The 72,089-nt window shown below is 35.9% G+C and overlaps 1 protein-coding gene across 2 annotated transcripts; it reads right to left on the bottom strand.

Annotated features, from left to right (window-relative positions):
- Window positions 1-25,122: 25,122 nt before the first annotated feature.
- On the bottom strand, window positions 25,123-49,955 carry LOC149773011 (uncharacterized). Of its 2 annotated transcripts, XM_089946877.1 has the most exons (7): window positions 49,729-49,955; window positions 33,913-34,182; window positions 32,777-33,124; window positions 31,068-31,130; window positions 29,151-29,213; window positions 28,017-28,107; window positions 25,123-27,405 (listed from the first exon to the last, which is right to left on the bottom strand). In XM_089946877.1, the coding sequence occupies exons 1-7, from the start codon at window positions 49,751-49,753 to the stop codon at window positions 26,418-26,420; spliced, it is 1,848 nt and encodes a 615-aa protein (XP_089803003.1). In that variant the 5' UTR covers window positions 49,754-49,955; the 3' UTR covers window positions 25,123-26,417. The 2 variants fall into 2 exon arrangements, with proteins under 2 accessions (XP_089803003.1, XP_089803004.1); XM_089946878.1 differs by lacking the exon at window positions 32,777-33,124.
- Window positions 49,956-72,089: the final 22,134 nt, after the last annotated feature.

The raw sequence follows: 72,089 nt of genomic DNA, 5'->3' as shown, positions 1-72,089 counted from the left end.
CTATCAGCACATGATTTCTTTATCTTGGTTAGAAAGTGTGACTCTAAGTTGTTCGTTTCCGTCGCTTATCAAAATTTTAAAAATAGTAATGTTGTGTAAAAAGTGAATGAGTGTTTCTTTTAGGTCTGTGCGTTTTGTTTTCTTTTGTTGGTGATAATATGGATAATGTAAGTTCGGGTACAACGAAATTTAAAGAATTAGGTCCAGAACTCGGTGTGGAGGGAAGAAATATACGCAACAGCAGCGGGAGCAAGAAATGCAGACCTAGCCAGTTAGCACTCCACCCACCTCGAGAACACAAATAACAGCTAGTCAACAGCCGACTATACCTAACAAACAACCCGTCCCGGAAAGAGTGGTGGCAAAACAAAGGTCCAATTATGTTACACAAACGGTATGGCAAACTCAGATGTAATTATCGGAGGCACTACGTTCTTTTCTCACTCCGATACTACAGGCAATCTCAGCTGAAAGAACAACCACAACAACAATAACAGCGACAGACACCATAGCAGCGGATTTGAAACTATCTACCTCAACTGAAGAATTAGTATCAGAACCAGAAGAGGGAATTGAGGCGGTTGAGGAGGAGGGGGACGCTGACCCTCGTTGAGAAGTACACCGAAATGGGGCTAGATCAAGCATTGTATGACGTCAACATAGCAGGGCAGTTTATTACAGCCATACAATACGTTGCCTACAAATCTCTAGACACCTTTAAACCAAGACCTTCTCAATGGGGATTAGGGGTCAGAGTTCTTCCCCAATTCTACAGACAAGCCTACACTGGATACCCCCTCAGTCAACTGGTAGAAACCGCTGCTTACATTACCGCCCATCATGGCTACGCATTTCCTGATATCAAGAATCATGAGACTAGGAGTGCGGGAAAGAACGTGAAAGCAAAAGAGAGACGTGTTACCTTCTAACAGAAAAAGCAGACTTTTTTAGGGCTCCAAAAGATTGCTTTTTATTAAATAGGGAACCATATTTGGCTTGGTATCCCTCCTTGACTAAACTATTCTCGAAACAAACTTGACCCATTGGAACACCACAACAAACTTAACTTTTTAAACCTAACAGTGACCAAACTGGTATATGTCGCTTAGACATAATAATTTAAAATAAGATCAGTATGGCTATTTTTATGTACACTAAGTACTAATATTAGACAGATATGTTAGGAAGTAGGAAATTTAACAGACTCGTTAGATTTGAACTAATTGCACAGGTGGTTAACACATTATTGGTACCTTTTATTGTCCATTAGCAAAAACGGGACTTGATTTGAAATAAGTACGGGCTAGCGTTTTGGTGAGTACTTAACATCCATGGCTGTCTTGCTGAGCACCTTTTTCCTCCTTTACCACGCTCGGACAGAAAAAATGAGTGTGTGGTGAGACAATTCCCACTCATGTTTAAAGTCTTTCAGTCAGGTTGTTAAGGACTAGTTAGTCCTACACCTGAGTGGCTAAATTTAAAAATAGTCTGTGAGTACATAAAAGCCTGGGGGATGAGGCTCTCTTTCCTTCCCCAGGAGTAATTAAAAATCACGCGGTGCGTTATTAAACCAGTGATACATGCTCCATTAGAGCGAAAATCACTTTAATTCAAGTAAGCAGGCAAGCAAGTTCGGGTACCGTCTCTAGCACTCTTGATGACACCAACTGTCTGGGTTATTTTCTTTCTTGCAAACCCCTATGTTCCACTTCTGTTTGTGATAATAACTTGTGATACTTCACATTTTCTAAAGTATAAATCTTTACAAGCCGTACAAAATACAAAACTTATATGACTTTGGCTTTTGACACTTGCACAGACTCTTCACTTTATAAGTGTCACGAGAAAATTGTATATCCAATTTTTACCATTTTCAAAAACACGCACACACTTGCAGCTTGACCAGAAATATGTATATCTTGTTTTGTGGATAAGTCACAGACAAGTCCAAGCATATATAGGTGGTTATGAACGTTAGGAATATCCCCTCCTTTTTTCAGAAATATCAAAGCTTGTATGTGCATTTTCCCTTTCCACTCTATATTAGTGCTTAGATTTGTTCAAAAAAAAAACAAAGAAAAAAGAAACGAAATAATTTTGAAGAAAAAGAAACAACTGAATTTTGAATTCAGGTTTCTCTCTGTTTATAATTTTTTTCAAGTTGACGGTGCATGACAGAGTACATTCGCCTACCTTTCCAAAGTGAGAGGCATTTCTTCACATGTCATTGCCTTTGTTAAATTCGGTTTCATTGGTTAGTTATCGTTAATCTTTAATTTTTTTCATGCATTTCTTTTTGATAGAAGATTTAAGGCTTTCTATTGTTGTAACGGTATTTATGTTGTTTGGTCTGTTGATGAAATTATCTATAGCAAAGTGCTTAAGATTTTTCAGTTTTTTTATTATTTCAAGCCCTACAAAAGGAGACCAAGTTTGTCTTCAAAGACGATTGAAACTCTAAATTACACGGGCGTGAAGGAAAACATCGTTGTGTTTAATCTAATCATGCTTGCCGTATCTCTTTGTGTTTTAGAGGTCATATTTCTTCTTAAGTAAATACACGCATCAATAGACAGACAGATTGGGTCATCATCCTTGAGTTTCACTGTACTTTCGGTTCTTTACTTCATACAAACCCCAAATTTATTAGTTTGAAAAAGAAAAGATAACATGCCCCTCAATACTGTAACACGTCTGTTCTGACTCTACCGATGTGAGTGTTTATGTCGAAATGTTTAAGTGAGATATAAAAAAATGGTCAGCTTGAAAACGTGAACCAATACTGTGACGCTCAGTATTTTGATGTGGTAAGAGGAAATGGTACAACACACACAAAGAGGGCTTGTAAGTTCACATTTCAGTCTGTCTGCACTGTAATGGTAACAACGCAGGAACATAGGGATTATTATGCCACACGGCCCTAGAACAAAACAATGCATCACCCGTTGTAAGCCATTTCATTGGCTATACTTATTTTATTACCGCGTTCGCTTCGAATTGACTTGAGTAGCTATTCAGACAGTGACGAGAATGGCCATGCTTTACTGGGTCTATCCTATAGGCCATTTATATAAAAAAATATTTTTAAAAATTAAACTAATGCACGAACAATCGTACCATGGGCGATCCCATGGAAATTGTGTCCGTCTTATTGCAAAATACATCAACATTTAATTTAACCGTGCAGATCGCTAGAACAAACCTCTGATAATATACATTTTGAAAAGTGTTGTGTGACACGGATCGCCATTGTCGCTTGGTGTCTGCTTTCTTGTTCGAAAAGAGATCGTTTCGTCTTGACTATAAAAATGTAATTTGACTAAGTTTTACGCACTACTTGAACTCACACATTTACGTTGTAGGTGTAAGCCGTCGTTCTCAGTTTTCTGGAAGTTCGTTTTTGCGTTTCTCAGATGTGATACTATTTTTTATGGACCGAAAGAAATTTCTTTTGGCGTGAATCAGGACTCGTGGTTTTGTGGCATAATTGGAGAGCATTGATTAAAGCTCAGTTATGTCGTCTTCGAAATCGCTGACACGGATTTGAACTAAAACTTCAGGTTTTGTGTGAGGCGATACGGTACATCATTGCTTTTTACTTCCTCAATGAAATCGTTTCATCTTATTGCAAAATTACATTTGACTAGGTTTCATACGCAGCAGGTCCATGTATATAAGGAGAGTGTCTTAGCGTCAGAGTATTCATCCCACTCTCAAACGATCAAGAAGATGGAAGAGTCAGCACAGATCGACCTGCTGGTCAAATATTTGCTAAAAGTCATACGAAAGCATAATTCACAGGCGAAAGTGGCAACAAAACTTACTCTTTTGGTCATTGATTTGATGAGAGTCATACGAAAGTGTGTAAGTGCTAATGAAGTTTGCTATATCTGCAAAGGTAAATGGGTATTTGTCTCCAGAATACCTGCTTCGTCTAAGAAAGAGAGACAAAAGTCAAGATACCTAATATCGTTGTCAGGAGAAAGGACACTGAAATTCAGAGTGCCCTACGAGAAAAGAGAAGAAACAAAAACAAGACGAAACAGAGAAGAGGGATTCAGAAGAAGAAATTGAAGATGATGAAGAACTTGTGCCAGTAAAAACATGGAAATGGAAAAATTGACAATGTGAGCCGATGCGTTGGCCCTGATGTGAAATTTCATACTACATTCTAAAAGAGAATAGACCAGAAAGAAAACGTAAGTGTCTCTTGGTCTTGACATTGTATAATAAGGATGGCGTGTTTTGTTTTTACTCACACTTTATGAAATTGTGCTCTTTCACCTCTCTCTATCCCTCTGGATCATGTTTTAGTTAGAATTGAAATGGAAGGATGTTTTCCTTCACGCACGCTCTTTAGGCATGCAAGTCCGTAAACAATAGTCAGTCTATTCGTCCATCATTTTGTGTCTTGATGTTTCCTAAATCACACACTGATGCCATAAAATAACGGGTTAAATGGGTTTTGTAGTGTTGGGAGTGGGGGTGGGTGGGGTGTAGGTGTTTGGCAGAGTTGGTCATTGCAGGTGAGGGCTTAGGTGCTTTCAAAAAACTTTTTCTTCTTCACTCTGTGTTGATGGAATATAATGGGTTATTTTCTTCACTCTCTGTTGATAGTATATATATAAAGGGTTATTTCTTCACTGCGTGTGAATAGTGTATAATGGTTTTCTTCTTCTTCCCTCTGTGGTGTGTGTGTGTGTGTGTGTGTGTGTTCGCGTACGTTGTGTAGATCGCATATTTGGTTGTTTTTCTTCTTCTTCCTCCCGAGTGTGGATAGTATATTTGCGGTTTGTATGCGTTAGCGACGTTGTGTGGATAGTATATTTGGGATTTGTATGCGCTCGCGTACGCTTGTGTGGATAGTTTATTTGGGGTTTGTATTATCTCCTTCTGTGTTGATAGTGTATTTGGGGTTTGTATGCGTTCGCGTACGTTTGTGTGGATAGTTTATTTGGGGTTTGTATTATCTCCCTTCTGTGTTGATAGTATATTTGGGGTTTGTTTTTTCCTCTTCCCTCTGTGTGTGTGTGTGTGTGTGTGTGTGTGTGTGTGTGTGTGTGTGTGTTCGCGTACGTTGTGTAGATCGTATATTTGGTTGTTTTTTCTTCTTCCTCCCGAGTGTGGATAGCATATTTGGAGTTTGTATGCGTTAGCGACGTTGTGTGGATAGTATATTTTGGGTTTGTATGCGTTCGCGTACGTTTGTGTGGATAGTTTATTTGGGGTTTGTATTATCTCCCTTCTGTGTTGATAGTATATTTGGGGTTTGTATGCGGTCGCGTACGTTTGTGTGGATAGTTTATTTGGGGTTTGTATTATCTCCCTTCTGTGTTGATAGTATATTTGGGGTTTGTATGCGTTCGCGTACGTTTGTGTGGATAGTTTATTTGGGGTTTGTATTATCTCCCTTCTGTGTTGATAGTATATTTGGGTTTTGTTTTTTCCTCTTCCCTCTGTGTGTGTGTGTGTGTGTGTGTGTGTGTGTGTGTGCGTGTGTTCGCGTACGTTGTGTAGATCGTATATTTGGTTGTTTTTTTTTTCTTCCTCCAGAGTGTGGATAGTATATTTGGGGTTTGTTTTTTCCTCTTCCCTCTGTGTGTGTGTGTGTGTGTGTGTGTGTGTGTGTGTGAGTCTGCGCGCGTATGTTGTGTGTGTGTGTGTGTGTGTGTGTTCGCGTACGTTGTGTAGATCGTATATTTGGTTGTTTTTTTTTTTCTTCCTCCCGAGTGTGGATAGTATATTTTGGGGTTTGTTTTTTCCTCTTCCCTGTGTGTGTGTGTGTGTATGTCTGCGCGCGTATGTTGTGTGTGTGTGTGTGTGTGTGTGTTGGTCTCTGTTTGTCCCTATAAAACTCACTTTATCCCTATCAGATACACTCTACCTACCTACCTACAGTAGCGCGTATTCAGGTCAGCCACTTGCAACACTGTTGCCATTTATCCCCTAGTGTTCAGTACAGTGACGTCACTGACGCTGGAAATTTTGAGACTATAAATATCGACTTGGGGATTTCCACATTTTGTAGCTATACATATATACTAGAATTCATAAACAGGAACGTCACTCAAGCTGAGGCTATAAAAAGATAGTGGGATTTTCCAAAGGAAAAACCCACAAGTTGGAGCTATAAATAGATAGTGGGATTTCATAGGAATTTCAGCTGATTATAGATACATAGGTATTTATCCACGATCGTCACAGAAGTTGATATTGTAAGTAGTTACTAATTTTATCCATTTTAGTCTAAACCATTGTAACTTAATTTTCGGGGATATGTTTATTTTCCTTTAAATTCTGGGACAATTTCGTCATTTTAACGTTACTTTTAGTCACATCCATTTTTGTCGTTGAGCATTTCCTTGATTATAGCTATTTATAGCATCATTACAATTATGCAAATTTTTGAACACCCCAGCAAGATTTCAGGTCTTGGTAATGCTTTATATATAAATCCCACGCTTGTACTAGTGTATGTATGTTTCTGTCTCTGTTGTGTTTGACCCTCGACCATCATTGTCCCTAGATAGTCCCACCATGTTCAATTCCCCTTGACGCTATACAGATCCACCATGTTCAATTTAAATATGTTAAATTCCCTTGAGGCTATATCCCCCAGGGGTTTCCGTAATGTTAAATTTCCCATTGTCCCTAGACAGTCCCACGATCTATTCCCCATGTTAAATTTCCCATTGTCCCTAGACAGTCCCACGATCTATTCCCCATGTTAAATTCCCCTTGTACGTATATTGACCCACGATTTATTCCCATGTTAATTTCCCTTGTCGCAAGACAGACCCACGATTTATTCCCATGTTAATTTCCCTTGTCGCTAGAGTGACCCACGATTTTTCTCCATGTTAAATTTCCATTGTCCCTAATCTGACCCAGGGGTCTTTTTAATGCTAAGTCCCATTGTCCCTAATGTGCCCCACTTTACTACTAAGGTGCGTCATCTGAGTCAGAAAGAATGAGCTTTTCTATTCTTCTTTCACTCCTCTTTTCATTAAAATGAAAACTATGTGATAAACAGAATCTCAGACGGTAATGATCTAATATTAAATATCTGAAATTCGTTGAATAAAGAACAGCTTTTGCGAGACTCGGCTCGCAAACGCTGGACATTATTAAGCTCCTCCATAACTTCAATAATCATAATTACATCATGGTGTCACGGAATGTTACTGCAAGTGATACATGTTGATGTTATACATGCACCTAAAAGAAACAGTGGTCATATTCGCTGTCACTCGTATTTAACACTTGCCCGACATTCCAGGAGCAGAGGCTCTTTGTTGTTGTTGTTGTTGTAGGGTTTAACTCCATTTTTCAGCACACGATAGGCTATACATGGCGGCCAGTATTAATGGTGGAGGAAGAACACGGGAAAACCCCGGAAAGAACCACCGACACACGAGAAGCTACTGGCAAGCTTTCTCACATACCCACATTGGCCGAATCCGAGACTCGAACCCACGCAGACAGAGGTGAGATGGCAGTGATCCTTGACGGAGAGCGCTTTAGACCACTCGGCCACTCGGGGCCCCAGGAGCGGAGACTCATATCTTCCATCCGGTGATTCGTTACGCCAGTAGATCAGGGTCGGCGATGTTTTTAATAACGTTTGATTTCGTGCAAACAGCGCAGAGACTATCTATCGGGGCATGAATGAAAGCCTGATATTGAACTGTGCCCATAGTATTTGCTTGCGTGCTATACAGTGTGTATTTTACACGTTAAGACCGAGCAACATATACACAACTAGATCAGTGGTGTAGCTAGAATACTTGTGCTCCTATGCGGACGCTTATGCACAGGTTACCGATGGGTCCGTGCTAATCTATTGTGTAAAATAATTCGTGGGTCCATATGTTTTACATAATCATTCCATATGGTATCAACGACCCTGAATTAGAGAGAAATATATAGACTTACAATATGATCAACCAGTTCATAGTTCTTACGAACAGGAAAGAAGCTCACATTAAGGATGAAGGATAAAACAATCGTAATTCAAGCGAAATAACTCCTGCTGGGTTATTTGCTATCATAAACCATTTTGTTTCGGCGCCTTTGCTCTTTTTTTCCCGGCACAAACACAGTGCACTTGTTGCCGAAGAAAAACGAAATAAAGTTACTTGCCCAAAGACACACCACGGTAGCCAACCCAGACTGATCTGAAGGTAGTCTTCGAACCCAGACCCTGTCGGTTGCGTATCCAGCATGCTAGCCACCGCGCTTCCCTTGCCTCCGATAATTGCCACGTTCGACATGCGGTAGTGCGTATCACACTATTCCTGTTAAACTTTCATACACGCACACGTATTCAAGAAAGGTCTTGTTTTGAAGATGAGATGGATATCTTAAGAGAGGTCTTAATGACACTCACTGTACTTCTTGTACATATATTTACATGTTTGGTGTGTTGTGTATTCATTAATGTCACTTAATGTTCCTATTACTACTATGTAATGGTGCCCCGAGTGGGGGCCGAGTGGTCTAAAGCGCTCACCGTTACGGATCACTGCCATCCCACCTCTGTCTGCGTGAGTTCGATGTCTCAGACTCGGCTAAGGTTGGTACGTGAGAAAGCCTGCCAGTAGCTTTTAGTGGGTCGGTGGTTCTTCCCGGGGTTTTCCAGGGTTCTTCCTCCACCAATTATACTGGCCGCCATGTATAGCCTATCTTGTGCTGAAAAATAACGTTAAACCCTACAACAACAACATCAACAACAACAACTATTATGTAATAATAAGAATAACTGAATGTTATCTCTTTTGAAGAGGAAATAAAGTCATACATACATATATACATACATACATACGGGCGTGCTTGCGCGCGTGCGCGCGCGAGTGCGTACAACCATACATACGTTGTATAGCGCAGGTAAATTCTATGAGCACAGTTCTGTATCAGCCGTTCCTTCATTCCCCGATAGATAGATAGTAACTGGAATTACGTCACAATTAATACTTCCAGTTCAGTACCCACGAATGTAGTTCTAGTCTATTTTTAGAACATTTCTTCCTCTCTCATTTTGGTGGAGATAGAAGAGCTTTATTTATGCATTTTTGGTAGCGATTTAAAGATAACTGTTTATTCTTGATAATATGAGCTCAGGGTGTTGTTGTCTGTCTGTATTTTGGCGACAGTGCACAGTGAGTAATAAGGCCTTGGTGATGATCCGGAAGTGAAATCTGTGTTCTGTTTACATGCTGCTCTGTTGACAGTCCAGCATCTCAAAAAAGAGCAGGTCAACCTATGACAAGAACTTCACCGTGAAGTCATCTTTGCAGGTATTTTAGATTAATATATTATTTGCATTGATTGTCATACAGTGGAAAGGTCAGTCCTGAAAAACAAATGTAGAGAACATCTAGTAAAATTAATTGTGTTCTATGTCCTGTCAGGGCAGTATTGGAGTAAAGTTTAAATTGGTATCAAATCTTTACTATTGAAGATAGACACATGAAATTTTAATATGTTTTGTATATTGTCTTAGAAAAAATGAGAATGAAATTAAAAGCAAAAAATTAATTTTTATTTTTAAAATTTTAATAAAATTTTAAAAAATATAAAAAATATAAAAAAATTCCCCTAAAATGCACATATATAATATTTTTGGGAATCATATTAAATGTGATCAGCATGTATATATTCCTACACCATATACAAACTCCAGTCTTGGATTTTTGTCACATTTTGTCAGAGAAAATATCTTTGTAAGTCAAAATGAGACCTTCATTTAAAATACACGAAGACATGATTATAATTTGTATTGGCCATTCAGACTATTTATTAGAGGTCCAAGCAGTTAATTTATGTGTTTATAATGGGGTCACTTCCTGGGTAACACATATCTGCTTGTATAGCCTTCAGTAATTGTTGATAAACATAGTTATAAGGTATTTAATGAGAGGACAGCGATGAAAACTTTATACTAGAACCTACTCAAGTTCTGTACTAAATCATTTTAAACTGTCTGAGAATGAAATACAGATCAAAGGGATAAAATATGCTTTCCCCAGGTATATTTACCCTTGAATGTAAGAAAACAGCAAAACGATGTAAGTTGAACACAAAATGCATTCCATTTTATTGTTCAGTTTGGTTAAGATATTGATTGGTGTACTGCGGCATTGTGGCCTATATGATGTTATGGGAATTATAATGATCCATCTTTGCTTTATGCATTATTAATTACTAATAATATTTGTTAACTGGCACTCTAAAGATTACATAAGAAATATTCAAACAGATTATTTGAACTGAGCTTTGTACAACTGATCTTAACATGGTTACATATCCCACATGAACAAATATCCATCCATTTTAAAATGTTTGGGATCAAAATTTCACATTCAGTACATTATATAGGCTGACATTGTACCTATAGTGAATCTGTAAGGCACATTTATGGCTATGTGCACTGAAAATATCCCAAAATGTTATTTTCATCATGAATATGCCTATGTATGGCAACATATTTCAATTTAGTACTTTGACAGAGTGCGGTGTTGAAGCATCAGCTGATATCTGATTCCATTCAATCAATGATCTTAAAAAATGGTAACCAACATTATTAAAAATACACTATAAATGTTCAAATAGATAATTTGAATTATGTTTGCACATTTGATCTTAACAAGTACATTGTTTATGTCCCACATATGCAAATTTCCATCCTTGTTTACAAGTTTTGGGGATCAGAATTTCACATTTAGCTGATGATATAGGATTTAGTGGTACCTATAGTTGATTTGTGTGACCACATTTGGCTGTATTCACTTGCAATATCCAAAATTGTTATTTCCATCATGAATAAGATTGCTTATAGTAACATATTCTAATTTAGTACATTGTCACTTGACTTTCCTGTATACTGGTATGTACTAATGTTTGCACCAATGATCAAACCTCACCGCCCCAACATTGCCTTAAACTTTATGATACATAGTCTACCTGATTAGTTATTTAACTTGCAAATGGCTAAATATGCTTCTAGAAACCTCATATATTTTTAGGATGAATTTATCACTTTAATACATGGCCATTGCTTCACATTTCTGAGTGTCACTCTGTCAAGTTTAATATTTCCCCCCATGCTTGCAACCTTAATGTTATTTTGAAATCACCATATCTAACACATTTTAACTTCATTTACATAGATCTTAATGTTTTCTAGAATTAAGTGAAACATATTGTATCTTTTCAGGTCTAGCCTGGTATCTGGAACAAAGTGTTAGAGTTGGATCAGCTTGGAAGCTCTCCAGTAGTCTGGTGGTGATAGCAAGGTTTCATAAGGGCGTGTGCAGTGTATTGCCATAAGTGACCATAATTAGTTCATATCACCACACTGTTATATAGCATTTCAAAGACATGGCTTAGGTTTTCGCGAGAGAGAGAGAGAGAGAGATCAGCACTATTATTCAGTAAGGTAGAGCCTCCCTAAAAACTATTTTCCTATCCCATTGCCACCTTTTGTAGTTATCGACATTGAAATGGAATGCATTTTTGCTATAAAACATGGTAGTGGTCCCATCATAACTTTAAATCGGAATGTGCTATTAGTTATGGAAACAACTGCTTAGGTACCTGACACAATAATTGTCGAACATAGCACCTGTCATTGTTTCTTTAGTGTGTACACATATATGCATCTGGACAGGCATATTGCGGTTTGCTGCCAAAATCACTATGAGCTATGATGATTGACTACTCCTGGGAAACATGTTATCAGTTGTACGGACCAAAACTACCATTTATTTTTAAATACCATTCATTAGTCAACTTTTCTGTCTCAAATTTGTCAAACTGTGTTTTAAAACTTGTATGAAAATTTAAGTTTTCAACAAAATTTAGTTTTTAAAAAATAAATGTTTATTTAATTTGCCATTAAAATTTAATTGATCAATATTTGTAACTTTCAAACATACTCTCAGACAGGGCACATGGAGCACTTGGACCAGAACTTGCACCCTGTGGAACACCAGCACTACATACTTTCTGACAGGTGTCACATGTTTTGTTTGCAAGGAAATTCAAAAAGACTTCATGTATAAAGTTGAAATAGGTATAGCATGCAAATATAATAGTTTGACTAAAATTGGCGTAAAACATGGAGCCCGTCAGGAATCACGTCACAATTAATACTTCCTGTTCAGTACCAACGAATGTACTTCTAGTCTATTTTTAGAACATTTTTTTTCCTCCTTCATTTGGTGGTGATGGAAGAGTTTTATTTATGCATTTTTGGTAGGGATTTAAAGATAACTGTTTATTCTTGATAATATGAGCTCAGGGTATTGTTGTCTGTGTGTATTTTGGCGACAGTGCACAGTGAGTAATAAGGCCTTGGTGATGATCCGGAAGTGAAATCTGTGTTCTGTTTACATGCTACTATGTTGACAGTCCAGCATCTCAAAAAAGAGCGGGTCAGCCATTGACAAGAACTTCACCGTGAAGTCATCTTTGAAGGCATTTTAGATTAACGTATGATTTGCACAGTGGAAAGGTCAGTACTGAGAAATAAATGTAGAGAATATATAGCAAAATTAATTGTGTTCTGTGTCCAACTGCAATGTTGGCACGTAATCAGTCTCTGGCATTACACATAAGAATTTCAATAAAACACCAAATTATTTTACATGATGTGTGTTTATTTAAGATGAAATGAATAATATAATCTTGAAATCTAAAAACATCTATTTTTCAATTTATTTTAAAAGCTTACATAGAAAAAGCAAAATGATGAGGAAGCAATAAAACTTAAATTTATTTGACAAAAATCGGGAATGTTTGTCACATGGTGGTGGTGGTGGTGGTAGAGGACTATGGCACTACACATCTTAACTGGATCAATATGATAGCATTGACAATTTACATCTCTGTACAATTTACATCTCTATCGATTTCCACAAGGATGAACACCACCTACACACAGCATTTGTAATAACAGAATGCTGGAATGACATGGAAGCTTGATCTTTATCTAGAGCATATAAGTATCCAAAAGGAAAGTTAATCGCTGGGTCCTTTCCTGGAGCGTGACTGTAGCTAGGTCCATTTCTAAAGCACTTGAATATTTAAATATACCTATATACCCTATGATATTAGTAGATTGGCCCTTTCATAGAAGGACTCTATCTATCTCTATCTATCTATGTATGTATGTATGTATGTGTATATGTATATATATATATATATATATATATATATATATATATATATATATATATATATATATATATATATATATATATAGTATTCAAGATATTTCACACTCGTCTTGAAGCTTTAGATATGAATTTTAAGCAGGAATCGCATAGATTTGAAAATTAATTGCAGACATACATATTCATTAATCTGACCCAAATGTTGATCAAAAAGCATTACAGAGCATGTTTAATTGGCTTTACGTTGCTCTTTGACCAGAGAGAAAAAGACATGAGTTAATATTCTGCTCAGAAACTAGGTAAAAAGTGAGTAAAAATCGTTTATTTTTCTTTGATTTTATGTGTAATCATAGGCGCTCGGACGCCTATCTTGCCAGGAATTAAGCATTCGTGTGAACCCTACACCAAATATCTTCATGAAACGTGGTACAATTAACTAATATGACCAGAAATTTGTCCCGAAAAACATGAAGTCTTGAAGAGTTATCCCTATTTTATTACAAATTGGGTTCATCCGGCCCGCTCTTTCTCGATTACTTATTCCTGGGCCATTTGGAATAACTTCATGAAACTTGGCATGTTTTGTGGGATCATCATACAGCGCGTCCTGTAAAAGAACATGGGCTCTGTCTGATCAGTATTGTAAGAGTTATTCACATTTTGTCAAACAAAAATATTATGTCTGTCACTGTTACGCCTTTGACAGCAAATATCTTTTGATCATATGAGATATTTTCAAGGAACTTGATTTGCTTTTTATACCTAGAGTAAGTGTCTCAAATAAAAATCGGCTTTGTCACATTTGCACTTTTAGAGCCGGGGATGCTTGTGTGAGTGGTGGTTGACACTCCGTGAGTCATTGCTTACGGACGGATCTTGTTTCGCTAAGAGTCTTTTCAAAAGTGGGAAAGAGAGGAATATGTCACCCGGATGAGTTTTGCTCCTTATAAACATTGGTCTTGCTCAATGAACGTTTACTTGTCCAACAACTATTTATTTTTATTTTTCGGGCTTGTTGGGCATAGGAACTGTCATGCCACCTCTAAACACATGTATTGTCTGCTGAAGGTTGTGGAAACGTAGCGATCAAGTACAGTAATATAATTTTTGGGCTTCCATTGAAAAGGCCCTACATTTGCTAAAACGACAAAGCTCGTTAAAAATTGATCTTCATTTACAGGACCTAGGGAGGATCTGTAGACTTTGGAAGAAGTTCCTTGAAAGTCCTAAAGATGCAATTTCTGATATATTCCAAATTAAATGCAAAGTGAAGTTAAACATGTACAGAGTAACAGTATTCATGCGCACATAGCACCGCCCAGCGACCTTTTAACTTGGTAGTGTATTGTGAATGACGGCGCTTTGAAACAACTTTTCCTGTTGGTCTGGAATGTAAGAATTTTTTTCTCGGTCGATCCAACCAAATTCTGCATTTATAGTTGTGACGGACTGGAGAGATGTACCGTCTCAATACCATATGATGTACATTGTTTATGTGGCGTCGATAATTTGGTATCATAAGGTGGAAACATATGAAACTCTTTTAATTGAAACATTCAAGAAAACACAGGATTAAATATTGTTTGTCGGGGAATATCAAATGCATGTCATTTATAGTGCAGTAAATTCTCCTTTGGAATATGATTTGTGCTGGAAATGTAGTCGAAACTTACCATTTCGCGCTGTGGATGAATTTTTGGAACTGATTGCATAAATAACAAAGAACGTATATTCTGAGAAAATCAAGCTGCAAAAAGGTAAGTATATTTATTACTATTGTTATTATCAGCTATAGATTATATATTTCTTATGCCCTGTCACTTGCATGCATGTTTTTGGAGGTACCACAGCTACATGACCTGTAATGACTTGTACTATAAATCCAAACACAATTCCAAAAAAGTAAAGTGTGGAAAATTGCAAAGCAGCTGGGGTGTGAACAGCCATTTCGCCAGCGGAAATAAGACCTGTTAGTCGTTTTGGATTATTAGCACTGAGACTATTACATTTCTGCCTTTTTCAGTTGCAGATTTTTTATTATTGTCGAATTTAGTGACTGGACTAACTTGTAAATGCAACCTCTGTAACAAAGACGGGATAAACGTTGACCTTATTATGCCTTTCTATGCTATTTTTGTAGACCAGGGAAAGCACGGCATATGGTCTGAACCATCTGAGTTGCGAATAGTTATAAACATTTCTCCCAAATAAGTGTTAAAATAGTCAGAATGGTATTTTCAATACTGCATGTCTCACGCTTGTTGCGAACAATACAGATATCACGTTCAATCGTTTGCTTGGTTGAAAGTTTCTTTTATAATTCATTGAACTCATCCACATCGTCAACTTTATCATCCCTACTTTCAAATGGACAAAACAGCTTATCTAATTCATCCACAGACAAATCTAATAAAAGCTCCAGCGCCTGCTTCATGAGCGTACATTGTTTGTTTACAATCTAAATTAGTTTCTAATACACATTGCTATTTTTTTTTTGGACACACACATCGTGCAGTATTAAGCAGTGCAGTATTGAAAAGTACTGCACGATTCTGACAATGTAATGAGAAACAAATGAGCAAATAATATCATCTACGGAATATAGAAAGTACAGCTTAATATTTTGACAATTATTAGTATTGATTTGATAGTACAATCTGAGACTACAAAAGAAGCACAAGTCTTCATAAGACATAAATTCTTAAATTATATACGTAAAAGAGTAAGAGAGAAAAATTATGCTATAAAAAGAAAGATTATGTCTGTTGAAATTTGTTAGTTATATTCTTTTGAACATAAATTTACAAATGACACATACATTGTGGTTAACTTGAAAAGTGCGTTATAAGTATGGTTTGCTAGAGTTGTATGCTTCCATAAAAGATCCTCCAGTGGTAAATCAATACCAATGTAAATTTAGAAACAGTTTCTACGTTAAAGTAACAGTTTCACAAATTTACAGTAATCTTATGGAGTCCATCTTTTCTTAATACAATCACCTTCGTTTTCAGTATTAACTTTCAATTTCCAGTAAAAACAATATTGGTATACGACATTTAACCCTTTCTGTAACTTATCTGCAGTTACAGAGATTAATACAGAATCAGCAACGTATAGTAAAAAGAAATAAATTCAGGATATAAAGACCTTTTTCTTTCTTAGTTTTTCTTACACATCATGTATGCATATTTCAGTATGATATGGGATAGGCAAGCGCCCTGTCTTATCCTATAAAAGTAATAATATTCTTCCACGAATTGATCCATATGTTTAACTGATGATTTTACTTAATTATATTTAGATGTTATAGAATCCAAATTATTTCATGTAACCTTATCTTGAATGAATGTAAACCGTAATACAGCCATTACTACATCGTCAAATTCTATGGAAAAGAAAATAAAGCTAAAAATTGTTTCCTAACACAATTTGTTATATGGTATATAAGGTCATGTAAATTGAACACATTATCCACAATACTCATATATTTCTAAAGCAAGCTTAAACATCGATATAAACATGATATTTGTCTGCCAACTATTCAAGTCGTTTGTTTAACAGTATAGTATACCCTTTTCGTATGTAAAAGACACTTAACTTTAATACAGCCTGTTATAAAAGTGTCACGTTTTGTAATAGTACGCTGTACTCATCAAGTCGTACTTAAACACCAAATAGGTCAACCTGCAACAGTTGTGGCCATGTTAGGGGTGAACGTTTGTAAATACGTGTAATCGCATCTGTTATGTAACGCTTACTGAATCTTTAGACGTCAACGGCTCGACCTCGCGTGCACTTGTATGTACGAACACATACACAGCCATGTTTGAGAAACGAAATATCAGTTTGATAAACTTCGTTAGAAGTCTTCATATCAAACCATTAACGAGACAATTTTCTTGACGCGCAGGTAAATTTGCCACTACACATATTTGGCAATCCACATTCTAGCAACCTCGAGGGAGATCATTGCCGTGACCGTTAACTATTCATCGGCAACTTTACCAGTAACTACAGAGACTACAGTAGATCATTTAAGTTTATTATATCAATGGGCTTCACCTCCAATGATAATCTTGGTCTTTATACCTCTTTTGATGATCCATCTTGCAATTCTTCCTCCAAGTTTAGGATTAATAGTGTTCAAGTCATGGATGAGAGCTGTATCAGCGCGCTGGTGTGCACGGAAAACAATTGATTCTTTATAGAAAATAGATCAATTCGGCAGCATGCATCATAGTCACAGTTTGTAAGTGCTTCTTCGTCCATGGTTAGAAGTTCCAAAAAGCGTAAACTTCTTTCCTTCACATCGAATACAAGTGCCAGTCATGGAGACTATACCATTACGTTTTTGAACTCGCCGTAGATGTGCAATGCGCAGGCAAAGCCCAGACCACCTAAGCACAGTAACAAGATTCCAAACTCAGTTTGCGCGCGGATAATCGGCCCAGCTTGATCTGAAAAACGCAACTGTCGTTAAATCTTGTTCTGAGACGGTTAACGTGGGATCGCTTGTACCTGACTGAGCCGTCCGCAGTCGATCAACCATGTAATAACATACTCAAGACTTTTACGGAAGCGCTTCATTCATCAAAGACGTTTTCATCATCCAATATTGACTTCTTTTCCGCAATCGATGTAACCCCTGCCGTTGCTGGTATTATCTGGAGTATGAATAATCTTGTGCTGCTTGAGTACCCAGACAACCCGGCGAGAGAATTTCCCGAAGCAGACACAAGAACATAGACGATCTATGAAACAAAACGATACGAACACGTGCCTAAAGTAATCCGAGGAAATTGTAACATGTTGATGATATTGCGTGGCTTTGAAGTCCATGGACCCGCAAGCATTCATTTGACTGTGTATTGTAGAGTATGTGGAGCGACATCGCAAAGCTGCTTGCAAATACCAATAACTGATCCGTAATATTATAGTCTGCCGTATCAAAGATATATTGCACAGACTGCACGGGAACATGTCACAGAGGGTGTCCAACAAACGCTTTCACCGCGAAACCACGAAGAGATTAAGGAAGGTGAGACGTTTATAGAAACAATAGAAGTACATACTATGCCCTTTAACTCTTACCATGGAAGCTTGAGGGAGTAGAACAGAGTGTAACAGAGATACTTCGTAATACGCCACAAGGTTAACCCGTCCGGGTGCAGGTCAGAAATGAAACCAAAGCCTCAATATTAATGATGTCACTCACTCGTGGATTCATGAAAATAGTATGAATGCCGCTGTTGCTGCACTCCTCAGGTCGCAATCATGTATGACTAAACTGCCAAGGATCATAAATCCTCGCTATATAACCGATGAATGGCTTAATGAAATATTTGGGTAGTTTATGGCGAAATCACAAGCTAGGGTTAAGGATGATGCGTGATCTTGTTTCGATTAAACCCTTATCGAATTTCAATATGGGACCCAGGACGAAGCTTATGAATTATGGCAAGATTTATGACAAACCATATGCACGAAAAATGATCCCGTCTCATCAACATATGCAACGTAGCCCTGGATTTCTTACCCGAACATTTCCGCACACTTTTCCCATGAACCCGGGCTAACAGACAAACAACTGCACCCACATGGTAAAAAATAATTTGTTGAATTTGAATGAGATCAAGAAAAATTAATTGTCTGCTGGCGGAACAAACACATGCATTATATTGCAAAAAATACCATCTACTCAAACAGCAAACAAAGAAATGAGAAGCCCTTGGTGGATTTTGTGATTCCCATGACCTAGTTAGGTACGAGTGAGTAACAACGCACATTAATGATGCCGCATTAATTTCTCAGCGGTTGCTCATCAAGGACATCATGGACCCAGAGACGTCTTACGCTCTAAAGCTCTGAGTTACTGACGAAATTGATGATAAATACGACGAAAGCGCGTACACCGATGATGAATTCTGATGAACTTATTGTTTTCTGTGAAATAATTGTTGCGATTCACCGTGTAGATGCAAATGCAACATCGAGCGTTACCTCAACAATTACTATCTCATCAACAAAACAAGAAGTTAACATGGTTTTCTATAAACCAATTAAAGTAGGCAAAGATAGCTTACTCGAGATTGAGCTAGCATCGTTATTCGATTATTACAATTGCCCTTATATCCGATCTCAACCACTAAAGGGCCCTCCCGCGAATAACTCGTTTGTGTTTTCGGCAGAATATGGTCGAGAAGGTACATGGCTTGTTACTGGATTTCCCAAGGATGCGTACGACATTAACTCAGTCAGTTTAGATATTTGACGGAAGATGTCTTGAGTGACTCATCAATATTTACTCACGAGCACAGGTATATACTCGGCTCTGCCATCTTAATCCACAGTACGCGGTTTATACCGCAGTCGTCGAGGAGACCAGTTCTCAGTTGGCCATAAGACGTTCAAGAGGACAAACGAATTTTAAGTGCAGGACCGGGGGCGGGGGTGGGTCTAACACAGCGCTCCAGACATTGTCAGAATTACAGCCACGATGCAGATAAATTTAACATGTGAGGCCATCAGTGGAAGTTACGATAGTGGAGCTACCACAAGCCTAGTTTCTCAGGGTTTGGGTTCTGAACGAATTCGCCCCAAGGTACTTTGCTCTCGATGACTTCAGCGGTGCTCGTGAATCCGCCATGCTATTATCTCCGGTTGACACACCTTCGTGTTACTTTTATGAAACAGGACCGGAACTTGTTGTATCCTTGCACTGAGACCTAGAAAATACAACTATACATTAAAGATGGATCTCAGATTTAAATATAATGATGGTCATCCATGAACTTGTAATACCCATGTGTGTTTTGAACTCGAGAAAACAAGTTTTCATGGCACATTATGGAAATGACCTTGGAAATGCTGTCCAATGATTGTTCACAGGCGCATTAATAGGGCTCGCAGCCCTGACCTCACGAGCTGCACGAGCTGCGAGTAGTTGATATTGTGGCACAAATGCAAAAGACCGATGGGATATTTCCATTTCACGCAGTCATTCCAGCGTTTGTAATGGTTGGGCCTCCTGAAGTTGCAAAAGCGGCTGCGTTAGTAGCCGTCGGAACCTCAACTTTAATGTCTATAGAAGGGCGATTGGAAGAAAAGAAAGAGGTCTTCGATTACCCGGGAATATCCTCAGGCGAAAGGTTATTGACTACCCAGTACGACTCACAAATAGCTGCGGCGTTGACCATTATTGACTTCTTTGCTATGACAAAGTCTATCAAGCATTTCCGATGAGTCTTTATAGTGACGAACTTCCATCTATGATCTCAGCCAAGTGGGAAACCGAGTTTGTTAACCTGAATTTATCAACAGGAGCTCGAACTCATTTTGTCGCATACATGGTTACATCTCGACATTATTTGTATTTTGCATAGTGCTGGATAGCGCAGCCACTTGAAGTTGTTGTGGCTTTCCCACTCGACGCAAACTGCTATATTATTCAACGCTGTCGTTGCAAACTCAGATGGACCCATATGTGAACATCTCACCGTTGAAGTTTTGTCTTCTCTCGAGAATTCTGCAACTCTGCAAGTGTTTGTTGATTTTACATTGTCACTTAGAAAGTACTATTAATACTCGAAATACCTATTGACATTTACGGACGCGATATCTCAGCTACCCAACGAGGTGCTGATGCAGATCTGACCAGGTTAGCTAACAAAGTTGATTTCATTAAGTTTACAAGCCGATTTGTTGTTGACGTCGACCCGGGCGAGATTGTGATTTCCCAAGATTAAACTAGAAAACTTCAAACATCTATTGTGGACATTCAAGATGTTCTTTTGAAACTGCGAAACCCGGGATGAATTCACTAAAAACGGGAGATGAGAGACTGATACGTCGATTGCATTTATCAAGAAACTACATTGATGTAGCCAAGGATGCGATGAAGCAATACATGTATGAAAAGATTGCAAAGTTGCCCTCACCATCACGTGTAATATATTCATAAGCCGCATTCGCGGAATATTAACCATAATGTGATCCTTGTTACTTAGCGAGGGGTTGTGTAGTGATGACTTAATAAATATTCAAATCACATTACATTGAACTCTTTATGGTGTGAGGTTTTGATCAAACTAAATCTCACATCTCAAAGATGCTCGAGCATGGATCATATTTATTCATCGTAAGAGTGCTTCATAGCGGGTGAGGTACAATGGGAATATTGGTAGTTAATTACTAGAATGATACACCATATATGATGAGTGCGAATAGAGGGGATACTATTAAAACTTATTTTACATATGCAATAACCGTACAATTAGTTGCCCTATATGAAATTTAGTTTGAAGGACTCCTCACCTATCCGGACGGTTAACTTAACCATCGTTATCGTTGCATATAAGTGATTGTTTCTTACCGCGTTGATGGGGTTGCGGAATTTGCTGACAGTTTGTTGGACCAGCAGAATATTGATGCCAACATCGATAGTTATTTTTTTTTCCACTTTTGACACACACACACACACACATATATATATATATATATATATATATATATATATATATATATATATATATATATATATATATATATATATATATATATATATCTGCGTGAATACCGTACTCATGTTCTTGACTATACTGAAATATAATCTTTTTAAGGGCGAGACAGAAATCAACAGTTGCGACCGCCATAATGTACCAACACCAACTCAAACCCAGCATGGAATCATTGCATTAGGATGGGACTTTCAATTCTGGAATGCACATCTAGGCGTACAAGTACTCACGGAAGTGCTCCCTGTCAAATCAACTCTGGTTGCATTGCATTCCCCGTTGATTATCTTCCACGAACATTTTCTCGACAAAGTAGAGGAAACTCTCGACCGCTATGCATCAAAGAAGAACTTGTTCGTGAATCAGTTTTTGGCGAAGATGAGATCTATCGTTCCAGAAAAAAATTCAATGGCGTAAACAGTATGGTTTTATATGAAATTATTGCAAGGCCTCAATATAGCTCAATCGTTAGAAATTTAAATATTCCCCAAAACCATATTTTCTATGATTGTCTGACAGTTATGATATTAAATAAAAATAGTTGGTTAGATGTGCGTGTGCGTATTGCACCTGAAGAAGACCAGCCTGCCAAGCAATTATACTTCACGATCACATTCACATTCAAGCCTACCCTCAAGCTGAAAGCGGGACACAACTGTGAGATGAAATCGCCAAGAAAATCGCGCTACAAGTTAAATACAAACGTGGCATTTGTCTGCTCGTAGATGCTATCTGCGGTATTTCCGCGGAAACCGCTGTTGTACTGGGTGAGGCGGGAATCATAACCACAGCCACTATTATAACAGCACTACCTGAAATTGTTGTCGGGCGTATATCGATAGTAACTGGTGTCGCAGGCAGTGCTTTTCAAACAATCTCCTTGTGACTGCATTAGCGAATACGTTTCCATTCAGAACTTCTTGCGGCGACACAAAGCAATCTCAATACAATTACCAAGTTGTACTTGATTGCTATTGATGATGAAACAATTATCATTAGTGAATTTGACATCGTCTCGGTGGAAATGAAAAACCACCGACGACTCCGAGCCACAGCATTAACGACACTGATTTACAGGAAGTATATATTAAGTATATATTTTCATATTTGTCAGTGCACTGCGGTGTTTCATTTATGGGACTAAAATTTTATATTATAAAGGAATGGTCGCAAAAGAATATCCGTGCATTTTTCATTTCCAGATCATGTTAAGTTGCATTTATTATTTATATTCCACACTTCTATGATTTCAAATATACTGGTACTCAGGCAAACACGGTTATAATATGAATTTTAATGTAAAATATACCCATTCAATAAAATCATGAATACATTAAACAAAAATGTAATATTCATTAGTATCATTGTCCATTTGTTTTAATTTCATGCGATTTTGTTATCTAGCTTTAAATTATGGTCTGTAGACAAGATTTAAAATAGAACCACGCAGTAGGCTATCGGCACATTATAACACAAATTATTAATTGCAGCAATTTTCGAAGAAATATTTATATAAGAAATGGATTGTTGTACATTTATTTTTACTTTTAGAAAAACGATGTCTATAAAATCTGTTGTTTTGGGTTTTTGTTATATAAAAAAGATAAATAAGCAAAGCTTTGGTAATATATATTACTCTAGAATACCTCTCCATGTCATTGATATATATATATATATATATATATATATATATATATATATATATATATATATATATATATATATATATATATATATATAGCAAACTGTCATCACATTGCATATTTAGACCGATGGTGTAAGGTAATATGTTTGGACAATAGCTGTTCGAGCCCAGCTGCAACTTTTTTCCTTGTTTATTTATTATTGTTTTTCTATAACTTTTCCATTTTAATATGGAAGGTTTCTGTCTAATTTGCCTTCTCTAATTAATTCGTACTTTCTTCAAACCATTTAATTATTTCTGTATTACTTTGAATTTGTTACATATTTCTAATCGCTCCGGTGGACTAGTAGTTAGAGGTTCCGCCTCGGATGCTGGAGGTCGCGAGTTCGAACCCCGGCCGAATCTTACCAAAGACTTATACAAATGGTGCTAACAGCTGCCACGCTAGGAGCTCAGCATTAAGAGGTTAGTGTTAGGACTGGTTGGCCTGGTGTCAGGATAATGTGACTGGGTGGGACATCATGCTACACGTTTGCAGCATGATGCCCCAGTGATATACATCGCTATAAACTGCCACACTGCAGACATCGTAGCGATATGACTGAAACATTGTTAAAGCTACTTTAAAATCCAAATCACAAATATACATTCACACACATACAGTGACGAATAGCAGAAGCTGTTATGTATCCTAAGGTATGAATTAGGAGTTTAACATTAACTAGAAGAATTTATTTCTTGAGAGGACTGCGATTTGAACTGGTTGCTTACAATTTAATGTTGTCAAAAAATGCCGGGGTTGAGGTGGGTGGCTTATTAATAGCACTTGATATATATTGATGGCTATATAATGACCAGCAAGTGGAAGCTAGGTGCCTTTCCCAATGGCACAATGAGGAAACCGGCCCGGGCTGTGGCTTGGGAAGGTATCGCACTCTCGATCCTTAGATTTCGAATCCTACGCTCTGCTAACTACGCAACGTCCCTCCCACCTTCACAAATGAAAATATTGGACCCTTATTCGTACGTGATGTACGTGATGTAATGGTGAAGAGCAATTGTCCCATTAACCTGGTGGGCATAAATTAATTATCTGCTGTAGCTGTTAGGAGGGGATTGTGTTGTATTCTGTGTGTGTGTGTGTGTGTGTGTGTGTGTGTGTGTGTGTGTGAGAGAGAGAGAGAGAGAGAGAGAGAGAGATGGGTGTGTGCTATGTAAATGACCTTAGCTAGAAAAATGTGGCAGTGACGATTTGTTTGGAATATATCGTTATTACATTCCCAGTGTTCAGCTGCCACGTTTTCAATATCTTCTGTATACTGTTTGGTTCTATTTTCAGTTTGATTTGTACATGTTTGTTGCGTACGTCCACGTGTGAGTGTGCGCATGCATAAAGTGAGATCTTGTCAGTACCGTAGTTGCTGCATTATTTCAGATGACGCGGTAAATTCTATACGCTGATTGCAAGTCTATAATCGGGTAAAAATTATATTTATTCTCAATTATGCTGCTGTTTAAAAAGAATAAGATGTCAAAAGCTCGATGACGTATTTGAGGGTGTTTGCCCATGCGCGCGTGAGTATTTATAAATTGTTCTTCTGAATGGATTCCCAATGAATGCAAAGGAAAAGCATTTTTTACATTTATCTGATCTGAAAAATGTGGTTCTTTCTTTAAATTGACTATTAACCAATATTACTTGTATTCATTGCTTGGTTTTATCTTTAACATGTATTTTTTTTTTTTTAAATTTGGGAGGGGAATAATAGGAATTTCTTTCGAGCCTGTATAATTTTCTTTCTTTTATCTCAAGAATTTTTAATTTTTTACAGTGAATATAATACTTTTCTTTTACAGTAAATATAACAGTTTCCTTTTACAATGAATATAACAATTTCCTTTTATGTGAATATAATAGTTTCCTTTCACAATCAATATAACAATTTCGTTTTGCAATGAATATAATAGGTTCCTTTTAAATGAATATAATAGTTTCCTTTCACAATGAACATAACACTTTCCTTTCACAATGAATATAACAATTTCCTTTTACAGTGAACATAATAGTTTTCCTTTACAATAAATATAACAAGTTCATTTTACAGTGAATATAATAGTATCCTATTACAATGATAACAATTTCCTTTAATAGTGAATATAATAGTTTTCTTTTACAATGAATATAACAATTTCCTTTTGCAATCAATATCATAGTCTCCTTTTACAATGAATATATTTTCTTTTTACAGTGGATATCATAGTTTCCTTTTACAATCAATAGCATTTGAAGCATAAACATGGGGATACCTTATTAAATGAAAACGAATTTAGATGTGAGAATTATCAACTGATTTTAACGTATATATACACACCATTTAGACATATATAATAGTATTGACTATTAGGCATACGTTGTGCAAATGACGAATCTTAGATCTATCTCTTTTCTGCAGTCAGCTTTACTGGGGCGTGTTAACCATGCTGTCTATAATCCACGAATACAGGTTCAACAACAAAGGGAAAAGCATTGGATTTAATGGTCGTTTTTTCTGTATTAAAAGCCATTCTGGATAAGAATTAAATACATACATTGGGTAGAGAGATGGATTTGTTTTATCTATATGAGTTTGATACGACTCTAATAAATCTGACTGGGGGCTTATCGAGTATTATCCTTTCCAAACGATAAAGCTAGGCAATACCCGCAGAACAAGCCAGCTTATTTAGTTGTTTGTTAAATTATTATCGTACACTCCAAAATCTACATACCAAATAACATTAATTTGTTAACAACTGTACATGACAATGCGACTACATACAAAACTTTAGCATAACTTCATCCATGCATTCATATAAACATCCCTCAGTACATACATACATACATACATACATTTACCATTCCCTTCTCCATCCATACAAGAAATATGATCCTCAGGTTTCTGAGTCTACATTATCTGTAAATGAATTTGTTTTTCCTTGACTTTCAAACACATATTTCAAAGCACACACCAGTTGACAAAATAGATTTTACCACATTAGAATGTCTCTCATTTCCTTTATTTTTAAAATAACCCCCATTTACGATCAGTTCAGATGGCCCTGCTTCCTATTGCCGGCCCATAATTTGTGACTGTTGGCATATCCATCAGTTGCATTGGGTTTTGAGGCCGTGATGGGTTTGTTTGCTGCTCTTGGTCTGGGACTATTTACATACGTGGGGTTTGTAGGTATATTTGATGATAATGATGAGGTTTGCAGTGAAGAATGTGCCGTTGCTGCTAATGATGACTCTGGTTGTAAAATATCAGTTTGTGGCACACAGTGGCAATTTGAAGTGACTTTGGGTGGCTGTATAATTTCATTGCCTTCGTCAAAGGACACATTTTTGTTTTCCATGGAAACTGAGTATATGTGATAGCATTTTATGGATGCAGATTCAGCATAATCATATATAAATTCATTGTTTGTCTTATCGCAATCATCCCTACTTCTTGTAACGTGATCATCACATGCCTCGTATATGTTGTCCTCCATCAAATGCTCATCAACTGGAAGGCACCCATTTCCACCCGTTGCATTAGCATAATCATACACAAACACATCAGAATTATCCTCGCTTGATTTTTCACTAGATGATTTTTCCGTCTTTGGTATTCTTTGCTTTTGTTTGTTTGCTATAACAATTTTGTCCACTGACTTCGGCTCTTTTGGTTTATCGTATAATTCACCGTGTATGAACTCAATATAATCATCAGATGACCTTATGACCTTCAGAACTTTGTCAGTCGTTTTCCTTCCTTCTGCATCATTCGAGAAACTTTGTGGCTTTAATTGTACAGAGCGATATTCACTTTCAAATTCTAAAGCATTTATCGACGTTTCTATTTCAATGGCTCTATTTCTCTTTGAATGTTTATCCTCGACTGTATTTACATATAGCACACTGGAAATATATATCTCTGAGCTGTCTGAGTTGGATAAAGTTTCATTCACCTCTGTGTTATGGTCTCCCATAGCCGATTCATCACACATAGCTCGGTTCTGAATTTCTACCACGAGGCTGTGTTGATGTCTAAAACAAAACATAGGTTAGGCTAAGATCCTCGAGTATCTCAAATTTATATCAATAAACCTGTATCCGCCTTGTTCATGGTCTCTTAATTTGTACCTCTAGTCGTGAACCTTACCTTTAATACTTGGGTACTTTTCATTTATATACTTTGTTTTAAATTTTGTCTGTGTATACGTATCATCAAGATTGATTACTCATTCTTTTCTACCATAAATACTCTGGACCCAATAAAATTGTAAAGTTTTGAATAAACGATTTAAAAGTTACTTTGAGTTATCTCCCATTGATGACTATAATAAGTATGAAAAATAAACACAATTTATGATTTTATTATGACAATTTTAAAGTGTTGAAGAAACATTTCACATTTCTGGATTAGAAAATCAGATTTCTACACAAAATGTCAAATTAAAGTGATTACTGAAAAAAATAATAAAGAAAGGTAGATGAACCATGCGTGGTGTTATCCACAACTTGAAACTTTCAATACGTTTTAAATATGTACACTAAAGTTCAATCCGTAAGCTTTTCCAAAGGAATTCTCATAATCTGTTGTTTTTTGTTGGGGTGGGGTGGGAGTTAATTTGTTACAAGCAAAATATCCTGCTCACCTGTGCCGAATGACGATGATTCCAACAATAGAAACAACTATTAGGAATAGAATTGGAACCAGAACACCGATAATGACAATATTTTTGTTTTCTGTAAATGAAAAAGGAAAAAGTACTGTAAATCAAGTATCATTACTCTTTTGCGGGTAATTAATTTCACCATTTCGAAGCATAACATTTTCGCAAATAAGCGATATTATTATTGCAATATTTAGTGAATTATGTCACTTTCTCACAAGTTTGTGTTCCTCTGCAAACATGGCAAACATTTTATTCGCGCACTAATGACACATTTAATGTACCTTCCTATTTGGTAGGTAATTTTCTAGAGTTCAAGACGTAGTAATCTACCGTAAGTCCTTTGACATCCTTCTTGTAGTAGAAACATAAGACATGACTGTGTGTCTACTATGAACGATGTCAGCTTGTTGAGAGATGAGCATATTACACTCCTAAGAGCGGGGTTGCCCAATCTACTGAGTGAAATTTACACTTACCGTCGAAGCATCCGAAAGCCCTTAATTGCGAAATACATAAACAGGGACAAATTGGCTTTCTTGCTTGCAAATGCGAGGCTAATCTTGGCTTGTATCATATATATATATATATATATATATATATATATATATATATATATATATATATATATATATATATCTTGTATCGATTTGTCTCAAAAACTTTACTTTTCTTTACTAAAAGAGAGATTTAAAATAATTGTAGACTTATGCTGAGCCTTGAGCCTTGAAGTCGTCCGTTTTGAAATAATATGATCTACAGCGATGCAGTCAGGTATATCGTGCATGACACGACCATTTCCAATTTAAAACAGGTGTTTATTTGCATGGGTTTACAGTTGCAAGTGTATACAAGAGATGGAAGACACCACAAATATCCGCCCCATTTTACCGTCAACCCCTGTGCATTTGCAGTCTCATGTTTCGTTGTCGTCTGCATATGACATGAAACAATACACGAAATTATGAGTACCCTTTCTCAATTAGTTAGTTGGGTTTAAGGTTATAAGGCAGAATCCACATTATAAAAGTGTGACCTTATACCCCGTTCCCTCTTCCAGGGGGAGGGGGAGGGGCAGTGCATCCAAAATCCTAAACCATCTTGTTATCTACTCACCTCCACTATTATCCGGGGACTCCTGATTTGGACTTGTACTGCTGACTGCATACGGCGAGGATGCTGTGTAAACATTGAAAACTTGTATTCAGGGCATATGTTGAATTACTTCATACCAGTGTCAAATGCAATGAATTGTTAAAGCTACGTTAAAAATCCAAATCACAAACACACACACACACACCAATGCAATATAATATAATCTTAATAGTGGCTAGCAGAGATATCAAATACAAAGCACTTGTGAATATAATTATAGTATAAAAACATCTACTCGGCAAATTCTGTCTGTAATATCTTTGTTATCTATAAAAACGTTTTATCAAATATTAGATGAATACAATATGATCTAATGAAACATATAAACGGTTGATTCAAATGATGCGTTCTATGCAAGAATAAACTCCGTAGCTTGTCAATGTAACGAATATTACCAGAAACCAGAAAGTAATTAGAGCATCTGGATGCTGGAGGTCGCGGGTTCCAATCCAGGCCCGAGTCATATCAAAGACTTACACAAATGATACTAGCAGCTTCCTCGCTTGGCGCTGAGCATTAAGAGGTTAATTTTAGTACTAGTGGGCCTGGTGTCAGGATAATGTGGCCTAGTGGGACATGGTGCTACATGTATGTGCTATGATGCTCCAGTGCTAGACATCATCATAAACTGCCACACTGCAAACATCATAGCGATATGACTAGAAAAAATTATTATTACAGCTTCGTTAAAAATTTAAAATCACAAACACTCCTGCATTTGCTTAGCAATGGTGTTCTTAAATATTACTTTTATTACTCAATATTGTTGACTGAAAATGTGATAACAAATAAAATAAACTTTGATCAAATAAGTTATTGAAATTTACAGCTTGTACCTCAATGAGGCGGCATTGTTTTATGGACTTTAAGTAACGAATCTGTTGAAAGAATAAGCTCAATGTGAAATTTTAAATCCATTTTAAACCGTTGTTCAGTCAACTTTCAATATATATTTGGAACTGCTTAATTATGCATGTGAGTTGGTCGTGGTGGGGGAATGGTGAGATAGGTGTATATTTATTCAGGCTCGATGTTTTGGAATTAAAGAATGACTTCCATCTAGTTATCTTGGAGGGTCTTGTCACACAGTGAGGCAAAGTTTACATTTCGTTGTATAAAACTTTCGTTTATGCTCCTTGTATGTAATGAAAGTTATTAATTTAGTCTGTGTTTTCTTTATATTGTCTTCATGACAAAACAATTTCATCGCATTGTGGGTAAATAAACCAGTGACTTCCATGGCCTGAATTTTCATTGGTCAAGCAGTCAATGACTCTAAATATACTTAAACGCTTCTTTACGGAATAAAAATAGGGGCCCACCGTTATATATATATATATATATATATATATATATATATATATATATATATATATATATATATATGTGTGTGTGTGTGTGTGTGTGCTTGTATCGACTTATCTCAAAAAGTTTACTTTTCTTTACCAAAAGAGAGATTTAAAACAATTGCAGACTTATGCTGAGCCTTGAAGTCGTCCGTTTTGAAATAATATGATCTACAGCGATGCAGTCAGGTATATCGTGCATGACACGACCATTTCCGATTTAAAACAGGTGTTTATTTGCATGGGTTTACAGTTGCAAGTGTATACAAGAGATGGAAGACACCACAAATATCCGCCCCATTTTACCGTCAACCCCTGTGCATTTGCAGTCTCATGTTTCGTTGTCGTCTGCACATGACATGAAACAATACACGAAATTATGAGTACCCTTTCTCAATTAGTTAGTTGGGGTTAAGGTTATAAGGCAGAATCCACATTATAAAAGTGTGACCTTATACCCCGTTCCCTCTTCCAGGGGGAGGGGGAGGGGCAGTGCATCCAAATTCCTAAACCATCCTTGTTATCTACTCACCTCCACTATTATCCGGGGACTCCTGATTTGGACTTGTACTGCTGACTGCATACGGCGAGGATGCTGTGTAAACATTGAAAACTTGTATTCAGGGCATATGTTGAATTACTTCATACCAGTGTCAAATGCAATGAATTGTGAAAGCTACGTTAAAAATCCAAATCACAAACACACACACACACACACAAATGCAATATAATATAATCTTAATAGTGGCTAGCAGAGATATCAAATACAAAGCACTTGTGAATATAATTATAGTATAAAAACATCTACTCGGCAAATTCTGTCTGTAATATCTTTGTTATCTATAAAAACGTTTTATCAAATATTAGATGAATACAACATGATCTAATGAAACATATAAACGGTTGATTCAAATGATGCGTTCTATGCAAGAATAAACTCCGTAGCTTGTCAATGTAACGAATATTACCAGAAACCAGAAAGTAATTAGAGCATCTGCCGCGGATGCGGGAGGTCGCGGATTCAAACCCAGGCCCGAGTCATACCAAAGACTTATACAAATGATACTAGCAGCTTCCTCGCTTGGCGCTGAGCATTAAGAGGTTAATTTTAGTACTAGTGGGCCTGGTGTCAGGATAATGTGGCCTAGTGGGACATGGTGCTACATGTATGTGCTATGATGCTCCAGTGCTAGACATCATCATAAACTGCCACACTGCAGACATCATAGCGATATGACTAGAAAAAAATATTATTACAGCTTCGTTAAAAATCTAAAATCACAAACACTCCTGCATTTGCTTTGCAATGGTGTTCTAAAACATTACTTTTATTACTCAATATTGTCGATTGAAAATGTGATAACAAATAAAATAAACTTTGATCAAATAAGTTATTGAAATTTACAGCTTGTACCTCAATGAGGCGGCATTGTTTTATGGACTTTAAGTAACGAATCTGTTGAAAGAATAAGCTCAATGTGAAATTTTAAATCCGTTTTAAACCGTTGTTCAGTCAACTTTCTATATATTTTTGGAACTGCTTAATTATGCATGTGAGTTGGTCGTGGTGGGGGAATGGTGAGATAGGTGTATATTTATTCAGGCTCGATGTTTTGCAATTAAAGAATGAATTCCATCTAGTTATCTTGGAGGGTCTTGTCACACAGTGAGGCAAAGTTTACATTTCGTTGTATAAAACTTTCGTTTATGCTCCTTGTATGTAATGAAAGTTATTAATTCAGTCTGTGTTTTCTTTATATTGTCTTCATGACAAAACAATTTCATTGCATTGTGGGTAAATAAACCAGCGACCTCCATGGCCTGAATTTTCATTGGTCAAGCAGTCAATGACTCTAAATATACTTAACGCTTCTTTACGGAATAAAAATAGGGGCCCACCGTTACGGATCACTGCCGCCTCACCTCTGTCCGCGTGTGCTCGAGTCTAGGATTTGGCTAATGTGGTTATGTGAGAAAGCTTGCCAGTAGCTTCTCGTGGATCGGTGGTTCTTTCCGGGGTTTTCCCGGGTTCTTCCTCCACCATTTATACTGGCCGCCATGCATAGCCTATCTTGTGCTGAAAAATGGCCTTAAACTCTACTACTACAACGACAACGGAATAAAACTTGTTATATTTAAAAAGCTGAAGCATTCAGCTTTTAGGAGTTTGTGTCTAAGTAAATGCGCAGTACAGACGGTACACTTTGCTTGATACAGCAAGCTTTATGAACCTAGCGTTACCGTGTACACTGGTCCCTTGATAATCTCCGTTGCTCAGATTGAACATATCAATACAAAATTTCGTTCGGACCCATTTTTTTAGCTTGTTTTCCTTTGAACATTCCGCGCTGTAATTCTGATCGGGAATGGATATTCTGACCATAGAACAAGACTGCTTGACTACAGGCTTTTGAAGCCGAATATCCACAAGTTCCAGTTTGACTGTACGGTTCCTAGTATCCACTGTAGTGCACGTGTAGTTGGGTGAATGTTTTTTAGATATGGCCTCGTTGTCGTAGGAATTAAAGATGACGTTTACTTCCATTTCTGTTAGCTTTAAATCACGACTGAGATTTAACAGGGAAGTACCTGAAAAATATTTATAAATATTACATTTGATTTATTTATTTATTTAGCTATTTATTTATTTTCGTTAATAATACCTTTGGTAGATAAAGATGAAGAAATACATTTTGCATTTTATGGCCAGCAGAGAAGGTGCTACATGTGAAATCAGAGACAATGCACAAAGTAAGGTACATATCAATCGTTTGAATCAAGTGAAGTCACCTATTTATTACTCCTCCAGGTGTCGTGCTGTGTATCTGATAGTTCCCTGCTTCTGTCATTTTACTTGTGAACAAAGCTATCTACCCGGATCACCAGTTAAGATATATCATATTACACTAGCGCCATCAGGCGACGTACAAAAGAGATGAATGAGCAATCTAATATAGCTTTCATGATCTATTTGTAACTAAAAGTTCAGACCGTTATGAGGCTTTTACTCTTGTATTTCTTCGAGATGTGTAATGTTCTACAAAGACGTCGAGAAAACGCCTGGGGAAGAATAAAATTATACAAACAGAGGAAAACAACGTAAGATCATAACAAAGAAAAATTTCCTAAACCCATTATAATTTTTATACCACTAAATATGTTTTCTTACGATATACTGCATCTACTGATTCGAGGTAATGGCTTTAGATAAAAATGAAAGCAATATTAGTTATTTTTAAAAGTAATAACTAGTTTATATTTTTTAAATCGAACAGTTTAGGTCATGTATCAAAAATATTGAGAGGGACACTATAATTTGTTTTCATATTTCCCTATTCACTTTGCTGAGGTTCTTCGAGCTAAAATTGCATACATACCGTTCAAACAGCTATCCTCAACAATAATATAGTTTGAGAATTGGCAGGAATCATTATGTGGTTGTGTTTTGAATGACCTTTCACCTTGCATCGGTCTACATGACGTGCGCCATGGACAGTTAAGCAGCATTGATTTTGCGCCGTATTGGTTATAATCCTTAGAGCAATCATCAGAGTTATTGGCACAACAGCCGATTTCTTCCTTTTTGCATGGGAGATACAAATTATTTGTACTAATGCAGAGCCCTTGTTGCATACACCACAGTGCACCTGTAACAGAAAAAGTTCATGTCTGGAAATGCATTATTTAGCCTCTGAAACGTTTGGTTTCCTACAATTCTGACCATAACCGACTGCTACTAGCACTTAAAATACCCCCAACCCCACCCCATCCCGCAAAACAAGCGTGTTCATTGTTTGCAATCATTATGTCCACGAAAGATGTTATGTATATCTATATTATGTGTGTTAATTTGTATGATTATAGATTGTAATGGTCATTTTTTTTATAAATAAAATCCTAACTAATATTGTACATTGTGGGTTTGTACTATGGGATGAGGTCATTTCGTATGAGTCGACATGTTATTGTGTACTTTTGACCTTGAAAGGTTTAGAAGAAATATTGTTAACGAATTTGAGTTCAGGTAATATGTTTCCCCTAAGAACCAGAGGTCACAATTTCTGATTGTCTGGCTGTTTAAGTACCTGATATTGTTGACAAGTTAAAGTGATTCCGAAATTACCCTCGTTCTGGTTCTGGAATAGGCTCTTTGTTCTTGTTATGTAAGAGATGTTTCGCTGAGAATTAGTTATTCCTATCTTAAACACCAGTCTTAGTGGATTCATTTTGTTTCGTTCAATTACTATTTAAGAGGATTTCTTTATTTCAATTGGTCATTGGAATTACAAGTTCCTCATAATCTTCAAAATTAAATGAATATTTTGGAATTACTGTGAAAACATTTAAAGGCAGTTTGGAATATTTAGTTGCTATACATCAAGACTGTTAGCACATAAATCAATTCTAGACTATTGGCACATCAGCACAATACACTGAACTTCATTCGGAACAGAACAGAAACTCATTTGTTTGGAATACTAGATAATTTTGGATGTGTGATAGAACGTTTATAACTATTTAGGATTTCATTCATCATCCTGTCAGTTATTATTAGGTTTTCGCTTTCTGTTCTAAGTAAGTAAATTATTTGTTGAACTTTACAAAACATGGCATTAATTCTGAAAACTTCAATCAGTATATTTCTTTGTTGGTTACCATCCATTACTTTATAGTTTAAGTGTAGCAGGAAACAAGATAAAAGGTTACCGTTTTTATAAAATATCCTAATCAGCTTCACACGAAAAGGTCAAATAAGAAACACACACACACACACACTTGTCCTAAACACCACGCCCGCCACCTTAAGGCAACGGATGACAATGTTAATTACAAAAAGGGGATCTTGAAATAGGCGTAGTAGCCTTACTTCCTTCGTACATAATTACTATCTTATCAATTAATCAGCAATTTCCTTTATTAATCAGTATGCCAAGTCGAAAGACGGTCTGGTGATGTAATCAGTATTATATCTGTCATTCTTTCAAATGATGTATGCACGAAATGGTTTCCTTTTCTCGCCATTTTATAATTTTCGTAGAAAGTACGGTTAGAATTAGGTATTTAGCATGTTTATTATAAATTCGAAGATCATATTAATTATGTTTCAAGTGAAATAATTCCCCATTGCAAAACTCTGCCGATCGTAGAAGCTGCACCCACGAATGTTTATGACACGTGAGAATTTTAAGCCGTTGATCTAATTGCCTCATTGTCGACGGATATGATTTCATGCAATGCATGTCAGGAACGGGGAGTCCCCTAGTTACATACAACGTTTACGAACCTGAATAGCATTCCTTGTCTCCCCTATCCAACGAAATAATGAGTTATGTCCGAAATTAAAACTATAAATATTGAAAACTATTGTGTTTAGTATGTGATACCAAAAATGTTAAAAACAATAAACGTTTCCAGGGAAATGAACTTTGCATGCGCTAAGCAATGACCTTACTATACTTGTGAATGTTTTGAAGCTCTGTCGCTTGAAATAATGGTGTTCCTTTCTTAATTATATGACGGAAGATTATCTAGTCAACAATACAGAGGATATGGGAACAAGACTGAAGGATCTTTAATACTTCATGGGTACAGACATATGATAATCCTCTAGACATACAAATAGATGTATCACACCCACCCCACCATAAAGCATTATTTCTGGTCTTGCAACCCCCACCATGATCCCCCTCCCGTTTCCATAACACTTAAATGTATCTGAAGATTGTGCAAGATTGTCCGAGGGGCGTATTGGTGTCTGGACTGGCGGTGGAAAAAAGTTTAAAGAAACAGGATCAGTAACGTTGCATGGTATGTGTTAAATAACTTTGCTTAACTACTCAGGGCCATACCGATTCTAGAAAACTAACCCTGCTTAACTATTCAGGGCCATAACGATTTCTAGAAAACTAACTTTGCTTAACTACTCAGGGCCATACCGATTCTAGAAAACTAACAGTGCTTAACTACTCAGGGCCATACCGATTCTAGAAAACGAACTTTGCTTAACTTCTCAGGGCCATACCGATTCTAGAAAACTAACCGTGCTTAACTACTCAGGGCCATAATGACTTCTAGAAAACTAACTTTATTTAACTACTCAGGGCCATAACGATTTCTAGAAAACTAACTTTGCTTATGTACTCAGGGCCATATCGATTCTAGAAAACTAACGTTGCTTTGCTACTCAGGGCAATACTGATTTCTAGAAAACTAAGTTTGCTTAAGTACTCAGGGCCATACCGATTCTAGAAAACTAACCGTGCTTAACTACTCAGGGCCATAACGATTCTAGAAAACGAACTTTTCTTAACTACTCAAGGCCATACCGATTTCTAGAAAACTAACCGTGCTTAACTACTCAGGGCCATAACGATTTCTAGAAAACTAACCGTTCTTAACTACTCAGGGTGATAACGATTTCTAGAAAACTAACTTTGCTTAACTACTCAGGGCCATACCGATTCTAGAAAAATAACTTTGCTTAACTACTCAAGGCCATAGCGATTTCTAGAAAACTAACTTTGCTTAACTACCCAAGGCCATACCGATTCTAGAAAACTAACTTTTCTTAACTACTCAAGGCCATACCGATTTCTAGAAAACTAACCGTGCTTAACTACTCAGGACCATAACGATTTCTAGAAAACTAACCGTGCTTAACTATTCAGGGTGATAACGATTTCTAGAAAACTAACTTTGCTTAACTACTCAGGGTCATACCGATTTCTAGAAAACTAACTTTGCTTAACTACTCAGGGCCATACCGATTCTAGAAAACTGACCGTGCTTAGCTACTCAGGGCCATAACGATTTCTAGAAAACTAACTTTGCTTAACTACTCAGGGCCATACCGATTTCTAGAAAACTAACTTTGCTTAACTACTCAGGGCCATGCCGATTTCTAGAAAAGACAACTACTAGTCATAATTGTCAAAACAATATTGTGTTTATGTATGTGTTGTGTATGCATGTAGTTGCATTTGTCTATGTTCTTGACAACTAAAACGTAAAACAATCTTTACTCCGTCTCTCCTGTATGACAGTGTATGTTTTTATGTAGGGGTGTAGTACTGTGTCTGTAAGCACTTCCTACCCTTATATGTCACAGCATATGTGAATGCATGTGTGAAATTATGTGTGTATAAACACTTCTAGCCCTTTCGTTGGATAATAGGGTGTATGGATTTGGATAGTAATGCAAACGTGGGTGCTGGATTGCATGTGCTGTGTTTGGATAGTGTATGGTATGTGTTGGATTGTAGATCAAAATTGTAACATTACATTTTGCCTTGTCCCTATAAAATGTCAACCATACTTCGCATGACTATTTTAATGCAACATTTCCCCTTGTCCCTATAAACTCCTTTGTTCCCATAAACACATGTCTCTATAATACCATTCCATGTTAAACATACAAACCCATTTAACATAGGATTTCCCCTGTTCCCCGCACGTTAACCTAGCTTACACAATTATTGGCACATGCAGTAAATTATAACACCGGCTAATAGTCAAACTATTAATAGAACAGAATTACTATTTTAAGATTAAAATCAAAGGAATAATATTGAACATTTCTACAAATGATGCATTTTGATTCCTTTCTTGGACTTCATTGGAATGATAAAATAGTAATATAGTTTTGCTCTTGGTCGCGAAGTGGACAGCTTTATTGTTGAGTTTGGTTAATTTCACTCATCAGTGTACAAAGAGAGTGGGAGTGTGTGACGGACAAGAAGGACGATAAAGCTAATGACAGAAAGAAGAACGGAGGGTAACAACTAGGCGTGACGTTGCAGAAAAAAGTGTAGAGAAAACCTGCGGGCATGTTATAATAAACAACATTCTGGCCAAAATAAAATGGTTTATAGTACCGTTCGCTTTTAAAACGGTATCTATAAATCACGAAAGTGCCTAGCCATATCATGCTTTGTCATATATTTTTATAAATTTTTCATGACGGAACTGATATGCCGGAGATCCCGAGCATTTGGAAATATTGTTATTTATTATATAATCTGTAATATAACTACTGTATACTCGTTGGAACGCCAACATTTGTTCACTGACACAAACAGTGTTACGACGAGGATGGCATTATAAAGGACTCTAACCTCACCGATGATTAAAAGTAGGGAAATAAAGAAAGAAAGGTTGTAAAATATTAAATAAAAACAACAATATACATAAAATGATTTCATAAGGTAACATATACGACCAACAATAAATGATAAAAAACATATCCTCTTTCTCAGTCTATTTTAGTGCGATTAGTAGATGTCAAGGTCATTGCAAACGCCCATATCGATCGACTGAAACAATTACAAAACAAAAGTTCCTTAACGGAATTGACGATTTATTAGGCGAAATAAATTTCAAGGAATTCGAACCAAGACCATTTCTTCATTGTACTGCTGAGTGTTGAAACCATCTCTGATATTCTTCAGCACTAACAAGATTTTCAAATTAGCTGCTGTTGTGGACACATTGGATTTCAGATTTGCGTAATGTTTCATTTAGAACAAAGTAAGAATCATTAACAGTCGTTTAATCGAAACCCCATATCATAATGATCATCCATTCAGGTGGAGTAGTGACAGCAAGATTGTCGCCACAGCTATGATGACAGCCATAATGCATGTACGACTGGCAATATTTTCATTTGGAACTCACTATGTATCAAAACAAGTAAGCTGGTGAAAACTCCTTGTTGACATAGCTATCCATTTGGGAGTAGGGATAAAAATATTTTTAAGATAGACACCATGTAGCCATACTGAGGGTTAGTCATTTTTATTTAGGACCTATTACATACCAATAAAACTCTTCTAATGAAAACCCAATGTCAAAATGACTTTCCCTTAGGGGGAGTAGCTAAAACAAGACTTTTAAGATGGTGCATATTGGACACCGAATCAGTACAGCTTTATTTTATGATCAACAAAAGATTGTAAGAAATCATTTCGTGAAAAGCCCATGATGATGTGACCATTAATTCAGAAGTAAAAGCGATAACAAGATTTTCAAACTGGCCACTATGGCAGCCATATTTTTGACTCCAGATAAACACCCTTCTCATTCAGGAAAAGCTAGACATCGTACGAAGCCGTTTGATAAAAACCCATGCCAAGATAACTTTCCATTCATGAGTAGTAGGGATAAAACGATTTGCAAGATGGCTGCTGTGGTGGCCATATTGGGCGTCAAATCGGAACCAATTTCATTTAGGACCAATTAAGTATCATAAGAAACCATTTCCTGAAACCCTCATGTTGATACGACCATCCTTTCAGGAAGAGAAGCGATAATTAGATTTTCCAGATGGCGACTGTGTGGTGGCTGTTCATTTAAGATCATCTGGACATCATAGAAAGTGTTTTGGTGAAAACCTCGCGTCAATATAACTTTCTCTTCAGGAAGAGTTAGGATAAAAAGAGTTTTAAAGTTTTAAGCTGTCCATACTGGAGCACAGATCATCAGCATTGTCCTTTAGTACTAAATAAACATAAGAAGCATTTTAGTGAAAACTATATGTTGATATGACCATCCATCCAGGAATAGTAGCGATAACAAGATTTTCAAGATGACTGGCCGACACCCTATTGAATATTTGATCGGCACAATTTTCCTGCTGAACCAACTAGACATAATGAAAAGTTTGTTTGTTTTTAAATGAAAACATGTTGATGCGACCATCCATTCAGGAGGAGTGAAGATAACAATATTTTCAAGATGGCTTTTATAGCGGTCATCTTTGATGGGCAAACAACACCATTTGTATATAGGATCAACAAGACCATTTCATATAGATCGTCCATTAAGACGATGAGGACCACTTCAGTCATCTTGTATTTTAGAGGGAACAAATGATCTGTGAATGCGTAGGTGGCCGATAATGCCGATGTACGCCCTGAATGTTCTGTGACATTATAGACATGGGATGGTAGCAACGCTGATCGTGGGGTTACTGGGTTGGGATTTCCTGGCCTACCTCCGTTGCTCTGATACTGCTGTCCTATTAGGCTCGCAAGCAGCAGCATCTTTGGTGATAGAGAGCCACACGACTATGCCCTGGGCAGTCTGCTCCCACGTGTTATAGCTAAATGCCAAAGTTCTTGAATGACGTCTTTCTTGTATCCTTATATCGTTTTCAGACACTGTTACGAATATGTGGATATAGTTTCATGGTAATCCTGCAAGTATTGTAGTATGAGTAACGATAACAAACTTGTACTAAAGAACGGACGGACGACTGACAACAGACCATCGCATACGATCTTCTAGTCTATTACCAGGAGTGCTAAATTAGTTGCATTTCAACGAACTAGAACTTTTAGTGCAAGTGATCTTTCAGGAACCGAAAAAATGAGACCTGGTTTATTTTTGTCACTCTATGTAAATTCATTCAGAATAAACTCAAAAGAGATGTACTTTCTCCTAACGTTGTTTAATGCTGGCTTCTACTGAATGCAAGAAACGTTTGGCACGATGAGCAAATCTCCAGGATAAAATGAGAGTAAACAAATTAACGACTTTCTTAGGGACTAAAACAAAATGTAATGACAGCTGGTGGATGCACATCATAATTGGAAGAAGAACCGACTGACAGATGTAGGGTGATACAAACAGACATACAAATGAACGCACATAACCAACCACAATCACAATATTATCTGCAAAAGCAAAGATGTAAAATCATCTGTGATAGGTACAGCTTAGAACAACATAGCATTTAAGTTAGCCATGTCCAGTTTTAGGCAACTTTAAATGTGGATTGTTATAATCTAATTTTATAAAGTGGCATATAATCTTCCACATACTTGAAGATAGGATGTAAGCCATCATAAATATCCGCTGCTTTGCATCAATAACCTTATAAAAACTGATCCCACTCCCTCTGTCGCAAATATTTGGATTCTATAACTTTCGTAGTGATCTACGCATATTTATCTAAACCAAATACAACACACAAAAAGCACTCTCAGACAAATGGTGCCGACGCACTTCAGATTGCAATGAATTGTTACTTTTATAACCCGAATAAACAAATATCTATAAATCTCACTCTTTTTCAAGTAACTCAAGCAAGGATCCGAAGCTTTCGTGTCGCAAAACATCGTTCAGAAGAATTAACTGGTGGTAAGATGCAAGGACACACTAACATACGGACATACATAAATTATAAAACCTCATCAAAGTGTAGATATCAAATGCCACTATTTCGCGATATATACAGCAATAGACTTAAAATAAATTATCTCAGTTATTGTTAAGCTACTTGTTAAACAGATTATACCACCAGGAGTTAAAACATAATCTGTCAATAGCCACTCAACCCGGAACGGAATAAAGTCAAAACACACAGAAAAGCAGAATTATACTTAATAAAGTCGAAACATAATCACATAACGTTCAACACATAATCATGTGGACTGCAAGGGAATTACTAAAAATATATTCCACAATACAATCTCTTTTTTTCTTCTTTTTTTCTCTCAAATGCATTGTTCGTGAAAGGTCTAAATGACGTTTACAAATAAACACCATTTGCGCCTGCCTTGATATTCGATATCAAAGGTTAAGGTTTGCCTTATTCTAACACAACGGGAAACCTTGAAACGAAGACCCTTTTGTTGGAATGTGTATAATTATTTGTGAGAAGCGCCGATATTTTACATTAATACTTTTCCCAACAATAATTAGTGTTCAGTTTTAAGTCCTAAATCAGAGCACAATTCTCTCACGGAGAAACTTGTACCAAATGCTATCTCTCTCTGTGTCATTTTATATATATATATATATATATATATATATATATATATATATATATATATATATATATATATATATATATAACTTTTAAAGTTTTTCGTTTGAATTTTACTATTTGGTTTCTACATATTCATGTAAACATGTAAATTTTGTCTTGTCTGTCAGCGAATTAAAGAAATGACGACTGCTATGCTAACGATTGTTTAGGGAAAAAATCATATTCCTATCGATTTAATGCAGGTATATCTCGATAAAAGGTCGTTTAAGTTTGCTGGGCCGACTAGAAAGCGACTACCCCACTATCCCATGCCGACACCAAATGGTGTCGGCGAATTCCATCTTTTCGATAGGAAATGGATTCTTACCCTACACTCCAACATAAGTATCCAAATACAAAAACTTTGGTGACAAGGGTCAGAAGAAACTCAGACTATTTACATACAGTGTGTGTGGATTACTATTTTTGATATATCAACATGTCAACATATCACTTTGTGTGAATCTGATTGGTCCAGATAAGCTTATGAAATTCTTGCGCAGCAGTCTACTTACAGGTTAGCTGCGACCGTCCGAAATTTCTTTGCACTGCCTTCTGGACATTTCTCTATTTTAGTATGACTGACAGCAAACATGGTGGCCATCTTCTCAATCGAGTATCCAAGGAACATCAGGGAGAGAAACAAAAACATATGTCTGTCGGAATATGGCCAATTTACCACACAGTGGCTCGGTGCAAATGAAGTTATGAATATCTGTCAATGCGTACAGGATGGGAGGGGGTCAACATGTCACTCTCAATTCAGCCCCTAACAAGCGTTGTTTAACTGTCAACCTATATGAGCAAATAAGGTCGTGTTTCGTTTGTAAAGGATGTCGACAAATGACAGTCTCTCAAATAAAACAAAAATTGTCCAATCACAGTATTCCTCCAAATCAAATCTTGTAAATATCCGGTTACAAAAATACCCAATCAGGGATAACTACATTCAAGTGAATGCGGCCAAACAAATCAACGTGATCAATCTGAACTGACACATGTGCGCTTCGATCGTAAAAGCACAATGTCCAAACTTATTAAATCCACCATAACCTTATCCCAACCACAAAAACCAACTTGATTTCTACTTAACCAACAAAACACATGTATGTTAAAAGATGCCACTTAACAAGTAGAAATACTTTCCACATCATGATCACAGATGATTTTACATTAAAAGTTCGGCAACTGACTTGTAAACGTCAATGCCTTTGAATGAGATAGATCAAAAGCTAGAATCAAGAACATTTAAGCGCTCTCTATCGCATACACCCATCTCCTTGTTGACACAGTGCTCACCTGGAACAGTTCTAAAGATGTTTTACTCACCAAAATGAAAATTTCATTTTGTTCACAATTTACAAGTTCAGCTTTGCATAAGTGGAATTCAATTTCACCTTACACTCCTTGATTGTGGCTAATCAATGACATCGTGCTCTCTTTTGAAAGGACTATTGTGTATGTTTGAATATGGAGCTATTTTTATACTTAGCAAGTTCACAATTAATAAGAAATCCGGGTTTGTTGTACCATTGAATAATCACTTCCTTTCAGATCTATAATACTATGTGTGTTTCATACACATCATAACCATAACGTATGACGCATTATTTCGTATCGCATTACATGGATGTGTATCTAAACGTGGTCATAATGATGGCTATTGGATATCCATACACAATTGCATATTTCAATAATTAGTCTCTATATCTTTCGTATATAATGTGCCAACATAATTCATTATTTGTAAACACTATTATGCAACTCTTTTTCTCTTTTGCCTTGTAACAGTTTTCAGATTGTCATTGTACTTGAATAATAATATCATCTAATCTTGTATGGAAGGAGATGACGATGATGATGATAATGATGATGATTCACAGGCCATTTAATGCATAAGTAATTATAAAATTAAAACGTTACTGAAGACGGCTGTGAGCCAAGCAACTTTTAAAATCGAAGGAATATGCTAACATTAACAATTTATATTTCTGCTAATTTACACACACACACACACACACACACACACACACACAGAATATGGGACTAACGCATGTATGGCCCCTTAAGAAAACAGAATGTAGGAATAAAACAGCAGCTAGGTCCCGGGGAGGGTGTGTTTGCTCAAGTGGTCTCAGGCGCTAGCCTTCACAGATTACATGTTAAATTATCACTTTGTGTGAATCTGATTGGTCCAGATAAGCTCATGAAATTCTTGCTAGGTATTATAGTTACACGTTAGCTGCGATCGTGCGAAATTTCTTTACACCGCCTTCTGGACATTTTTCTATTTTAGTATGACTGACAGCAACATGGTGGCCATCTTCTCAATCGATTACCCAAGGAACATTAGGGAGAAATAAAAAATACATATGTCTGTCGGAATATGGCCAATTTACCACACAGTGGCTCGGTGCAAATGAAATTAAGAATATCTGTCAATGCGTAGAGGATGGGAGGGGGTCAACATAACATGTTACTCTCTATTCAGCCCCTAACAAGCGTTGTTTAAATGTCAACCTAAAGGAGTAAATAAACTCGTGTTTCGTTTGTAAAGGAAGTCGACAAATGACACTCTCAAATGAAACAAAATTGTCCATTCACAGTACTCTTCCAAATCAAATCTTGTAAATATCCGGTTACAAGAATACCCAGTCAGGGATAACTACAATCAGGTGATTGCAAATATTTACTGGCAAGTCTCCAAAATTCTCAGCAACACTTCTGTATCTAATACAGTTTCTACATACAGTATTACTCCTTACAGAGAAATATCTAGCAATATGAATGCTATTTGATATGCCCAGTCAAATACTGCATCTGTTGTGAATGTCCATGCTGGAAACGTTTCAGTGGAAACGTGCTAAACAGCCACATAAATTCACGTACATGGCTCTTCAGCTATTCCTTATAGCTGACCTAACCAAGTGAGCTGAGGAACAACACATGAATTTCAACGGAGGTCCAATTTTGGAAAACTACCTTGTTTGTGACAAACATTCTATTGATTAGAAAGACATTTCCTCTTTATTGTTATTCATTAAAATTACACTTTCCAATGTTATTTGATATCAGACTTTTCGTTACTACTGGGACTATTTTTCACGCTCAACAATTGAATAGTAAATAGACTAAACCAGACTGAAATGCTGAAAAAGACGTTTTGTTTCCTCTTTCTTTTTACACTGAATACAATGTATGTGATAAAGAATTTCAGACTGGTAATAATTTAATACTGAATTTATGAAACGAGTTAATGAATTTCCAGCTTTTGTGAGAAAAAGCTGGAAATTATTCAACGAGTTTTATAAATTTAATATTATATCATTACCCATTACTCATTTGAGATTTTCTATATGTCTGGCAATCTTACAATTGAATGCTAAATTTATTTATCACTATTGGTTGACCCTATATAGCAAGAAAATCGGTTAGATTTGGTTTTAGGCTTAGAGACAAATCAACACATGAAGATCATATTTTTGCCAAGACATGTCGAGTAAATTGCCTTGACCAAGGATGATAGATGCACAAACATCACAATAGTACTTGATGGTTATAAGTCTTCTATGCATCGAATAGTCATTGCTTATGTTTCTAGTTTAAAGGAAAGTGATTTCACTTCTTTTCGTACAAGTTTTATGTTCATCGCACGCATATGTACGTTACCAAATGTTGAACAATTTGTCTTTTTTATTTTGAATGCTATTTTTCTCATTCTCGGAACATCGTGCGTACTGTTAATTTTTTCATTGTGTTACATCGTGGGTATGAATTTAATAGTATTTCAAGCTGTAACAAATATTAATAACGTCCTAAATAGTTGAAATACTAGATATCATAATGAAAGTAAATCAGGGAGTATAATCTCAATGCGGAGGTCTGATGACAAACATAATACTTTTGTACTTTTGTATATATGTTTATATGTAATGTGTCTAGCATATTTATTTATGTCACTTTAATGTCCTTATGACTACTATGTTATATTGAAAATAACTGAATGTTATCTCTGTTGAACAAGAGAAAAAGAAAATCAATAAATCAGTGAATCATATATATGGAATGAGGATTGACTGACAAAATGCGGCCAAACAAATCAACGTCATCAATCTGAACTGACACATGTGCGATTCGATCGTAAAAGCACAATGTCCAAACTTATTAAATCCACTATAACCTTACCCCAACCACATAAACCAACTTGATTTCTACTTAACCAACAAAACACATGTATGTTAAAAGTTGCCAGTTAACAAGTAGAAATACTTTCCACATCATGATCACAGATGATTTTACATTAAAAGTTCGGCAACTGTCTTGTAAAAGTCAATGCCTTTGAATGAGATAGATCAAAAGCTAGAGTCAAGAACATTTAAGCGCTCTCTATCAGATACACCCATCTCCTTGTTGACACAGTGCTCACCAGGAACTGTACTAAGGATTTTCTACTCACCAAAATGAAAATTTGATTTTGTTCACAATTTACAAGTTCAGCTTTGCATAAGGAAGTGGAATTCAATTTCACCTTACATTCCTTGATTGTGACTTATCAATGACATCGTGTTCTCTTTTGAAAGGAGTATTGTGTATGTTTGAATATGGAGCTATTTTTATACTTAGCAAGTTCACAATTAATAAGAAATCCGGGTTTATTGTACCATTGAATAATCACTTCTCTTCAGATCTATAATACTATGTGTGTTTAATACACATCATAACCATAACGTATGACGCATTATTTCGTACCGCATTACATGGATATGTATCTAAACGTGGTCATAATGATGGCTATTGGATATTCATACACAATTGCATATTTCAATAATTAGTCTCTATATATTTCGTATATAATGTGCCAATATAATTCATTATTTGTAAACACTATTATGCAACTCTTTTTCTCTTTTGCCTTGTCACAGTTTTCAGATTGTCATTGTACTTGAATAATAATATAATCCAATATTGTACGGAAGGAGATGACGATGATGATGATAATGATGATGATTCACAGGACATTTAATGCATAAGTAATTATAAAATTAAAATGTTGCTGAAGACGGATGTGAGCCAAGCAACTTTTAAAATCGAAGGAATATGCTAACATTAACAATTTATATTTCTGCTAATTTACACACACACACACACACACAGAGAGAGAGAGAGAATATGGGACTAACGCATGTATGGCCCCTTAAGAAAACAGAATGTAGGAATAAAACAGCAGCTAGGTCCCGGGGAGGGTGTGTTTGCTCAAGTGGTCTCAGGCGCTAGCCTTCACAGATTACATGTTAAATTATCACTTTGTGTGAATCCGACTGGTCCAGATAAGCTCATGAAATTCTTGCTCAGTATTATAATTACAGGTTAGCTGCGACCGTGCGAAATTTCTTTACATCGCCTTCTGGACACTTTTCTATTTTAGTATGACTGACAGCAACATGGTGACCATCTTCTCAATCGAGTACCCAAGGAACATTAGGGAGAAATAAAAAATACATATGTCTGTCGGAATATGGCCAATTTACCACACAGTTGCACGGTGCAAATGAAATTAAGAAATCTGTCAATGCGTAGAGGATGGGAGGGGGTCAACATAACATGTTACTCTCAATTCAGCTCCTAACAACGTTCTTTAAATGTCAACCTAAAGGAGTAAACAAACTCGTGTTTCGTTTGTAAAGGAAGTCGACAAATGACACTCTCAAATGAAACAAAATTGTCCATTCACAGTACTCTTCCAAATCAAATCTTGTAAATATCCGGTTACAAGAATACCCAATCAGGGATAACTACAATCATGTGATTGCAAATATGTACTGGCAAGTCTCCAAAATTCTCAGCAACACTTCTGTATCTAATACAGTTTCTACATACAGTATTACTCCTTACAGAGAAATATCTAGCAATATGAATGCTATTTGATATGCCCAGTCAAATACTGCATCTGTTGTGAATGTCCATGCTGGAAACGTTTCAGTGGAAACGTGCTAAACAGCCACATAAATTCACGTTCATGGCTCTTCAGCTATTCCTTAAAGCTGACCTAACCAAGTGAGCTGAGGAACAACACATGAATTTCAACGGAGGTCCAATTTTGGAAAACTACCTTGTTTGTGACAAACATTCTATTGATTAGAAAGACATTTCCTCTTTATTGTTATTCATTAAAATTACACTTTCCAATGTTATTTGATATCAGACTTTTCGTTACTACTGGGACTATTTTTCACGCTCAACAATTGAATAGTAAATAGACTAAACCAGACTAAAATGCTGAAAAAGACGTTTTTTTTCCTCTTTCTTTTTACACTGAATACAATTTATGTGATAAAGAATTTCAGACTGGTAATAATTTAATACTGAATTTATGAAACGAGTTAATGAATTTCCAGCTTTTGTGAGAAAAAGCTGGAAATTATTCAACGAGTTTTATAAATTTAATATTATATCATTACCCATCACCTATTTGAGATCTTCTATATGTCTGGCAAACTTACAACTGAATCCTAATTGTATTTATCACTATTGGTTGACCCTATATAGCAAGAAAATCGGTTAGATTTGGTTTTAGGCTTAGAGACAAATCAACACATGAAGATCTTATTTTTGTCAAGACATGTCGAGTAAATTGTCTTGACCAAGGATGATAGATGAACAAACATCACAATAGTACTTGATGGTTATAAGTCTTCTGTGGATCGAATAGTCATTGCTTATGTTTCTAGTTTAAAGGAAAGTGATTTCACTTCTTTTCGTACAAGTTTTATGTTCATCGCACGCATATGTACGTTACCAAATGTTGAACAATTTGTCTTTTTTATTTTGAATGCTATTTTTCTCATTCTCGGAACATCGTGCGTACTGTTAATTTTTTCATTATGTTACATCGTGGGTATGAATTTAATAGTATTTCAAGCTGTAACAAATATTAATAACGTCCTAAATAGTTGAAATACTAGATATCATAATGAAAGTAAAACAGGGAGTATAATCTCAATGCTGAGGTCTCATGACAAACATAATACTTTTGTACTTTTGTATATATGTTTATATGTAATGTGTCTAGTATATTTATTTATGTCACTTTAATGTCCCTATGACTACTATGTTATATTGAAAATAACTGAATGTTATCATTTTTGAACAAGAGAAAAAGAAAATCAATAAATCAGTGAATCATATATATGGAAATGAGTATTGACTGACAAAATGCGGCCAAACAAATCAACGTCATCAATCTGAACTGACACATGTGCGATTCGATCGTAAAAGCACAATGTCCAAACTTATTAAATCCACTATAACCTTACCCCAACCACAAAAACCAACTTGATTTCTACTTAACCCACAAAACACATGTATGTTAAAAGTTGCCACTTACCAAGTAGAAATACTTTCCACATCATGATCACAGATGATTTTACATTAAAAGTTCGGCAACTGTCTTGTAAAAGTCAATGCCTTTGAATGAGATAGATCAAAAGCTAGAATCAAGAACATTTAAGCGCTCTCTATCGCATACACCCATCTCCTTGTTGACACAGTGCTCACCTGGAACAGTTCTAAAGATGTTTTACTCACCAAAATGAAAATTTCATTTTGTTCACAATTTACAAGTTCAGCTTTGCATAAGGAAGTGGAATTCAATTTCACCTTACACTCCTTGATTGTGGCTAATCAATGACATCGTGCTCTCTTTTGAAAGGACTATTGTGTATGTTTGAATATGGAGCTATTTTTATACTTAGCAAGTTCACAATTAATAAGAAATCCGGGTTTGTTGTACCATTGAATAACCACTTCTTTTCAGATCAATAATACTATGTGTGTTTCATACACATCATAACCATAACGTATGACGCATTATTTCGTATCGCATTACATGGATGTGTATCTAAACGTGGTCATAATGATGGCTATTGGATATTCATACACAATTGCATATTTCAATAATTAGTCTCTATATCTTTCGTATATAATGTGCCTACATAATTCATTATTTGTATACACTATTATGAAACTCTTTTTCTCATTTTACCTTGTAACAGTTTTCAGATTGTCATTGTACTTGAATAATAATATCATCTAATCTTGTACGGAAGGAGATGACGATGATGATGATAATGATGATGATTCACAGGACATTTAATGCATAAGTAATTATAAAATTAAAACTTTGCTGAAGACGGCTGTGAGCCAAGCAACGTTTAAAATCGAAGGAATATGCTAACATTAACAATTTATATTTCTGCTAATTTACACACACACACACACACACACACACACACAGAATATGGGACTAACGCATGTATGGCCCCTTAAGAAAACAGAATGTAGGAATAAAACAGCAGCTAGGTCCCGGGGAGGGTGTGTTTGCTCAAGTGGTCTCAGGCGCTAGCCTTCACAGATTACATGTTAAATTATCACTTTGTGTGAATCTGATTGGTCCAGATAAGCTCATGAAATTCTTGCTCAGTATTATAATTACAGGTTAGCTGCGACCGTGCGAAATTTCTTTACACCGCCTTCTGGACATTTTTCTATTTTAGTATGACTGACAGCAACATGGTGGCCATCTTCTCAATCGAGTACCCAAGGAACATTAGGGAGAAACAAAAAATACATATGTCTGTCGGAATATGGCCATTTTACCACACAGTGGCTCGGTGCAAATGAAATTAAGAATATCTGTCAATGCGTAGAGGATGGGAGGGGGTCAACATAACATGTTACTCTCTATTCAGCCCCTAACAAGCGTTGTTTAAATGTCAACCTAAAGGAGTAAATAAACTGGTCTTTCGTTTGTAAAAGAAGTCGACAAATGACACTCTCAAATGAAACAAAATTGTCCATTCACAGTACTCTTCCAAATCAAATCTTGTAAATATCCGGTTACAAGAATACCCAATCAGGGATAACTACAATCAGGTGATTGCAAATATTTACTGGCAAGTCTCCAAAATTCTCAGCAACACTTCTGTATCTAATACAGTTTCTACATACAGTGTTACTCCCTACAGAGTAATATCTAGCAATATGAATGCTATTTGATATGCCCAGTCAAATACTGCATCTGTTGTGAATGTCCATGCTGGAAACGTTTCAGTGGAAACGTGCTAAACAGCCACATAAATTCACGTACATGGCTCTTCAGCTATTCCTTATAGCTGACCTAACCAAGTGAGCTGAGGAACAACACATGAATTTCAACGGAGGTCCAATTCTGAAAAACTACCTTGTTTGTGACAAACATTCTATTGATTAGAAAGACATTTCCTCTTTATTGTTATTCATTAAAATTACACTTTCCAATGTTATTTGATATCAGACTTTTCGTTACTACTGGGACTATTTTTCACGCTCAACAATTGAATAGTAAATAGACTAAACCAGACTGAAATGCTGAAAAAGACGTTTTGTTTCCTCTTTCTTTTTACACTGAATACAATGTATGTGATAAAGAATTTCAGACTGGTAATAATTTAATACTGAATTTATGAAACGAGTTAATGAATTTCCAGCTTTTGTGAGAAAAAGCTGGAAATTATTCAACGAGTTTTATAAATTTAATATTATATCATTACCCATTACTCATTTGAGATTTTCTATATGTCTGGCAATCTTACAATTGAATGCTAAATTTATTTATCACTATTGGTTGACCCTATATAGCAAGAAAATCGGTTAGATTTGGTTTTAGGCTTAGAGACAAATCAACACATGAAGATCTTATTTTTGTCAAGACATGTCGAGTAAATTGTCTTGACCAAGGATGATAGATGAACAAACATCACAATAGTACTTGATGGTTATAAGTCTTCTGTGGATCGAATAGTCATTGCTTATGTTTCTAGTTTAAAGGAAAGTGATTTCACTTCTTTTCGTACAAGTTTTATGTTCATCGCACGCATATGTACGTTACCAAATGTTGAACAATTTGTCTTTTTTATTTTGAATGCTATTTTTCTCATTCTCGGAACATCGTGCGTACTGTTAATTTTTTCACTGTGTTACATCGTGGGTATGAATTTAATAGTATTTCAAGCTGTAACAAATATTAATAACGTCCTAAATAGTTGAAATACTAGATATCATAATGAAAGTAAAACAGGGAGTATAATCTCAATGCTGAGGTCTCATGACAAACATAATACTTTGTACTTTTGTATATATGTTTATATGTAATGTGTCTAGTATATTTATTTATGTCACTTTAATGTCCCTATGACTACTATGTTATATTGAAAATAACTGAATGTTATCATTTTTGAACAAGAGAAAAAGAAAATCAATAAATCAGTGAATCATATATATGGAAATGAGTATTGACTGACAAAATGCGGCCAAACAAATCAACGTCATCAATCTGAACTGACACATGTGCGATTCGATCGTAAAAGCACAATGTCCAAACTTATTAAATCCACTATAACCTTACCCCAACCACAAAAACCAACTTGATTTCTACTTAACCAACAAAACACATGTATGTTAAAAGTTGCCACTTACCAAGTAGAAATACTTTCCACATCATGATCACAGATGATTTTACATTAAAAGTTCGGCAACTGTCTTGTAAAAGTCAATGCCTTTGAATGAGATAGATCAAAAGCTAGAATCAAGAACATTTAAGCGCTCTCTATCGCATACACCCATCTCCTTGTTGACACAGTGCTCACCTGGAACAGTTCTAAAGATGTTTTACTCACCAAAATGAAAATTTCATTTTGTTCACAATTTACAAGTTCAGCTTTGCATAAGGAAGTGGAATTCAATTTCACCTTACATTCCTTGATTGTGACTAATCAATGACATCGTCTTCTCTTTTGAAAGGACTATTGTATATGTTTGAATATGGAGCTATTTTTATACTTAGCAAGTTCACAATTAATAAGAAATCCGGGTTTATTGTACCATTGAATAATCACTTTTCTTCAGATCTATAATACTATGTGTGCTTGATACACATCATAACCATAACGTATGACGCATTATTTCGTATCGCATTACATGGATGTGTATCTAAACGTGGTCATAATGATGGCTATTGGATATTCATACACAATTGCATATTTCAATAATTAGTCTCTATATCTTTCGTATATAATGTGCCTACATAATTCATTATTTGTATACACTATTATGAAACTCTTTTTCTCATTTTACCTTGTAACAGTTTTCAGATTGTCATTGTACTTGAATAATAATATCATCTAATCTTGTACGGAAGGAGATGACGATGATTATGATAATGCTGATGATTTACAGGCCATTTGATGCATAAGTAATTATAAAACGAAAACGTTGTGAAGACGGCTGGGATTGATGCACAAACATCAAAATAGTACTTAATATTTAAATATTTTTGTTTTGGCTTAAACCACGAGAATCGGCTATGAAGACACTGCATTCTACTACTATTTTCTGTAATCGGGCGTGAAAATCCTTCATTTGACCAGTTTATATATATATATATATATATATATATATATATATATATATATATATATATATATATATATATATATATATATATATATATATATGTGTGTGTGTGTGTGTGTGTGTGTGTGTGTGTGTGTGTGTGTATACTACGATATAACGCAATTTAATGCAAGCTTTTACAATCAAACATTAATAGGGCACAATCGACGTCTATATATTTAATGTTTAACAAATAATTGTATTATTATTATTACTGTTATTATTATTATTATTATTATAAACGACGTTTCCCAACTCGCATAAATAGCATTATTTAAATGTATAGAGGACACGATGAAAACGTGTTTATAAGCTTTATAGATTGTAAGTATTGTGATTATTGTTATTAGATTATGGTAAATTACCGATTTGACCGTCACGTGCATCGGATAACATAATAATATTATCTTAGAATTTAACTTGGCGCTTCATATTACAAAGCATAGTCGCTACATATGTATTTCCATGTAATTTTTGTTTTATAAATATATCAAGTTCTACAGATGTTGTAAAACCTCAAAGGTAAATTGCAGGTGTGAAATTCAGGAGCCAAAATAAAAAAGTCACGTGGGTTAGTAATGACCAGTGTAATCAAAAAGTTTGAACTCCAGGTCCCTAATTACAACGTGTCACAGGTTAAAATATCCTGTAATGTTGTTGTATAAAATTTGAAGGTGCTTTCCGAGAGTTATTACGTGATTCGGGCAACCATTTTTGTCCGTGTTTCTATACCTTACTAACAACATTACGTGATTTGAAACATTTAATAATCATGGAAACAATAAAAGAATTTAAATTCAAAGTAAAAGCATGCAGAGTAAGCCTCATTGATTTTCATTTAATTATAAAGGTTATTAAAGGGATAAAAGTTTGTCACTTTTTGATTACCTCTTATGTAATAAGGTCACATCTTATTTTCAGGCTTCGTATTAAATATAACCAGTAAAATATAATATATTTAATGTTGAATCCAATTAAACTAACCAATATTTATATGCATAAAGAAACTACAAGTGTTTGTTTAATGTTATATATTTATTTTTATTTTTTTTATATTATTATCAATAAATTAACCTGTTGCCGTGCTGAAATGTTCAAATATTATTGAACCATCTTTCTGCGGTTTTTAGAACGGCATTGTGGTAAGTAGGTTACTTTGTATTAAAACTATATTTGACTAGTAACAATGGAGAATTTTAATCAAGCGCATAAATATATTGCGCATGTACTACTCCAAATTCTTGGTCAAATAATCGCTGACCAAACCTCTTACACATTAGCCCGCCCAATTATAATATCCTTGATCAGCCAGCTAATTATTTAATGGATTCCAATTCAACAATGTGAAATACGTGAACCAGGAAACCAATGACATGATTGTTTCTGGGATACAACATTTACAGTCTCACGTTACTCTTTATCCTGCCCTCGACAGCGATGCCTCACGATCAGATAGATATAAGTTGCTGGTCGAATACAAATTTCGTAAACAACTTCAGTCCGCGATGACAGCATCATTGGCTGTCTTCAACAATGACACCGACGATGTTATATCGATGTTTATTCCACTTGAACTGCACTCCAACGAGTCAGATCTGAGCTGTCACGAATGATGAATATGAATCACGAAAAATTGCAGATTCACGAGCACGATATCTGCGAAAGCTTGTTGAATCTGTTAAATCAAATAAATCTGTATCTCTCCAAAAGAGAAATTTTGTCTCGACTAGCGGATACCATTATGTTTCTCGTCTTTTTTTCAAAAAGTCTTTCAGTTGTCGTTCACTCGTGTTTATTTCCTTTATGTAAACTGACCGTCAGCTCTTATTTACGTAGATCCAACAAACGCCCGTTTTGGGCCGTCAGCGTAAATCTCGCCGTAGTAAACTACGATTATGACATCTCAGATAAACGAGATTTGTCGCAACCGACACACTGAGGTCACCAGGAAAAAATCCGGTCAGCGTAAAAGTCCCAGAACTACTAAACACATCCGAGTCCGACACAGTCTGTTTACTTTTGCTTAATTTGTATAAATTTCTATGTATAATAATATATTGGTACACTACGCACATTTCGTTGTGTCCTTTATTTCGCATTATGACAACGATATGTGTGCCGATATTTATGAATAAACGTTAAATAACGAGTTATTAAGCCAAATAGTTATATTATTGACATAAACACACTAATATGAGCTTTTATTATGTAAGTATAATATAAATATTTAATAGAACAACAGCAGACAGAGTATGACTCAGTCATATAACACAGATAGCAACACAGTTAGCTATGAGAAAGGCAGATTCAAGGTGACAAAGCCAGATTTAATATGCTAAGGCTCGAGTGAAGGCGGAAAAAGAAGTGGCGTAGGTTTGAAGAAAGTTGCTGACAAACGTTTGAATGTTATACGAATGTTAAGCGAAAGGCATCCGTATACAGCTGAAATTATTCATTCTGGAGCTACTTCCTCATCCTCTGTGACATGTGTTGTTACAATCACAGTATACAAATCTAACAAGGTACTACGCAAGCGAACTGGAGACGCTCAAATACTTCTTGTGCGAATCGTGCTTCATTATGATGGTCGCCAACAAAATTATTTCAGATGTGTTTTTCACATTTGAGAGGGGTGCTAAGCTTGGCTAATTCACGACGAACAGGCAATGCTCAATGCCATAAACATGGCATTTTCAGGCTGCTAAAGAAAACTGTGTTCAAAACACCTACAAGACTATACACAAGACAAACACCTGTACTTCCACAAATGAACGACAAGATCCCAACGAGTACTATTGATAGAATGAAAATAGTTGACATTATTTTCGGAGCAAACGGTGTTGCAACGGCGGAAGCATAGTTTTCGAAATCAACAAATTCGTCAGGAGTTCAGCAATTATAGAAACATTAGAGCAAACTTTCCGATAATAACCAGCCATGGTTAATATAATGCAAGTGCAGTTTAAAAATTGTCAATATGGATGAAAAACGTATCTCAGCTTTCTACACAGACCTTAAAACGGTCTCGAATGAGCAAGTTCTTACAACGATGTGTCGATAAGGGCAAACGAAAGGATTGGGACCCGATGATGGAGTAGTTATGACTGATATTGCCAAAAAGAAATAAAAATTGAATTTTTATAATTTTTTTCGAAGTATTACTAAGTTTTCTACTTTGGAAAATGTTTCATATACCAATTACATCGAGATATGTGTTACGTATCAGTCGTGATAGACGACATTTATTTCACTGAAACAAAAATAAGTGTATTTTTATTATAAATATGGTGTAAACAATGTATACCGACGTCAAGGTATGTAGATGCATGTTTTTCGATATACATGTTTTGAATTTTTTAAAGAAATTCTGTTTACAAAATTTTACAAGTAAGTCACACTTTCTCTACTGTAACTAATAGGCATCAACTCATTTTATATCACGTTCACCGTTCACATGGGCTCATAGATTCGCTTACTTCGTGTCTTATTGGACCTTTATAGTGTAATTTGATTTGGCTTCTTGGCTTGCTTTGGGTTCTTTTGGACAGTGTATTTTCCATTCAAAGATGTTAGTCCTGAAACACTTGTAATGCTAGCACTTGAGAATTTGTTGAAGAGGTGCCGTTTTTCTCCTTCTGTGTTCCAGAACCATGAACGTTTTATAATTTTAAAATTCGAAAATCGCGTGTTCAGAAAAAAGTTACCGTCTCGTATAATGCCCTTCTTAGTTTAACAATCTTATCTTTAACGGTTTCGAATATCTTTTCAACCAGTTAGTCTGTCTTTCTGGCCTCCCAGTTCAGTTTTAAATTTAATCTGTTGTTCATGCCTTTAGTGTTCTTATTTGTCCAACATTGGTCTTCGTCTCTGGAAATAATGTATTTTCCAATTTATTCTATGCACGCCTAGCGTACTACTGTAGGAAATCACTAGGACCTAGTTCTTCAAGATTGATTTTAAGTTTGATATTTCGCACCTCAAAAGTCGCAGACTCGTTTGCCGTTGCAACACCCTTTGCTCCGAAGATCATGTCAACTATTTCCATTCTATCAATGGTACTCGTTGGGATCTTGTCGTTCATTTGTGGAAGTACAGGTGTTTGTCTTGTGTATAGTCTTGTAGGTGTTTTGAACACAGTTTTCTTTAGCAGCCTGGAAATGCCATGTTTATGGCATTGAGCATTGTCTATTCGTCGTGAATTCCCAGCCAAGCTTAGCACCCCTCTCAAATGTGAAAAACACATCTGAAATAATTTTGTTGGCGACCATCACAATGAAGCACGATTCGCACAAGAAGTATTTGAGCGTCTCCAGTTCGCTTGCGTAGTACCTTGTTAGATTTGTATACTGTGATTGTAACAACACATGTCACAGAGGATGAGGAAGTAGCTCCAGAATGAATAATTTCAGCTATATACGGATGCTTTTCGCTTAACATTCGTATAACATTCAAACGTTTGTCAGCAACTTTCTTCAAACCTACGCCACTTCTTTTTCCGCCTTCACTCGAGCCTTAGCATATTAAATCTGGCTTTGTCACATTGAATCTGCCTTTCTCATAGCTAACTGTGTTGCTATCTGTGTTATATGACTGAGTCATACTCTGTCTGCTGTTGTTCTATTAAATATTTATATTATACTTACATAATAAAAGCTCATATTAGTGTGTTTATGTCAATAATATAACTATTTGGCTTAATAACTCGTTATTTAACGTTTATTCATAAATGTCGGCACACATATCGTTGTCATAATGCGAAATAAAGGACACAACGAAATGTGCGTAGTGTACCAATATATTATTATACATAGAAATTTATACAAATTAAGCAAAAGTAAACAGACTGTGTCGGACTCGGATGTGTTTAGTAGTTCTGGGACGTTTACGCTGACCGGATTTTTTCCTGGTGACCTCAGTGTGTCGGTTGCGACAAATCTCGTTTATCTGAGATGTCATAATCGTAGTTTACCACGGCGAGATTTACGCTGACGGCCCAAAACGGGCGTTTGTTGGATCTACGTAAATAAGAGCTGACGGTCAGTTTACATAAAGGAAATAAACACGAGTGAACGACAACTGAAAGACTTTTTGAAAAAAAAGACGAGAAACATAATGGTATCCGCTAGTCGAGACAAAATTTCTCTTTGGAGAGATACAGATTTATTTCATTTAACAGATTCAACAAGCTTTCGCAGATATCGTGCTCGTGAATCTGCAATTTTTCGTGATTCATATTCATCATTCGTGACAGCTCAGATCTGACTCGTTGGAGTGCAGTTGCAAGTGGAATAAACATCGATATATCATTGTCGGTGTCATCGTTGAGGACAGCCAACGATGCTGTCATCGCGGACTGAAGTTGCTAACGAAATTTGTATTCGACCGGCTAGGTATATCTATCTGATCGTGGGGTTCATCATGTACCACAAATTCATCGACTATGGCATCGCTGTCGAGGGCAGGATAAAGAGTAACGTGAGACTGTAAATGTTATATCCCAGAAACAATCATGTCATTGGTTTCCTGGTTCACGTATTTTACATTGTTGAATTGGAATCCATTAAATAATTAGCTGGCTGAACAAGGATATAATAATTGGGCGGGCTAATGTGCAAGAGGTTTGGTCAGCGATTATTTGACCAAGAATTTGGAGTAGTACATGCGCAATATATTTATGCGCGTGATTAAAATTCTCCATTGTTACTAGTGAAATAAAATTTTAATTCAAAGTAACCTACATACCACAATGCCATTCTAAAAACCACAGAAAGATGGTTCAATAATATTTGAACATTTCAGCACGGCAACAGGTTAATTTATTGATGATAAGATTTTAAAAAATTAAATTAAAAACTAAATATATAACATTAAACGAACCCTTGTAGTTTCTTTATGCATATAAATATTGGTTAGTTTAACTGGATTCAACATTAAATAAGTTATATTTTACTGGTTATATTTAATACGAAGCCTGAAAATAAGATGTGACCTTATTACAAAAGAGGTAATCAAAAAGTGATAATTTTTTATCCCTTTAATAACCTTTTAAAGTAAATGAAAATCAATGAGCCTTACTCTGCATGCTTTTACTTTGAATTTATATTCTTTAAGCATACTCTATTTATTGTTTCCATGATTATTAAATGTTTCAAATCACATAATGTTGTTAGTAAGGTATAGAAACACGGACAAAAATGGCTGCCCGAATCACGTAATTTCTCCTGGAAAACACCTTCAAATTTTATACAACAAATCACAGGATATTTTAATCTGTGACACGTTGTAATTAGGGACCTGGAGTTCAAACCTTTTGATTACACTGGTCATTACTAACCCACGTGACTTTTCTATTTTGGCTCCTGAATTTCACACCTGCAATTTACCTTTGACGTTTTACCACATCTAAAGAATTTAATATATTTATAAAACAAAAATTACATAAAAATTCATATGTAGAAACTATGCTATGTAATATGATGTGCCAAGTTAAGTTCTAAGATAATATTATTATATTATCCTATCCACGTGACGGACAAATCGGTCATTTACTATAATCTAATAACAATAATCACATTACTTATAATTTATAAAGCTTATAAACACGTTTTCATCGTGTCCTCTATACATTTAAATAAAGCTATTTATGCGAGTTGGGAAACGTCGTTTATAATAATAATAATAATAATAATAATACAATTATTTGTTAAACATTAAAAATACAGACGTCGATTGTGCCCTATTAATGTTTGATTGTAAAAGCTTGCATTAAATTGTGTTAGATCGTAGGATATATATATATATATATATATATATATATATATATATATATATATATATATATATATATACTGGTCAAATGAAGGATTTTCACGCTCGATTGCAGAAAATAGTAGTAGAATGTAATATTTTCATAGCCGATTCTCGTGGTTTACGGTCAAAACAAAAATATTTAAATATTAAGTACTATTTTGATGTTTGTGCATCTATCATCCTTGGGCAAGGCAATTTACTCGTTATGTCTTGGCAAAAATATGATCTTCATGTGTTGATGTGTCTCCAAGCCTGAAACCAAATCTAACCGATTTGCTTGCTATATAGGGTCAACCAATAGTGATAAATACATTTAGCATTCAATTGTAAGATTGCCAGACATATAGAAAATCTCAAATGAGTAATGGGTAAGTATATAATATTAAATTTATAAAACTCGTTAAATAGTTTCCAGCTTTTTCTCACAAAAGCTGGAAATTCATTAGCTCGTTTCATAAATTCAGTATTAACTTCTTACCAGTCTAAAATTCTTTATCACATAAATTGTATGCAGTGTAAGAAGAAAGAGGAATAAAACCGTCTTTTTGAGCATTTCAGTCAGGTTTAGTCTATGTACTACTCAATTGTTGAGCGTGAAATATAGTCCCAGTATTATCGAAAAGTCTGATATCAAACAACTTTCGAAAGTGTAATTTTAATAATAACAATAAAGAGGAAATGACTTTCTAATCAATAGAATGTTTGTCACAAACAAGGTAGTTTTTCAAAATTGGACCTCCGTTGAAATTCATGTGTTGTTCCTCAGCTCACTTGGTTAGGTCAGCTATACGGAGTAGCTGAAGAGCCATATACGTGAATTTATGTGGCTGCTTAGAACGTTTCCACTGAAACGTTTCCAGCATGGACATTCACAACAGATGCAATATTTGACTGGACATATGAAATTGCATTCATGTTGCTAGATATTTCTCTGTAGGGATTATTACTGTATGTAGAAACTATATTAGATACAGAAGTGTTGCTGAGAATTTTGGAGACTTGCCAGTACATATTTGCAATCACCTGATTGTAGTTATCCCTGATTGGGTATTTTTGTAACCGGATATTTACAAGATTTGATTTGGAAGAATACAGTTATTGGACAATTTTCTTTCATTTGAGAGACTGTCATTTGTCGACATCCTTTACAAACGAAACACGACCTTATTTGCTCATATAGGTTGACATTTAAACAACGCTTGTTAGGGGCTGAATTGAGAGTAACATGTTGACCCCCTCCCATCCTCTACGCATTGACAGATATTCTTAATTTCATTTGCACCGAGCCACTGTGTGGTAAATTGACCATATTCCGACAGACATACGTTTTTTTTTTCTCTCCCTAATGTTCCTTGGGTACTCGAATCAGAAGATGGCCACCATGTTGCTGTCAGTCATACTAAAATAGAAAAATGTCCAGAAGGCGGTGCAAAGAAATTTCCTACGGTCGCAACTAACCTGTAATTAGAAGACTGCGCAAGAATTTCATGAGCTTATCTGGACCAATCAGATTCACACAAAGTGATATGTTAACATGCTGATATATCAAAATCATAATCTACACACACTGTATGTAAATAGTCCGAGTTTCCTCTGACCCTTGTCACCCCAGTTTTTATATTTGGACATTTACGTTGGGGTGTAGGGTCAGAATCCAATTCCTGTAGAAAATATGAATTCGTCCACACCATTTGGTGTCGTCATGGAGTAGTCGCTTACTAGTCGGCCCAGCAAACTTGAACGACCTTTCATCGAGATATATCTGCATGAAATTGATAGTAATATGATATTTTTTTATTTTTCTCAAAAATCGCGTGCATACCATTCGTCATGTCTTTAATTCGCTGAAGACAAGACAAAATTTACATGAATTGAAGAAACCAAAAAGCAAAATTGAAACGAAAATCATTAAATGTTGCTCTTCTGCATACACACACAGAGACACAAACACACATACATGTATACATACACACACACACAAACACACACACACACACACACACACACACATATATATATATATATATATATATATATATATATATATATATATTTATATATATTTATATATATATATATATATATATATATATATATATATATATATATATATATATATATATATATATATATATATCCAGATTAAACATTGCGTAAAAGTGGACATGGCGAACTTAAACGCTATGTTGTTCTAAGCTGTACCTATCACATATGATTTTACATCTTCGCTTTTGCAGATAATATTGTGATTGTAATTGGTCATGTCCGTTCATTTGTATGTCTGTGCGTAGCACCCTACATCAGCCAGTCGGTTCTTCTTCCAATTTTGATGTGCATCCACCAGCAGTCATTACATTCGCTTTTAGTCCCTAAGACGGTCGTTAATTTGTTTCCTCTGATTTTATTTTGGAGATTTGCTAATCGTGACAAACGTTTCTTGCAATCAATAGAAACCAGCATTAAAAATGTTAGGAGAAAGTACATCTCTTTTGAGTTTATTCTGAATGGATTTACATAGAGTGACAAAAACAAACCAGGTCTCATTTTTTCGGTTAGTGAAAGATCACTTGCACTAAAAGTACTAGTTCGCTGAAATGCAACTAATTTAGCACTCTTGGTAATAGACTAGAAGATCGTATGCAATGGTCTGTTTTCAGTCGTCCGTCCGTTCTTTAGCACAAGTTTGTTATCGTTACTCATGCTAAAATACTTGGAGGATAACCATGAAACTATATCCACATATTTGTAACAGTGTCTGAAAACGATATAAGGATACAAGAAAGACGTCATTCAAGAACTTTGGCATTAGCTACAACACGTGGGAGCAGACTGCCCAGGGCATGGTCGTGTGGCTCTCTATTACCAAAGATGCTGCAGCTTGCGAGCCTAACAGGACAGCAGCAACAGAGCAACGGAGGCAGGCCAGGAAATTCCAGGCCAGTAACCCCACGATCAGCGTTGCTACCATCCCATGTCTATAATGTCACAGAACATTCAGGGCGTACATCGGCATCATCGGCCACCTACGCATTCACAGACCATTTGTTCCCTCTAAAATACAAGATGAGTAAAGTGGTCCTCATCGACTTGATGGACGATCTATATAAAATGGTCGTGTTGGTCCTATATACAAATGGTGTTGTTTGCCCATCAAAGATGACCGCTATAAAAGCCATCTTGAAACTATTGATATCTTTACTCCTCCTGAATGGATGGTCCCATCAACATGGAGTTTCCATTTTTAAAAAAACAAACTTTTCATTATGTCTAGTTGGTTCAGCAGGAAAATTGTGCCGATCAGACATTCAATAGGGTGTCGGCCAGTCATCTTCAAATCTTGTTATCGCTACTATTCCTGGATGGATGGTCATATCAACATATAGTTTTCCCTATAATACTTCCTATGTCAGGTTAGTACTAAAGGACAATGCTGATGATCTGTGATACAGTATGGACAGCTTAAAACTCTTCTTATCCCAACTCTTGCTGAAGAGAAAGTTATATTGACGTGAGGTTTTCACCAAAACACTTTGTATGATGTCCAGATGGTCTTAAGTGAACAGCCACCATACAGTGGCCATCTGGAAAACCTTATTATCGCTACTCCTCCTGAAAGGATGGTCGTATCAACATGAGGGTTTCAGGAAATGCTTTCTTATGATACTTAAGTGGTCCTAAATGAAAATGGTGCCGATCTGACGCCCAGTATGGCCACCACAGCAGCTATCTTGAAAATCTTTTTATCCCTACTACTAATTAATGGTAAGTTATCTTGGCATGGCTTTTTTTCCAAACGACTTCGTACGAAGTCTAGGTATTCCTGAATGAGAAGGGTCCTTATCTGGAGTCTAAAAGATGGCTGCCATAGTGGCCAGTTTGAAAATCTTGTTATCGCTATTACTTCTGAATTAATGGTCACATCATCATGGGCTTTTTACGAAATGATTTCTTACATTCTTTTGTTGATCTTAAAATAAAACTGTGCTGATTCGGTGTCCAATATGGACCATCTTAAAAATCTTGTTTTAGCTACTCCTCCTAAGGGAAAGTCATTTTGACATTGGATTTTTATTAGAAGAGTTTTACTGGTATGTAGTGGGTCCTAAAAGAAAATGACTAACCCTCAATATGGCTACATGGTGACTATCTTGAAAATATTATTATCGCTACTCCCAAATGAATAGCTATGCCAACAATGAATTTTCACCAGCTTACTTGTTTTGTTACATAGTGAGTTCTAAATGAAAATGTTGCCAGTCGTACATCCATTATGGCTGTCATCATAGATTTGGCAAAAATCTTGCTGTCACTACTCCACCTGAATGAATCATCATTATGATATGGGTTTTCGACTAAACGACTGTTAATGATGTTTACTTTGTTCTAAATGAAACATTACGCCAATCTGAAATCGAATGTGTCCACAACATCAACTAATTTGAAAATCTTGTTAGTGCTGAAGAATATCAGAGATGGTTTCAACACTCAGCAATACAATGAAGAAATGGTCTTGGTTAGAATTCCTGGAAATATTTTTCTCCTAATAGATCGTCAATTCCGTTAAGGGACATTTGTTTTGTAATTGTTTCAGTCGATCGACATGGGCGTTTGCAATGGTCTTGACATCTACTAATCGCACTAAAATAGACTGAGAAAGAGGATATGTTTTTATCATTTATTGTTCGTCGTATATGTTACCTTGTGAAATCATTTTATGTATATTGTTGTTTTTATTTAATATTTTGCAACCTTTCTTTCTTTATTTCCCTACTTTTAATCATCGGTGAGGTCAGAGTCCTTTATAATACCATCCTCGTCGTAACACTATTTGTGTTAGTGTACAAATGTTGGCGTTCCAACGAGTATACAGTCGTTATATTACAGATTTTATAACAAATAACAACATTTCCAAAAGCTCGGGATCTCCTGCATATCAATTCTGTCATGGAAAATTTATAAACAAATATGACAAAGCATGATATGGCCAAACACTTTCGTGATTTATAGATCCCTTTTTGAAAGAGGACGGTACTATAAAACATTTCAATTTGGCCAGAATGTTGTTTATTATAACATGCCCGCAGGTTTTCTCTACACTATTCTTTGCAACGTCACGCCTAGTTGTTACCCTCCTTTCTTCTTTCTGTCATTAGCTTTATCGTCCTTCTTGTCCGTCACTCTCTCTCTCTCTCTCTTTGTACACTGATGAGTGAAATTGACCAAACTCAACAATAAAGCTGTCCACTTCGTGACCATGAGCAAAACGATATTACTGTTTTATCATTACAATGAAGTCCAAGAAACGAATCAAAATGCATCATTTGTAGAAGTGTTCAATATTATTCCTTTGATTTTAATCTTAAAATAGTAATTCTGTTCTATTAATAGTTTGACTATTAGCCGGTGTTATAATTTACTGCATGTGCCTAGTAATTGTGTAAGCTAGGTTAACATGCGGGGGACAGTCTGGAGACCAGGGGAAATCCTATGTTAAATGGGTTTGTAGGTTTAACATGGGAATGGTATTACAGAGACATGTGTTTATTGGAACAAAGGAGTTTATAGGGACAAGGGAAAATGTTGCATTAAAATAGTCATGCGAAATATGATTGACATTTTATAGGGACAAGGGAAAATGTAATGTTACAATTTTGATCTACAATCCAACACATAACATACACTATCCAAACACAGCACATGCAATCCAGCACCCACGTTTGTATTACTATCCAAATCCATACACCCTATTATTCGACGAAAAGGGTAGAAGTGTTTATATACACATAATTTCACACAAGCATACACATATACTGTGACATGCAATGGTAGGAAGGGTTTACAGACAAAATACTATACCCCTACATAAAAACATACACTGTCACACAGGAGAGACGGAGTAAAGGTTGTTTTACGTTTTAGTTGTCACGAACATAGACAAATGCAAATACATGCATACACAACACATAAACATAATTTTATTTTGATAATTGTGACTAGTAGTTCTCTTTTCTAGAAATCGGCATGGCCCTGAGTAGTTAAGCAAAGTTAGTTTTCTAGAAATCGGTATGGCCCTGAGTAGTTAAGCAAAGTTAATTTTCTAGAATCGATATGGCCCTGAGTAGTTAAGCAAGGTTAGTTTTCTAGAAATCGTTATTGCCCTGAGTAGTTAAGGAAAGTTAGTTTTCTAGGATTGGTATGGCTCTGAGTACTTAAGCAAAGTTAGTTTTCTAGAAATCGTTATGGCCCTAAGTAGTTAAACACAGTTAGTTTTCTAGAATCGGTATGGCCATTAGTGGTTAAGCAAAGTTAGTTTTCTAGAAATCGTTATGACCCTGAGTAGTTAAGCAAGGTTAGTTTTCTAGAAATCGTTATTGCCCTGAGTAGTTAAGGAAAGTTAGCTTTCTAGGATTGGTATGGCTCTGAATACTTAAGCAAAGTTAGTTTTCTAGAAATAGTTATGGCCCTGAGTAGTTAAGCACGGTTAGTTTTCTAGCATCGGTATGGAAATGAGTAGTTAAGCAAAGTTAGTTTTGTAGAATAGGTATGACCCTGAGTAGTTATGCAAAGTTATTTAACACATACCATGCACCTTCGCTGATACTGTTCTCCCTAAACTTCTTCTCACTGCCAGTCCAACTCCAATACGACCCTTGGACAAACTTACACAATCTTCAGATACATTTAAGTGCTATGGAAACGGGATAGAGGTTAGAAGACCAGAAAGAATGCTTTATGGTGGGGTGGGTGGGATGCATCTATTTGTATATGTCTAGAGGATTATCACATGTCTCCCCCCATGAAGTATTAGAGATCATTCAGTCTTGTTCCCATATCTTCTATATTGTTAACTAGATTATCTTCTGTCATATAATGTAGAAAGGAACACCATTATTTCAAGCGACAGAGCTGCAAAATATTCACAAGTATAGAAAGGTCATTGCTTATCGCATGCAGAGTTCATTTCCCTGGAAACGTTTATTTGTTTTTAACATTTTTGGTATGACATACGTGGTTACTAAACACAATAGTTTTCAATATTTATAGCTTTAATTTCGGACATAACTCATTATTTCGTTGGATAGGGGAGACAAGGAATGCTCTTCAGGTTCGTAAACCTTGTATGTAACTAGGGGACTAACCGTTCCTGACATGCATTGCATGAAATCATATTCATCGACAATGAGGCAATTAGATCAGCGGCTTAAAATTCTTACATGTGATAAGCATTCGTGGGTGCAGCTTCTACGATCGGCAGAATTTTGCAATGGGGAATTATTTCACTTGAAATATAATTAATAGGATCTTCGTATTTATGATATATATGCTGAATACCTAATTCTAACCGTACTTTCTACGAAAATTATAAAATGGCGAGAAAAGGAAACCACTATTTCCTGCATACATCATTTGAATGAAGCTAATCAGGCTCCAGTGACATATATAATACTGATTACATCACCAGACCGTCTTTCGACGTGGCATACTGATTAATAAAGAAAAACAGCATTTCTCGTTGCTGATTAATTTATAAGATAGTAATTATGTACGAAGGAAGTAAGGCTACTACGCCTATTTCATGATCCCCTTTTTGTAATTAACATTGTCATCCGTTGCCTCAATGTGGCGGGCGTGGTGTTTAGGACAAGTGTGTGTGTGTGTGTGTGTGTGTGTGTGTTTCTTATTTGACCTTTTCGTGTAAAGCTGATTAGGATATTTTATAACAACAGTAACCTTTTATCTTGTTTCCTGCTACACTTAAGCTATAAAGTAATGGATGGTAACCTACAAAGAAATATACTGATTTAAACTTTCAGAATTAATGCCAACATGTTTTGTAAAATTCAACAAATAATTTACTTACTTAGAAAAGAAAGCGAAAACATAATAATAACTTACAGGATGATGAATGAAATCCTAAATAGTTATAAACGTTCTATCACACATCCAAAATTATCTAGTATTCCAAATGAGTTTCTGTTGTGTTCAGAATGAAGTTCAGTGTATTGTTCTGATGTGCCAATAGTCTAGAATTGATTCATGTGCTAACAGTCTTGATGTATAAAAATTAAATATTCCGACCTGTCTTTAAACGAATCACAGTAATTCCAAAATAGTCATTTAATTCTGAAGATTATAAGCAGCTTGTAATTCCAATGACCAATTGAAATAAACAAATCCTCTTAAATAGTAATTGAACAAAACAAAATGAATCCACTAAGACTAGTGTTTAAGATAGGAATAACTAATTCTCAGGGGGCCCCGAGTGGCCGAGTGGTCTAAAGCGCTCTCTGTTACGGATCACTGCCATCTCACCTCTGTCTGCGTGGGTTCGAGTCTCAGATTCGGCCAATGTGGGTATGTGAGATAGCCTGCCAGTAGCTTCTCGTGGGTCGGTGGTTCTTTCCGGGGTTTTTCATAGGGTTCTTCCTCCACCATTAATACTGGCTGCCATGTATAGCCTATTGTGTGCTGAAAAATGGCGTTAAACCCTACAACAACTAATTCTCAGCGAAACGTATCTTACATAACAAGGACCAGAACGAGGTTAATTTCGAAATCACTCTAACTTGTCAACACGGTCAGGTACTTGAACAGCCAGTCAACCAGAAATTATGACACCTGGTTCTTAGGGGAAACATATTACCTGAACTCAAATTCGTTAACAAGATTTCCTCTACACCTTTCAAGGTCAAAAATACACAGTAACATGTCGACTCAAACGAAATGACCTCATCCCTTAGTACAAACCTACAATGTACAATAATAGTTAGGATTTTTTAAAAATGACTATAACAATTTATAATCATACAAATTAACACAAATAATATAGATATACATAATATCTTTCGTGGACGTAATGACTGCAAACAAAGAACACGTTTGTTTTTGGGGATGGGGTGGGGTTGGGGTATCTTAAGTGCTAGTATCAGTCGGTTATGGTCAGAATTGTAGGAAACCAAAAGTTTCAGAGACTAAATTATGCATTTCAAGACATGAACTTTTCTGTTACAGGTTCACTGTGGTGTATGCAACAAGTGCTCTGCATTAGTACAAATAATTCGGATCCCACATGCACAGAGGAAGAAATCGTCTGTTGTGCCAATAACTTTGATGATTGCTTTAATGATTATAACCAATATGACGGAAAATCAGTGCTGCATAATTGTCCAGGGCGCACGTCATGTGGATCGATGCAACGTGTAAGGTCATTCCTAACACAACCACATAATTATTCCTGCCAATACTCCAATTATATTATTGTTGAGTATAGCGCGCTGTGTGAACGGTATGTATGCAATTTTAGCTCGAAGAACCTCAGCAAAGTGAATAGGGAAATATGAAAACAAATTATAGTGTTCCTCTCAATGCTTTTGATACATGACCAAACCTGTTCGATTTAAAAAATATAAACTAGTTATTACTTTTAAAAATAACTAATATTGTTTTCATTTTTATATAAAGACATTACCTTGAATCAGTAGATGCAGTATATCGTAAGAGAACAGATTCAGGGATATGCAAATTATTATGGGTTTAGGAAATTGTTCTTTGTTATGATCTTACGTTGTTTTCCTATGTTTGTATAAATTTCATTCTTTTCCATGCGTTTTCTCGACGTCATTGTAGAACATTATACATCTCGAAGAAATTCAAGAGTAAAAGCCAGATAATGGTCTGAACTTTTAATTCAAAATAGATAATGAAAACTATATTAGAGAGAAGATTGCTCACTCATCTCTTTTGTACGTCGCCTGTAATCCGTATAGACGACTTTGCTCACAAGTAAAATGACAGAAGCAGGGAACTATCAGATACACAGCACGACACCTGGAGGAGTAATAAATAGGTGACTTCACTTGATTCAAACGATTGATATGTACCTTACTTTGTGCATAGCATCTGATTACACATGTAGCACCTTCTCTGCTGGCCATAAAATGCAAAATGTATTTCTTCATCTTTATCTACCAAAGGTATTATTAACGAAAATAAATAAATAGCTAAATAAATAAATAAATCAAATGTAATATTTATAAATATTTTTCAGGTACTTCCCTGTTAAATCTCGGTTTTGATTTAAAGCTAACAGAAATAGAAGTAAACGTCATCTTTAATTCCGACGCCAACGACGCCATATTTAAAAACCATTCACCCAACTACACGTGCACTATAGTGGATACTAAGAACCGTACTGTCGAACTGGAACTTGTAGATATTTGGCTTCAAAAGCCTGGAGACAAGCAATCTTGTTCTTCGATCAGAATATTCATTCCCGATCAGAATTACAGCGCGGAATGTTCAAAGGAAAAAAAGCCAAAAAACGGGGTCCGAACGAAATTTTGTATTGATATGTTCAATACGAGCAACGGGGATTATCGTGAAAATCTGGGATTAAACTTGAAGGTAAGGAGAGAGAGAGAGAGAGAGAGAGAGAGAGAGATTCACAGTATGATACCAGTGTTTAAGAAAGGATAGGGACCATTGCACACTGTAAAGCTAGGTTTATAAAACTTGCTGTATCAAGCAAGGTGTACCGTCTGTACTGCGGATTTACTTAGACACAATCTCCTAAAAGCTGAGTGCTTCAACTTTTTAAATATAACAAGTTTTATTCCGTTCTTGTTGTAGTTGTAGAGTTTAACGCCATTTTTCAGCACAAGATAGGTTAAGCATGGCGGCCAGTATAAATGGTGGAGGAAGAGCCCGGGAAAACCCCGGAAAGAACCATCGACCTACGAGAAGCTACTGGCAAGCTTTGTCACATGACCATATTAGTCGAATCCGAGATTCGAACCCACGCAGACAGAAGTGAGACGGCAGTGATCCGTAACGGTGGGCCCCTATTAGTATTCTGTACAGAAACGTTTAAGTATATTTAAAGTCATTCACTGCTTGACAATGAAAAGTCAGGCCATGGAGGTCACTGGTTTATTTACCCATAATGCAATGAAATTGTTTTGTCAAGAAGACAATATAAGAAAATACAGACTGAATTAATAACTTGCATTACATACAAGGAGCATGAACGAACGGTTTATACAACGATATCTAAACTTTGCCTCACTGTGTGACAAGACCCTCCAAGATAACTAGATGGAATTCATTTTTTAATTCCAAAACATCGAGCCTGAATAAATATAGACCATCCTCACCATTCCCCACCACCACCAACTCGCATGCATAATTAAGCAGTTCCAAAAATATATAGAAAGTTGACTGAACAACGGTTTAAAACGGATTTAAAATTCCACATTGAGCTTATTCTTTCAACGGATTCGTTACTTAATATCCATAAAACAATGCCGCCTCATTGAGGTACAAGCTGTAAATTTCAATAACTTATTTGATCAAAGTTTATTTTATTTGTTATCACATTTTCAATCAACAATATTAAGTAATAAAAGTAATATTTTAGAACACCATTGCAAAGCAAATGCAGGAGTGTGT

The sequence above is a fragment of the Sinohyriopsis cumingii genome, unplaced genomic scaffold (assembly GCF_028554795.1).
Source record: "Sinohyriopsis cumingii isolate HCF-2022 unplaced genomic scaffold, ASM2855479v2 utg000913l, whole genome shotgun sequence".
NCBI lineage: Eukaryota > Metazoa > Mollusca > Bivalvia > Unionida > Unionidae > Sinohyriopsis > Sinohyriopsis cumingii.
The sequence above is the reverse complement of the archived record's forward strand: the minus strand, read 5'-3'. Positions and strand labels throughout refer to the sequence as shown.

Coding starts and splice junctions, on each gene's coding strand:
- LOC149773011 (XM_089946877.1), bottom strand. CDS start 49,753: ATGATGTGGAAAGTATTTCTACTTG. Junction 31,131..32,776: donor TCAAGGGACCAGTGTACACG/GTAACGCTAGGT, acceptor ATGTTTACACAG/CATCCTCGCCGTATGCAGTC. Junction 29,214..31,067: donor GTCCCCGGATAATAGTGGAG/GTGAGTAGATAA, acceptor ATGTTTACACAG/CATCCTCGCCGTATGCAGTC.